Consider the following 69447-nt stretch of genomic DNA (forward strand, 5'->3'; position numbering starts at 1 on the left):
TATTCACTTTTTAGCTCTTGTTTTTGGTCTCTACCAACTCCTTAGGGAAATATCTGGCTGCTAAATGCTCTACTGTGTTCACTGCTAGTATCTAACATTGCCTGCTGTTTGGTGCTCAGCAGGTATTGTACAGTGGGTTTTTCAGAGCCTTTTCGCCAAAAACAGCTGTTTGCAGATGCATTATTGATGTTATAAACTGTATGAGAGAGAGAGAGAGAGAGAGAGAGAGATATACAGTCTATGATTAAAAAGATTAATACTTTGACATTAGGACAAATACACCACTAGGCAGGCAGGTCCTCTTACCTGCCATGTACAAACTCACTGCACATCCTGGCTCCTCTGCACTCTGAGAACAGAACCCTGCAGTACACAGTCGTTTCCAGCACAGGACCAAACAACAACTTGGATGTAAGATGGCTCCTGTTAATTCCCACCACTAAAGGTTCCTGCAGTGAAGAGGAACTTTAAGATGAGATTACTGATGGATGGGTCTGCTGCCTTGCCTGACACTCCTGTAGATTTATGGCCGCATGGCTTCATGTCCTGTATAGTAATCCATTTGTGGGACACTACATCATTTTTTTGACAGGTGAATTACAGTTCTGTATGACTGCTCATCTTAGTTTACAACACAAAGGCTTGCAATCAAATCCTGCGCAGAGGCTTGTGATATTTTTCCTAATACCAATGTTGTGTAATGGGGTTGCATTTCTGTAAATCCATACATGTGACACAGAAAGGTGAAATGTGACACAGCTTCTCCCAGATGTTTTGGTAAGGTCTCTTACAATGAATAAACTTGGCAGGGATAGAAAACTCATTTTGGCCAGTGACAAGTTACATTTTTAGTTCACCCAACTTACAAAAAAGATGAGTTTTATATACAAGTTCATAATCTATTATTTTGTACTGATCCATAAATTCCCCCAAAACCTACAAAAAAAGTCCTGTCTGTGTAGGCCAAGCTTGATGCATCTTATTCCTCTGTGCCTCTGAGCTCCATTGCTCCATTGTTCCATTGTCCAAAAACTATTTAAAAACACATCAAAGAGCCACAGTTGCACAAGCTGATATCTTCTGTCACTACCAATGGGACCACTGCAGTTGGGTCAACCTCACATACCCTGTCCTGCTGGCAGAGAGTACTCACTAGACCAAATGTGTATTAATTTGCAGCTGAAAACAGTCCCAAACAAATGTTCCTGTATTAACGCCTGTTTGAGGAATGTAAAAACTACACTGACGAGCCGTTTACAGAAATGATTGAGCATTTTTATAAAAATGACACTATTTATTTGTGACTTTTTTTTATTAAAGTTTGTTTTCACTATTGACCGGTGGACTTTGGGCTGTGAGCCACAGACAGAGAAGGGAAGTCAGAGCACACTAAGACGGACAAACACATTGTTGGTTTTGTTGGTTAACAAAAATATAGAATACCACAAGGTTTATACTTTTTGACTAATGGTATCTAGTTAAAGTAGCTGCTGTACAATCAATACAACTGAGAACACTGAGGCCATGTCCTTGGTGTTTTTCCTGGGAATCAGGTTTTAGCAACCTGGGGGAAGTTTACATCCTACTTCACATGGCAAGTACTTTACAGATGTATTCTCGTTATTTTTTGACAAAATAAACAGTGCTGCGCAAAAGTTTTAGGCACCTGAGATGTTTCGATTCTGATTCATGAGTCATAAAGAACCATCTTCAGTAACAAGAAGAACAAGAAGTCCTGTAACAGATGGTCGGTGCTCCCACAGAGTCCTGATCTCAGCATCATGTTGTCAGTCTGGACTTACATGAAGAGACAGAAGACACTGTGACAGACGAACTGTGGCAAGTTTTCCAAGATGCTTCTCCAAGATGCTTCCAACAACCTACCTGCCAAATACCTTGAAAAACTGTGCACAAGTCCTAATAGTCAAAGGATGGTCACAACAAATACCAATTTAATTTAGTTTTTTTGTCTTTACTGAACTTTGTATGAAGTTAACTTTACTTTTAAGGGCCCAAAACCTTTGCACAGTGCTGTATATCAAATTTTTTATTTTTATAAATTTTGATTTTCAACTCCAGGCCATGACAGGTATCAACCTTACATTGTTATCAACCTTAAAAAAAAAATGAAGACCATCCTCTCATTTTCAAGTGATGATGAAGGGCATGGGAGCAGGTTTGTGATGGATTTTTGGGAAGAGAAGTTAACTTGTTGTAGATATATTTATTTAATCAAGAGCCACACATTAGAAAAATAATGTGTCTTAATTCACTTCCCAAACATCTGACAATTTCAATATGGAATTATTTCATACTGAAACATACCAACATATTGCCAGAACTTGCAGCCAAGAAGTCGACTGCATGCACAGTAGAAAAATTAACAGACGAAAGCACAGCCTCTTCAAAAAGAAATTAACAAAAACTTCTTTGTGTCCATTAAAATAGCAGTGTCCGCTTTACATTTGACCTGCTCCATCTTTCTTCTGTTTGGGTTTCTTCTTCTTCTTCTTTGCTGGTTTGCTCTCAGACTGTGTCTTGCTTTTCTTGGCCGGGTTGGGCTGAGAAGCTGCTGCGCCGTCGGCTGGTCGTTTCTGCTTTGTTTTCTTGTCATGTTTCTTTTTGGCCTGTCCTTTGGCTGCCCCTGGTTTGTCTGTGGGAGTTGAGTTGTCTGCTGCTGGCTCTAAAACAGGCTTCTTGCGCATTTTACGCTTTTTTGTGTCAGGTAGAAAGCCTTTCTTCTTCTTCTTGGAAACTGGCTGTTGGTCGGCCTCCTTGTCAGACTTTGTCTTTTCTACCTTGGGTTTCCTGCGAATGTGAACATGAACACATTCAAGGTCAACATGACGGCTTTCATGCAAAACAAGAAAATAAAAAGTCAAAAAATAAAGAAGGAAAAGAAGAAACCTCGTATTTCATAAGCCCTGTGGTAAAGAGAGGCTCATGTAACAAATGATGGAAGAGCTGATTCAACTTATCAATCAGAGGCATCAACATACATACATCATCCTTTAAAAATGTATCAATTTAAGTTATAAAAAAAAATCTAGTTTCAGCAGATATTGATATTAAAAGCTTTTAATCAAACTATTTTGTTTGAGCAGACACTTGTGCTAAAGCCATCACACCACTTTAACATTTTGTATGGAGATAAGTCTATTTATTGGTTATATTACTTTCAAACAGTTACTGACCTGAGTGGTGATTTTACATTAGTCAAATGGACCAGGAAAGAAAAACATTGCTACCGACTCCAATCATCAAAAACTGAATCATGAATCAAAATGAATCTCAGTCAGCAACCCTGAACTTCAGTCTGTGGTGTTAAAAAAGAAGATAATATCTCTGAGTGTCTTTCACTCGGTGCTGTAGAGGGACTGGTTCTTTTTGTAAGTGGGGTGTCAGATCTTTTTCAGCTCTCGCACTTAAGGTTTAAAATCTCTGAACAGCTCTGCCACAGAATGAGGAAGCACTTGCCTTTTAGCATTGTCAAAATGCTGCTATAACTTCTAACCCTTCCAAACCCTCAGTTACATGGTCTCATTCATTATATTTCTGTAGAAATTACTTCCCCAACCCTAATCCTAATCACACAAACTGAAAAAAACAAAACATCCAAATGAAGAAACCACAACTAAGATTTGGCTATAAGTATCTAGGTCAGACAAACATGAGAACTGCATAAAAATAACACAGCCCCTTCCTTCACTTCAATGAGATGCTGCTTTGGCAAAAAAAAAAAAAAAATGCAGGGTTGTGCAGTAACAGAAAAGCTGAGCCAGGTTCAACTTTGTTGTCAGATGACCCTGCAATACAGCGGTTTGCGCTGGCCTATCAAACACATGCAAGCAAATGTGCCATGTAAATACATCTTGTCAGGGAAGGGTTGTGCTAATTCTATCGTTTACCTCCCGAGCATTACATTGGTGGCAATGACAACTGCTGCTGTGCAAGGAGGATACACTGGTGTTGTTGGTAGAGTTTTATCATCAACTGTACACTGCTGCTACAGAGCGAAGAAACATCGCGTGTGTTTACATGCTCTTGAATAACCAGTCTACTGTCAGCTGTTTGCAGTAATCCGATTTCTCCAGTGTCATGTAAACAAGAAACCCTGTTTCCTGGAAATCTGATTTACCCGGCGAGATATATCTCAGAGAGAATGTTGATTTCTTGTCCGTGTATACACGTAACCAGATTTCTTATCGGCTTTTTACATGCGAGCGTGTGCAGGACAAAAGACTGCAGGAAAAGCATCACAGCGGGTGGATGAAAGAAAGATCAATACATGTAGTCATGCATCCCTGTATTCAAGATGATTTAATTCACAGTCTGCCGTACAGCTGTACCCTGTCCCTGCACCGCCAGTCCAAATGCTCTGACACACAAACAAAAAATAAAATAAAATAAAGTAAAAAAAGGGCAAAAAGTTTCTTATGCACCCGTTTTTGAAGTTGCGGCGGCCATTATAGAAACCACATCAACTTACATGACTCCAAAGTGTTTCATCACAGCCCAGTAGGTGTCTTCCAGCTTGCCGGTCTTCTTGAACGTGATGACGCTGGTCAGGGACAGCAGGACCTTCTGTACTGGCTCCAGGTCCACAGTCAGCTTCTACACAGTGGAGAGATTGAAAGTCTGGACTCAAACCATATGAACAGCTCCCTCCCGTGATTTCATCCCCACAGGCACAGACCAACCTACCTGCTGGTGAATGTGCTTAACCAGGAACTGACAGAGCTCCAGGGTTTTCACCACCTTCTCTTTCACCACCTTGCTCTCAGTTTGACCCACCAGCTGAAGACTCTGAGAAAAGAAGACGACACGAGTTAGACTGCTATTCTTGTTCCTTGTATTCTTGTTGTGCTCCAAATTATCATTATTATTATTATTATTATTATTAGATTGCCTATATGTAAAACAAATAGAGGGAAGTTTGGTTTGGGTATTGTTGGTCAGCTATGGACTGGCCACTGCCATTAATCCTAGTGCATTTTAACATTGACGCATTTATATTTTTAGACTTTTTATAATGTGTGTAAATGAATTGCCTGTGTACTTTTAGAATATTTTTTTTGGGGCTTTTTGTGCCTTTAATGGACAGGACAGTAGAGAGACAGGAAATGGGGAGGCAGAGAGAGGGGGAATGACACGCAGGAAAGGGCTGTCCGATGCGGGAGTCGAGCCGGGGGCCAGCTGCAGTGAGGACTGTAGCCTCTATATATATGGGGCACCTGCGTAACCCACTGCGCTATGCGACGCCCCAGCCTGTGTACTTTTGTTTGTAAACTTGTTTGCGTTCTGTTGTGTGCCATTAATTTACTATGATGACTTAATGACATCAAACCACCGCTGATACTAAAACATCGCTTGCTGCACGTGCTTCTCAATAAATCCAATTTAAAGTATTTACGGGACACTTTTATGCCTTTATCACAGAGGAAGTGGCAGAGATTTGACTTGAAATGAGGGCAGTGAGAGAAAGAGGGGATGACACGCAACGAAAGGTGGAATAAAAGTGGGGATGTTGTGATTAAATGGTCAGCATCTTAGACCCAACTGTGTTTTACTATATTGTCATTCAGTATCTGTGTACACCAACCTCTAATTATGGGTGTCGACATAAGAAGTTATAGTCACTGAGAAATACATTAATAAACACTTACATCTTATTAAACATAAACAGGGGGACTGAAAGTAAAGTGTTACCCTGCAGTTTTTGTCAGAAAGTCATTTTGATTGTAGCTCAGAGATCAAGGACTGACATTACACCTTATGACAACAAACATTTAGCAACTGGAACAAAAAAAAAAAAAAGAAAAGAGGAAGAAAGAAATACTGCAGAGGAGTTATGTTGTCTTGTTATGCAGGTCTGTGTTTTGTCTGGGAGGAAGAAGACGGGGCGACACAGGAGTGAAGTGGTTTGGTGAAGAATTGCAGAAGCTTGTAATTATGCTTGTCTTTACCCTCAGCTGTCTCAAGGACACACAGAGGACAGTGAATGCAGTATTGGCTCTAATTATCATTTATCACAGCACGGTGCAATCTCATTAACTTTGAGAACAATATAATTAAAATCTGCACAACCCTAAAGGATGTTGGCGTATGGATGCTTCTACTCGTGGTGAGGAATTAGTTACAGCCTCGTGCTTCCAATCAATCTTATGCATGGAAATATGACTTCAAATCTGTTCTATGCAGATATTTACACATACATTTTGGAACGAAAGAGCATTGGTATTGTATCAGTGTTGTTTCCACTACAACTTGACTGAAAACCACCGTGTAAATGTGTGCTACAAGTTGTATAAACACACTGTTGAGTTCCTGTAACCTTCTGTAAAATTCAGATATTACCTAAACAAATAATCTTATTTCCTGACTCCCTGCGTGTAGCTGCTGCTCATGGTGGGTGTTAACCCTGCTATGTATCTCAGGACTGTGATGGAGAGCCGTGCTGACTTACCGCTGCTAGCTGACCTGTGATCTTCACACAGAGCTCTGTCCATGGAGCGCCGCTCAGCAGCTGCTGAACCTCCCTGCTCTGCAGCGCCCGCAACACCAACACACACGCTTGGCCCTAAACACACACACACACACACACACACAACGTCCATCAACAGGAAGTCTAACATATGAACTGAACAGTAGAAGGAGCTTGTAATACATGAATATCTAGCAGCTGAGACGGAGGGAGGAAGTCAGAACTCTTTAAACGATGATAAATACATGGCTGATTCCATATTTTGATCAAATGTTAGAAAGCTGGGTTCAAAGTGCAGCTGGACGTTGGTTGTAATTGTGGTACTTGTGGGCATAATGACGCTATCAGAGTGACTAATCCTGCAGCTACATTATCTATAATTGTCCACAAGTGGGCAGTGACGTCAGGTTTTGTCCATTACACAGTGCCCTAATGTAATAAGGCCAGCAGTAGAGAGAACACTGTTTAATGGAAGGCAGTTTCTTGTTCAAGAAAAAGTAGGAATTCTGCCTATTTAAACTGTTGAAAAGAGATTTTCTGAAAAGACTGGGAGACATTGGAATTGGGAGTTTATTTCAGGAAACATATTCATTTTGACCAAAGTTATTCTATCACCAGAAAAATGTAGATTGTCAAGGTAGCTTCTTAAAGGCATAAGTCTGGTGATATTCTATATTTTTGTCAACATTCTACATTATTTATTTATTGTCAACAAATCCCATCGTAATAGAATTGGGAATAGATCCTACTAACAATTGTTTATATATATATCTATCGATATATATATATTGTCTCTATATGACCCTGTTACAGCCTAGTCCTCAGTGCCATGGAGCTCCATTGTCCGAAAACTATAAAAAACACACATCAGTGAGCTACATGTTACACTGGGTGACACGTTCCTTCCTTCCTTCCTTCATTACCATGAACACACGGTAGTTTAATTTGACTCAATCACACATACGCTGTACAGTATTAATCTGCAGATGAAAGTAGTCCCCAACATATAAAACAATTTCCTTCTATCTATACATCATGTGCTAAAAACTAAAGACTAGAGAAGGACTAACACATTGTTGGTTTTATTTTTATTTTTTTTTGTTTTGGTGACTGAGGATCCAACACAGGATCCAAAACTCATAAACTGAATCAGAAACTAATCTAGTTCATCTACTGCACTACAACAGCTGAATTGAAAACTAATCATGAGCCTCGACATCTGTGTTGTAATCGTTTAGTTTACTCTTGTGTGACTTTATGTTGGAGTTGAGATGCCTTTGTCCAAAGCAGAGACCATAAGTCTTTATTCCTGGTTGTTTTTTGACCAAACCAACCTGCACATTCACAGACAATCAATCAGCAAATAACATTAGATTTTTGTTTTACTTCCTCCTTCATTGTCTCGCTGTTGTTTTTCAATCAGAAATTTAGCCACATAACTGTTCCTGCAGTAGAAAAGAGTGAACATCTTTACCTTCTGGTGTTCTCTGACAGCAGATGTGATGTGTTGCACTGCTGTATCCAACAGATTCACACACAAAACCTGGAAAACAACACATAAGCTGCATTAGTTACTACCACCAGAGACTTGCCCTCTGTCCCCGCGGTGTCCTGAACTAACTTCTGTTTTCCGAATGAGACGCGTCTCTGTACTCACGGGGAATCTGTTGAACAAGTCTGTGAACATCTGAGTGGTCAGAGGGCTCTTCCTCCTGCTCATGAAGGAGGTCAGAGCCTCTCTGAAGATGGTGGAGACCCGATCCACATCCACATTCCCCATGAACATCAACTGCACACACAAACACAAACACAAACACAGACACAGACGACCCACCATCAGACTTTCGGTCGACGGAGGCATGAATGTAAATGAATGAGTGTGATCAGGGCGTCCTAAAGAGGAACAGAAGGGAACAGCGTCTGACGGCAGCATCCTGCTACAACTGTATGGTGGTGTAGACCCACTGTAGAAATATTTGAAGACAGCTGCACACACTGGAGCTTTCTTTCACATAGAGAATTGAAATGAACAGACATATTATGGCTGCGACTAACAATCATTTTGATTAACAATTAATCTGATTATTTTCTCAAGTAAGAAAAATGTCTATCGCTATTTCCCAGAGCCCAATGTGTCATCCTCAAATTCCCTGTTTTGTCTGACCAACAACCCAAAACAAGTTCAGCTTGCTGTTTGCACAGACAATAAAGAAAACCATTTACAATCACATTTAAGGAGCTGACACCACACAAGTTTGGTGATTAAAAAAAAAAATGACTGAGTAGATTATCAACTAATTGATAAGTCAACTAATCATTTCAACTCCAATATGGATGAAGAAAAAAAATGAAACGAGAACAAGAAATCTGTGTGACAAAGAGACTCCGGTTAAAAGGGGCCAAGTTATCCAGCACTGACCCACTTCCTGGCCCATTAAAGTACAGGAACAGACCTGGAATCTATTTGGTGCAAAGCTGGACATCATATGACGGATGAAAATGCGACGGTAAGATTTACATTCCATGAAAATATTCAATTTCCATTTGTCTACTGATGAACTTTGCGATTTAAAATAAAATAGAAAAGAAAAGCTTGGCCTGACCTCTGTGTGATTTGTTTTGGGTAAAGCTTAAATGTAGTCTCAACCATGCTGACCTGCAGCAACACCTCACACACTGTCTCATCAGGCTACTAACTGGTTTGCTGGTCTTATTTTTCTTCCGATTCTGAGAGCGGTTGGAATCAAAGGAGACACATGAATCGGTTTGTGATAAACATACGTCGTTTGCTGCAGCTTTCTCGGCAGTCTGCTCCTCTTTGGTCTCAGCAGGAGGAGCTCCTCGCAGCACTTTCACCACGTACAGAGACGCACTGCAAGGACAGAACATCAGTAAAATACAAAATCACCCACGGCACGATTTCCAGGACTGTTCACAACAGACTCAAATTATGCGACATTTCATTCCAGACCTTGGAACAGACATTTGAGTCAAAGTGGACGTTTAAACACCTACAGGTCTTACAAATATGCAAATTCATCCTGCTCATGAAGACCGAGTTTAGCATAATTTTATTTTCAGATCAGTTATTACACAGTAAGCTGTACCTGAAGTAGTAGAGGCAGACTGAGGAGTCAGACAGTTTCTGGGTTTTAGTCATCAGTTTGTCCAGCAGGTCATGGAGCTCCCCCTGTCTGTCACCAACAGTCCTGCAGTAAACTTTGGATCTACACAGCTGGTTCCTGAAAAAAAATATTACACAAAAAGTAAGGATCAGTAAATGGCTACGACATCCGATCCAAAGACCTAGATGTTTGAATCTGTAGCTGAGTCTTTGTTGATTTGCTTCAGGTTCAGTAGACACCAGCTTGGCCCAGACACAGGATGTGTTCGGACATCCATTTTAGGCAAAAAAGCTTCAGAACAATTATAGTTGTTACAAACCACCACAGTGGAAGGTGGAGTGATAAGCCCTCCATCATTAAGTGGGCAGAGGTGTGATTTTGTTTAAATATGAGATGTCAGCTTTTAATTTGAAAATTTAAGGTTTAGAAAACACAGAAAAATTCTGGTGGACAAAAACTTGACATCAATCACGTAAACCAACAGGAAAAAAAAACCCCAAAAAAAAAACAAAACACCAGGGGTGGAGACAACACACACTGAATGAGTGACAGACACAGACGCTGTGAATCACCTCAGTGCACAGCTGAGGCTCGTTACCTGAAGATGTCTGCAGCTCGGCGGAGGAAATCCTGCTCCTGCTGGTGGCTGTCGCCGCTCATTCCTCTGTCGATGATGGTGAGCAGAGGCTCCACCAAACCCAACACGAGAGGACTGCCAGCCTGCCGGGCCACGAACACCTCGATGAGGTCTAACACCTACAACAGCCAAAAGAAAGGAGCCACACAGGCTTGGGGTTGGTGAAAGGTGTTATTTTTTCACTTTAAATCATCACCTGACTCCAGCAAAGCACATTTTCCAAACTGTTTAGGAGTCCGTTATAAAGTCGCAGAATGAGGAAACAGTACCTTGATCTTAAAGTCTCGGACCAGAGTCTTCTCTTTCTGTAGTTTGGACTTCTCATCCTTCTTGGCCTGGGTCTTTTTCTTCTGCTCTGAGAACAGCGCCGACAGGCTCTTATCCAGCTCCATCATGGCTTCATCATCCAGATCTTCATCACTGCTGCCATCCTCCTCTGTGGCCTGAACATACAGGTCAACAGAGGACATGTGGTTACAACACATACCTCTTTAACACAATATTACACTGCATTTATGCTGTAGAGTCAGTTGTGGCTTGATCACCTTTCTCCTCTCTACTTAAGAGACAAGGACATGATTAAATGGGCCTAGCTGTATTAAGATTTCTTTGAGATTACAAATTGTTGTACTGCCCTCAAGTGGCCAACAAAGTCAATTAATGTTAGTTCAAATAATCATTACCTAAAAAATAAAAAAAACACATAAACCCCTGACATCAGGCCAAGCTGAAAGCCTGAACACCCACCAGAGCATTCTGCTGCTGCAACACCTTCATCAACTCCAAACGGAAATTTTGGTCCACCTCTTGCTCCATCCCCTCCACCTCCTCCTCCTCATCCTCCTCCTCATCCTCCTCATCCTCTTCCCCCTCTTCCTCTTCTTCCTCCTCCTCCTCTTCCATTGCCTCATCATCCTCATCACTGTCAGAGTCTTCATCTGCTCTGTCTGACGTGTCATCCTGGAAGAGCCATAACCACATGTTCGAGGACATCAGTATCAAACGTTACTCCTAAAACACTACAAAAACTAACAGTAAAGACACATGCATTTATTTAGTCTAATCAGTAATAAAAGTCTAAGTGTCTTTATTAAAAATCTAATAAAAGAAAACTCTTGTGGGTGTGGGTAGCACACAGTACGATACAAAATGTAAGACGGTAAGCTGATGATATTGATCAGATGACAAAAGAAGATAAGTTGTGACTACGTAAGAGAAGTACTGACCTCCATTTCCTCATCATGTTCCTCACCATCTTCTTCCTTTGATTTCTTCTTCTGGGCTTTGTTGGTGTCGTTGTCGTCAGTGACGACCACAGCGCTGTCCTCCTCGTCATTATTCTCTGGGTCCAAAACCTACGCAGAGTCCCAAAAACACCATCGTTACAATCATTTACAAAGCTGCCAGTGCAACACACATGACTTTGAATACCATTAGAGATTTAGTAACACTGATTATCTGGGCAGTTAGCAAACAAGAAAGTTGTCCATCCGTCCATTTTGTGATGCTGATCTAGTTAGCGTCGTAGTGGCAGGCTTTTTTATACAGAAGACCTGTGTATGACACACGCCACACTCTCTACATACATGCAGCCATTGTGGAGACTGAAAGAGGCGCTCCATAAAGTTTGAGTTTCTATTCTCTCTTGCTCTACTGTTCCCTCTGTCTAGATGCCAACAATAAAACAAAAGGATCCACCTTAAATATCAGGATTTTAACAATGGAAATGCCAAAGACTGATACATCTTATTCCTCTGTGCCATCAGTGCTCCATTGTTGTCCAAACACTATTTAAAAACACACACAGCAGTGACTCCCACTGTTGCACTGAGTCACACGCTCCTGGAGCTTATTTTGAGTTAGTCCCACACACACACACACTGTCCTGCTTCTGTAAATGCACACTGCGGTATCAAATGTGTATTAATCCACGGCTGAAAATAGTCCAGAACAAATGCACTAGTTCCTCCTATCTGAGTACCATTTCCTAAAAACTACATTGACCAGCTGGATATTGGCCATTAATGCAGATTATTAAAATGGAATCTAGTTTCTGTTCTTACACAAAGTCAACAAATCATAGCAAATTAAAATATATATGTTATATATTCCTTTTATCAGGTGACTGAAATTCTATACTACGGTCACATGATAACAACTAAACCATCTCCTTGACAACCGAGCGAACCCCTTCTTCTGAGAAACACAAGATGTGGCAGAAAACTCAAGAAAACCAAAGTAATTGGCCCTTGTGGCTGGGCCAGTATCTTATGTCTCATTAAAATGACATCACTGGTCTACAGAGGAACTTTATCATGTCTACCTGTAAAAACATTTTGTCGAACATTGCTGACAGTTGGTGTCAAAATTGGATTTTGCTTGAGCATTTGACAATGTTGTACATGTTACTTACATCCAAGATGGCGGTGAGGGCTGCTGCGGTAACATGGGGGCAGATGGAGGAGAAGACAGTTTTGCAGACCTGTCTGATATGTCGGCTCGGCTGGGACAGCAGGGACAACAAGATGTCCACCATCACCTCCGCCCAATCAGGTTCCTCCTCCTGCTCTGTGGCTGCATCAGGGAAAATCCACACATCCATACACTTTAAAGCAGTACTAACTGATTTCTTTCAACACTTGGGTGCCTAGGAACAAGCTGTAAGCACAATGTCTGACATATTGACACTTTACAAAGTCGATAATGGAAAAATGTGTTAGCACAGAGTTGCTTCTAGCAGACACAGGATAATATTACCTTTCATCTGCAGTCACATTCTTGGCAACTTGACAAATGTACACTGTATATTCACTATATACTACTACTACTATACCGCTTTGGTTTCCAGCAACTTCTGATGGAAAAATCGGACTCTTTAGTAGTCTGAATGTATAAAATGTATAAGTATAAATGTATAAAACCAAAACAATGAGCTGAAAAACACTAAAACACTGAGGGAAACATTCGATCCATTGTTAAAATAAAAATATTGGTTTGTACAGCTTTACCTAATCATCATTCACAACAAAATGTGTGTACCTTAAAAACTAAAACTGAAATGTGAGCATGCGAGTTCACTCTTCTCTCCTCAGAAACAATCACAACTCAAGGTTAATTTAGTAGTTACCAGCTGCATGTCATGGTTTGCATATGTGAATGTAATGGGGTCATTTCTTGTATACAGCTGATAGATGTGGTCAAGAGCTTTTACAACCACCCAACAACTGCAAACTATTTGAATGACACCGTACCACATACACTAATTATACTGAAACATTTCTGAAGTGTCAAGAATGAACTATTTCTTTAACGTGTGAAAAGAAATGATGGTGGAACTGCCAACTGTGTATGAGGCCTCACCTTGTTTCTTTTTTTTCTTCTTGGTTTTCTTCTCCTGGGCTTTATCAACACAGCTCTGCAGGTCTTTCATGATGTCCAGCAGCTCCTCAGGGGCCTTTAGAAGAAATATATTTATGACAGTATTCGGAGTCGAGAGGATTACTTTGCTCATATTCCACTAATTAAACACTAGAGACAACAGTACTCCTGTATCACGGCTGTGTTGTATGTAGTACCTTGAAGAGGTGCATGCCGACCAACAGGAAGAGCTGCTGGAACGCGCTGCTCTCTGCTGTCTGGCCTTTCTTCGATTTCTTCTTCAGGTTTGCCACCGACTCCAGCATGCTGGAAGGAGACGTGTAGAAATAGAGATATCAAACACGTTCCTTCCTTGTTTAGTAGCACTCATTAAACAGTGTTAAAAAGTACGGCCATTAACATCTCTTAAGGTGTGAAACTAAAACAATGTACTGTAGTTGTTGAACCTGTAAGTGAACAGAAATATAAAGATTACCAAATTGAATTATCCTTTAAACCTGTACAATAACATTCATGTGAATAGCTCTATTAGATGAAAATGAAGAATTAAGCTGTATCATGCTATCTTGATCCTGTGGTGCTGTGGGATCACATAGGCCGTTCTTTTTCCTCTCCTACCTGTCCCAGGCCTGTCTCTGCTCGGGGCTGAAAGGCTGGCTGCTCTGGACGCATTTTGGCTGCTTAAGAAGGACTTGGGCGTACTGGACCAGGTGGTAGATCCACATGGTGCCATCGGCCGTCACACCCAGAGCCCGCTTTTGGTTCACAGCCGTGCCCTCGGCTGAGTCCTCCGTGAGGGGCAGGTGGTGCATGGACATAAGGAGTCTGGATGGTGGACAGATAGAAAACAGTGATGCACAGAGGGCACAAGACACTTTGGACAAAATGGGATTCTGCTCTGGTTGTGATGTTACATTTTTCTGACTTTCAGGGGGGATCCCTACGCATTATTTCCGATTTGTTTTGCTCTCTGGTTTGTTGGTGCTGTTTTCCTGAAGATTTGAACAGTCCGGTTTCCAGGCTTTCTTGACAGCAGCTGTGTTATTTTAGCATCAATTCACAAGCTAAAGTACGATTAAATCCTGATTGTGAACTGTTCAGGAATCTTATGATTGGTGTGCATACTTTTGCAAATCATCAGGTAACCACTGTAACATGTGCGCCAGCATGTGAGTGGCACGGATTTTTTCCCTAATAAATGAAACAGTCAAAAGCAGTTGAAACTGATTGTGAGGCATAACAATGATGACATAACGATGACATAACAATCCCTTAATAAGGCTGTACAAGATGCTTCTCAGTCCTCTTGGTTGATTTGCAAAAAGTCACTTCAAGAGGGAGCACACCACCACTAAAAGCAACAATGTATAATTAATTCTCTTGGCCCGGACTTTGACAGGTAGACACACTTTTTCTGCTGGCTAAGTGTTGGTGTATCTTCTTATAGCTGCTGCTTGATGTTATTAGGGCACATGTCCCATAGAATTCTGTTGTTGTCCAAAAACTGCAATCTCTCTTTGATGGTTTCTTTCACCATCCATTGTAATTTCAATAAAGTTACTACTTGTTTTTTGTACTGTATCAACTTGTTTCTCGCTTCCCTTTGATATCAACCAACGCTGCCTTCTCTCACCGGCTGTGATCAGTGGCCAATGTTTAAGAGACAGCTGTCTGACAACAGCAGAGAAGATTTCATGTCTCACCCAAAGAAAGAACTGACAAGCACTCCTCTGGTTTTATCATCCAATGGGACGGAAAGCTTCCCCTTCGTCTCTGCGATGTCGGCTGTGGCCTTCTTGGCACTGAAGAAAGCGTGGAAAAAGACGAACCTGGAAAAAAAAAAAACAACAACACAATGCCTAATGATGTCCTTGTATTCATCAAACACAAAAGACCTTCACATTGCTCATCTAAGCAAGTCTCACCTGGCCACATCCATGATGAGATCCTCCTGCTTCTTCACCTGGTGGTTGTCAACGATTGAGGTGAGCCGGGCAACAATCCACTTCCTCAGGCGGAATATGGAGTCCTCCCTCCTGAGAAGGGATAATCAGCAGTTACATCCTGTTATTATCCCTGCGTCTTCCTGTTCAGGGTCACCAGACCAGACGGGTACAGAGATGAGATTGTCAGACAGACAAACATTTTACAGCAGACATATACACTCACTGTTCCCGTCCTTCCTGATTGCCTTTCTGCTTGCGAGTGCTGAAGTCCAGCAGCTTGTCCAGCTGAGGTTGCATGAACATGTTCTTCAGCCACTCCACGTAGCTCTGCAGAGCTGCAGGCTGGAGATGCTGCACCACCCTCCACACCGACGGCACCACAGGGTAACCCTGGTTGGTCAGCGAGGAGAAGCCCACCATCACTGCCAGCTGTTTGTCTGAGTCCTGACAGCCCTGCAAGAAGTCTGACACGTAGACCTCCATCTCTGGAGCCAGCTTGAAGCGGTCTGGTTTCTGGGAGAGGAAAGTGATGGATGAGATTAGTCTGCTGTTAATGTGCATGACCACTGGTTTAAGCAGGCACACAGTCACTTCTCCTTATCTATTTGGAGTGGAGAAATTAACACTGGCCAATAAGGGATGTGACAATAATTAATGTAACTGTACATATCAATCAAATATACTACTGTTATAGCTACAGTAAGTGACAAACAAAAATAGAAGAGTGACAAATTTGACCAAGTCATTATATGGATTGAAACTCTTTGGTACCACTTTCTAATAAGTAACCCTTTATGAATAAGCTCTAAGCCATTGCTGTAATAATGGTTAATAATAATAATAATTTACAAATGCTTCACAGATCATTTATAAGTCATTAATAGGAGCAACTTTTGGGTTGCCAGGTTGTGAAAAATCTCTCCCTGTGATCTACATCCAACCCTAACCAAGACATCTGATTAGCCTTTTTAAGCTCTTTTAATTAATGAGACATCAAGACTTCTGATCACCTGGAAAAACATCTGCACAGCACACAATCAACTTTTTCAAGCGTAACCTGCTATTTACAGTCAACTAGAAAGGGCCACTGACCTGAGCAGACACCACATGTTCCCCATACTGCATCATCACCTCTCCAGACAACACCTCCTTCAGCTGGGCTACAGACAGATGAGGCAGGGCACTGCCCAGCAGACGGAAGCTCAGGTAACTGGACACAAACAGGAGGACACCACAGGAACATGTTAGCAGAATGTAATTAACTGGAACTGGGACTGGACACAAGCAAAAGTGACAAATCAAAGGAAAAAAATGATAGATTAGATAAGTAGAACTGATACAAACGTTTCAATGAAACTGAACGTGTATGGGAGATGTTGAAGCAATGTGTCAGACAGTGTTCTACACCACCACCACCATCGTCATCATCATCATCATCAAACTAAAATCAAGTGCTTTTTGGGATTTTTTTGGCAAGAACAATCCAGTTCTGAATGGAAAATATCTTAGCCCCTCTTTGCTTTCAGCCTTTGAAACGCCTTTGTTCCAGTGTGGACTCACTGAGTTGGCCCGGGCTGCTCCTTCAACATGCCGTGGATGATGGCTTTATTCCAGAAGAGCTGGAAGCTGTCTTCCTTCAGAGAGAGCTTCAGGAGGTCCAGGACCACTGGTGGGAGGACACACTCCTTCTTTACCGAGCGGGCCGCCGTCTTTAACACCTCTGTCAACCTGCCAGAGAGCATCACACATTGATTTTCCACACAGCAGCTGTTAATTACAGCTACTAATTAGCAGATGCAGAAAAGGAAATTGGTGCATATTTTTTTTTTTACAGCTAATATTAGCTAACTGACACAATATGGAGGGAGGTGGGGGGACATAAAACCTACAAAATCCAAATCAAGCCAATCACAGTGTTCTTACTTTGGGATGTTGTCAGTGTTGATGATGGTCGAGGAGCCCAGCAGCTTCTTCAGTTTCTTGGGTTTGAGGGTTTGTGGGAAGCGCTGCAGTGCAACCAGTAGCAGCTGCAGCTGCTCTGGAGTATTGAAGGCTGATGCCAGGTCAGTTTGCAGAGCGCCCAGCAGGACCTCCTCAAACACATCCTCTGAGATCTGACAAGCATGACATACAAATACACATTAGTTTTAGAAAATAAAATGTGTTTTCAGACATAAAAGAATCCATCAAATGACTAACAGTGAACTTCAGGATTTAAGTTACAGATAGAATTAAAACTCCTTGTGCATTACGTATGCGTGTGTCATGGTTATAGTGATATGGCTCTAGTAGTATGAAGCAGTCACCTCATTGAGGATGTCCATCATGGTCTTAGTGGGCAGATCCTTGAGGTGTTGTCTGTGCTGGCCGAGGCTCTGGAGGAGCTTCACACATCCCAACACCACCTGAGGCTCCTGCAGAGACACAACACAGAGCTCAGAGACCACAACACTGTGTTACACTGCAGCTCACACACACAAAAACCTCTACACACAGTGCAGGTCTGCAGCTGTTCAGACTAGACTACAGACTAGAGCTGTATTAACCTGATCTGGGGCAAAAATAATATGTTGGCCCCCACTTTACTCCATGTCAGAGAAAGAAACATAAACTTCTCACATTTGTTAAAATAGAAACATATCTGTTGTGTGTGAAATGACGAAGAATGAGAGAATGAGAATGAGAAATGTAGATTTTATCTACATTTACTCAAAAAAGTTCTCCACTGACTTGGCAATGCATTTCTATTATATTATCAGAATCACGATGGACAGCTGAATTATAAAAGCAGAACCAGCGATATCGTCTTTTTCATTCCATATATTCCTCTTTCTTGAGAAAACCTGGTGTCTACATTACCCACAATGAAACTCTTCCACCTTGGCCATCAGTATTATTACTATTTACACCTGTGTCTATCTTACTATGACAATGTCAAAGTTGAATTTACCAAGCGTAGCTGTCAAACCTCATCATCGGAAAACAAAGTTAAAACTGAACCTTTCCTTTAAAAATGATGAGTGGTGGTGAGACTACTTACTTTAGAGAGGCGGCTGGACTGATGAAGGGCGAGGACGCCAAACAAGTTTCCAAACAAAGCATTTCTGACAAGTTTCTGAAAAACACAAGAAGAAGTTCACAGCCACAGATCTCATTCGTGAAACAGTTTCTCTGCTGACAGAGAAAACACCAAACACTCACCTTTTTCACTGTCTGCAAATTGTGCTTTTCTTCGATTCTGTCGAATATACTCTGCAGAGAGATCTCCTCAAAGGCACTCAAGACCTGAAAAACAAAAAAAACGTATGTCATGCTAAAGCCAACACATGTCGATTATTTCCTGCTTGGCTCAGTTATCTTAAAGCGGCCACTGCCAAAATTGATCGCTTGTGGTTTGCAGCTCAGCATCCGCTGCACGGCCAAGACCGAAACATCTGTCTACTCATTCAAAAACACAATTTTCGCCAATTAAAACGAAATTACAGAATCATTCAGTGTGTTATGAGTCAAATGACAATATCAGCGACATGTAATAAAAAGAATTGCACTTCATTCCTGGCTAGAAAATTTTTTGTCTATGCTGCAACAGACAAATATATTTGACAGTTAAAAGAAATCTGATAATAAAATATCAGCTGATGGGAAAAGATTTCATAATAAGGGTTCAAAATATATACTTGAGTAATTCACCCCCTAGTTTGTAAATGTGACATAAAGACCACTGTGCTATACAGCAACATGTGGAGGTCACAATATCAGTTAATGTATAAAGTAACACGCATTAACTGATGATCTATTCAGTGTTTGCTAATCAAATAACACCATAGTGACTTGATCATCATCAATGATGAGCAACAGGAATATATTATACATCTCTATTATACAACTCTACATTTATTAAAAAATGAGACCAAAATATGAAATGAGTGACAAAATAATCTCAACTGAAGGTCCTTTATACGACCTTATTTCAGGGCTTTCAATGGCATCTCACAGTTTTTAGCAGTGAATGGAACTGGCTCGTGTGTTGTCACTTCACCATCCAGCTCAACTTACAGACAGTGAGATGTATTTGAAAGCTCTTAAAAAGCTAATAAGTGGACCTTTGAGTTGGGAGCCTAATGGTCTCACATACAGTTAAGATATCTCCAAATACAAGTCAACCTGGGATTGTAATAATGGACAGAAAAGTTCAATTAGTTTGGTCTCACCTGTCCCAGAGCCAGGCTGAATCCAGGTCTCGCAGTCTCTCGTGTGTGCGCCAGTCCATCCACCAGTCTTTTAAAGGTGTATTCCAACTCATCTGCCTGTAGGACACAGAGAGCACCATGTCATGATACACAGCCTCACACACCTATTATACACTTAAAGACTGCATACATTCTGTAACATAGAATTTCTATTGGTAACAGGGCTCATGGTTAACACCCAGGCCTTGAAAGCCCCGCATTTACTTTACTCTATTTCTGGCTAGATAATATAATTAATCACAAATTATCTAACAATTATTTTCTTTAATAATCGATTGATCACCATCACTGTTCCCTGGATCCCTACTTCTTTCTTATCTGACTATGAGTCAAAAACCAGTTTACTATCATAGAGAACTGGTAAAATAGCAAATATTCACAGTTGAGAAGCTGGTACCTAGTAATTGTTTGCTTGAGAAATAATTAATCGTTACCTAAATAACTGCTATTTAATTTCTGTTAATCCACTAATCATTTCAGCTCTATAGTTCTAGTTGGTTACCAGGTTCCTGAGGACACAGTCAAACTGTAATGTATAGTGGGGGCCAACAGGGGCACAACAAATTTTTGCCCCTTGGCAATGTCTGATGGAATTACTGTACCTTATATTGTAATACATTTATTTCCCTGCTGTAGTTACTAGATATGTTACATAAATTATATTATATAGAAAACTTATGAGCTTGCAAAAAATGACATTGTAATAGATTAAAGAATCCAAAAGTATGAGACAGTAAAAATGAGCTCAACACAGCCACAAAGTTCCCTACTAATAATGACTCAATAATATAGTAATACAACACTGACCGGGCCCATTATGGATAATGCTAATAGAGTATTTTTAATGAAATTTTACTTCAGTAAGAGAGCAGGACTTTTACTCCTAAGAGTATTTATATATGGTTGTGTTCTCATGTTCACATAATTATTTGAATAATTGTCCCATTGCTGCTGACATTACAACTGCATCTGCTAACAACACTGCTACTATGACTATCCCAGCGTCTTGAGGAGTACATGTCCAACAGGACCATGCTGGGTTTACACTGTCAGTGATCTGCCTCACCTTGTTATTAGTTTTCAGGTACTGGATGAGGTTTTCCACCGCCTTCAGCCGGACCTCCTGATCCGGTTTGGCCAAGTCCCAGAAGAAGTCGAGGAAGACGCGGTTCTGCTGCAGGATCCCGGCGGGTCGGACCGGCTCTGACGCTTTTACCGAGAGCTCCACCATCTCTACAGACATCTCCTCACACCACCACAACTAACTGTCCATGCTGCTGCAGGAGGAAAACGTGCCTCACAGCACAGATACTGCTTCCGGTTCAACATCCTAACCCCGCCCCCATTTTTTCACAACTTTATTGAAAATAAAAACAGAAAAATAACAGACAGACCTAGACGACAACAAAAAGCTGAGGCATTATAATAATCTAATATATAATTCATAATCTTCCAGTAGAGTGGCAGTTCTGACGTGTTTCTGTTACTGTGATTGTTAAAGGATGCATACAGATATTTTACATCAACTGAATAAAGTCTTACGTTGGAGTTTTTTGTAGTTACTGTTTGTATTTTTTCATTCATGGAAAAGTTATTTCCCAAACAAAGCCTTATACACCAATCATCTATTCTGTTGTCACTATGTGCACATAAAAAGAGGACTCTGTATTCAGATTTTTTTCAAATAATTCAGTTTAAAATTAATAGAGATGTTAATAAAGACATGAAATTAGAACTGCAACACCTAGTAAATTAATCGTTTGTGAGAAAAATAATCAGCAACTATTTTGATAATCGATTAATAGTTTTGAGTCATTTTTTAAGAAAGTTGCCCAAGTTCTCTGGTTTCAGCTTCTCGAATGTGAATATTTTCTGATTGCAATAGACTTTCATGATAGTAAACTGAAGATGTTTGGGTTTGGTAGATGTCACCTTGGCCTTGCATAGATTGTGCCATTCAAGAGTAAACTGTAGTTTAGACTTAAATATTCCCTCCAGACATGAATAAGACATAAGAAAAATAGTTTTTGAACAATAATTTGCATCCCATATGTTGTGAAAAGTCCATGTTCAGCATTTGTGCATTGAAGGTTCCAAGCTTCCACATTCAACTTATATATAAGTTGCATATTGGACTATATTTGGCTTTCAAACTAGATATGTTACAAAATCATGAAGTTTTGCTATTAATACATAGCCAGCATTAGCATTAACAGGCATTTACTTACCAGTCTTTGTAAGAACTACAGTGACTCTGTATTGAAAAGTGAAGAGACAGTCCAGACAGGCCAGGCCTAGCTGGTTGGCATGCTAACTTTAGTAATAGAAAAGAAGTGACAGAAATAGAAGTAAAACAAGAGGGTTACTTTCAACCACTGGATACAACTCTTAATGACTAAAGGAAAGAAGTTTGATGATGAATGTTTCTTCTAGACTGGTAAGTAAACAGCTGTTAATTCTAACATTGGCATGTAGCAATAGCAAAACTTACAAATAGCTCCTTTAAGGTGAGACTTTGAGTGGAGGGGGAATTTAAATTGAACCTTAGAGGCAGATATACTGTACGACAACCACAAGAGAGATCATACACAAGACATTACTGTGCATTAAATAGCATAGAAAAAGATCTGAACTTAAACCATTTTATTTTTCCATAAAAAGATATTCTTTATTAAAACTGCATGCAAATTTCATTTTCCCCGTCCAGATCATTTAGTGGCAGAGGGAGAGTTGAGGTTACAAAAAAGATCAGCAGTCAGAGTCCGACACTATCACAATCAGAGTGTGGTTCCTTAGGGATTCTTCAGTCGACAGGAGCAGCCAGCACAGTGTCCAGGGCACTCTGAGCCTCTTTTATCTGCTGCTGCAATCTCTGCTTCATGGCTTCATTCTGGGCTTTCTTCAGCATGTCCTGCATGTCTCTGATGGCTGCCCGGTAGCCCGGGGCATTGTGAAACACTCGGATGGCCTTGTCACCGCTACACACCAAGAAGCGCCCATTAATATCAAATCTAAGGTCATTGATCTCCTCACTGTGGACGCCATTCATTTCTTCTTCTAGCTCGCCAGTGGCAGCGTTGTACATAGCCAAGTTAGAGCCATCACTGATGGCCACCACCCGGCCATCTGGAGATAAGGCCACCCTGCTACCTTCAGATGACGCACAGGGGACAGTCTTCAGGAGGTAGGGATCCTGCTGCTTTTTGTACTCCACATCTGTATTCCACAGCTTCCATGTACCGTCTTTGGATACAGTCACCATTCTGAAAAGCAAAGAACAGAAAACATTTACATGGCAGTGTTATGCTGTCAGTGTGAGCCACTTCTTTGGCTGTGTATTGAAATCAGAAAAGCCTTAAGTTACCTGTGAGAATCATTGGAAAAGGCAAATGCATGAACTCCTGCAGAGTGGCCCTTCAGGTCAAAAGCTCGCGCCACCTCTTTGAACTCTCCTCCCTTCCCGAAGCAAACCTCCCACACCTTCACGTCAGGGGTGAAGCCACATGATGCTACAAACCTGAGCACAGAGACAAATGGCACACACAATTGGATCTCAGCCTAAGTCGCATAGGATTTAAATATGTTTTTTCTCTTGTAGTCATATTTTACCTTCAGATAGTAGGTGTTACAAAATACTTTCCCTTTGTGGCAATTAAAATGGCTATGGATACACAATGGTTTCAGAAGAGGCAGTATCCACATACTACACTTGTGTTCAGACCCATTAGTTCAGACCACTGTGTTGGCACAGATGAACCTGGCTAATCTTTTGCCATAACACAGATGTAAAGAGTTGTAAAATCTTGCCTCATAGGATTATAAACTGCTGTACAGTATTACAATATACAATATCTGAGAAGTCGTCAAACTCATGGATCAATTCCTAAAAACCAGCCTCAAATCCATCCAGGGATATAGTTCATTATCTCGCTGGTACTTGAAACAACATCCCACATCAATGTACACACACTAAGCTCTAATAATTCTATTTTGTCACAGATGTCTTGCCAACTGGTGTGCAATCAATCTCTCTACCCCCATTTGACACCAATTTTTGCTGAGTGTTTACCATACAACTCATTTAGAAAGTAAATGATCAGGTCAAGAATTACAGACAGTGCAGAAGAAATCATTAAAAAGAGACCACTTGTTTGCTAAATTATGAATAAGGGGTGCAAAACTAGGACTTTCAATTAGTAATTTGGTGGAGGGAGAGGTGAGAATTCAAACACAGAAATATGTTCACTTTTCAATCTAAATGACCCCAAGTGATGAACTCATGATGCCTTTACCAGATCTGGTCAAATTTCTAGATGATACTTGAAGAGGGGCAAATCTACAGTGCCTTAAAAAGCATCAATTTGTAGAGATCCATTTTCACTTTTAGAGTCTTCTTCTGTGGATCAGTGTTAAAAAATGCATATGAAATCTACTTTGATTCAATGAAAATAAAACATAAAAACTTTCAAGGGGGAGCACTGTAAATCTGAGATAGATCCCTATTTGATCTTTCAAGTGGAAGATTTGCAGTGATGGAGGGGGTGGGACTGACCTGCCACATGGGGAGATGGCAGCATAAGAATTGGTTATCTGGTTAGTGTTGATAGAGGCCAGTACCTCTCCTTTCAAGTCCCAGACGTGAATGCTGGTGTCAGTAGAGGCGCTCATGATGAACTTGCCTGCAGAGAAGAAACACAGAATCAGCACTACACGTATTGTAGATTGGTGAAAAACTAGAATACCAGTGAAATCTAATATAAGGAAACTGAACTCATCTTTCATCACACAAACTGATTTTAAAGACATTTTCTCTCTTAGCAGTAATTCTACTCATGTGAAACTATCAGTTTCTCAGAGGCATCTAGTTTCTCATCACTGAAATAAATAACCATCAAACACATGGCAGTAACTGACAGAACAAAATGATAAGTCCGTGCTGCTGTTTTGTTATTGCTTCTTTAACAAAGCTGTTCCATTTAACTAGTCTTCATGGACATTCTGATGCAGCAGAAATGCAAACAAGAATATGCAAAAGGAAATTTGTTTTTTTGTCATATTTCCAAAGAAGGAACTTTTCGACAGAAAAGGAGAAACCAAACTCAGGAACAATACCTGTGTTTCGACCAAAAGAACCACAATCAAAATTTAGTTCCCTTTGCCATTGTTCCTGGTACAAAAAAGCTCATGCCATGCTCTAGGAGTAGCACTTTCTGATGGCCCAGAAACTATCACAGCAGCTTTTGCCAAAAAAGAAAAAAAAAACTAACAGGTACAACAATTTCATTCACACAGTCAACAACTCTGGGTGCCACTTCTATCATTACTAGTACGAAGGTCACACAAAAACAAAACAGAAATGACCTTTGCATCCTTGTTCGTCACAAGCTGAAACATACACTAAGAACACACAAAAACACTACAAATTCATACAAGACTAAGATATTTCACATGCTCTGTACCTGTCTCTGCAATGCCAATGTTTAGGATGGGGGCCTTGTGTTTCTGTGGGAAGTCGTCAGCAGCAGCTTTGAAGCTTAAACTGCCGTCATCCTTCTTGGTCATTTTGAAGATTCGAATGGCATCTCCATTAGCCAACCAGGTGATAAACGCCCTGCAGTGAAAATGTGAGAGTCAGGGTAGAAGGTGGTCATCATCATCTGACTGTATCCAAAAATTACCTCCAGATGCCATGTGTGTTTGAGAGACAAAGGCAGAATTCTGCTCAGGTTATCTATATTACTGGTACATGGTGTGCATATTAAAACAAATCTGCATTTGAAAATTACAGGCAATCAAGTGGTTTGATTTTCAGAAAAATTTTAATAAATAAATGGATTTACTTTTGGTAAAATAAAAGCAAGCAAAAGTAACATCATTTACTTTCCTTCAAATGAAGGTGTAGTCGCTGCCTTAGCTGAGATGGTTGCTTAGGAAGTGTACACATTAATACAAATTAAGTCATATGAGGTAATTCTGTCATCACTTCATTTAACCTCTCATTGCTGTTTAAGCTGTGGGGCCTGGTTTATTTAAATTACATTTAGGTCTTGGTTATGCTTAGGCTTGGGAATAGATAGGGGATGCTTCATGTAAATGAGTACATGTAAAGAGATAGCAAAAGACCTGGAGTCCGGGCTGAAGCGGACCAGTGTAGCATGATCCAGCTCCACATTGGCTCTAAGACACTTGTGTTCCCGGTCCAAGAAGTCTTTGGTGCTCCAGATCCTGACGGTGCGATCATCAGAGCAAGATGCCAGGTACTTCCCATTACTGCTGAAATCAAGGCATGTCACATTCCCACTGTGGCCCTGTGACACAAATACACACATGCTCAAAGAATGGCTTTGGAGAGGGAGCCTAAAGTAAAGTATTTGTTCTTTTTGAAGATGCAAATATATAAGAATTGATCACAAATACACACTAGCACAGTAAACAATCCTATTTAAAGTTATAACTTTTAATGCAGTCTTTAACTGTTTTAGAGAGATGATTCTAATATTTAATTCACCCCACTGAGGTCAATGAGTTTAGACTAAATAGAAAAAGGACCCTTTTGGATCTCTGAGCTGTTGACAGACATGTCCCTCAACAACAGCCCTCATTGTAATCAGAGACTCTAACAGTGTGTGCGTTTCATTGTGTCAGCGTGTGTGTTCCAGGTTACCTTAAGCGAGGATGCCAGCAGTTGATGACTGAAACTGTGCTGTGAAGCTTTATCCTTACGGCTGCGCTGCTTCTCCTGCTTCTGTTTCTTGGATGCAGCGCCCTTGACAACACTGCCTTCAGCTGAGAGACAAACAAGAGTACTGAAGAAGATTTTCACTCATGTAATACATCATAGTCGCAGCATGAGCACTGAAACTAATGATCAATAAACCTCTTGTCTTATATGTATTACACTGAAATCTCTAGAGGTCTGCCATATTTTCTTGAATGATATGAAATGCAGCTTTATGTAATATTAATCAAGTAAGTAGTGTTAGTATTAAAAATGTCCGCATGTTTGAGATGAACCCTTGTATTTCATGTTTCTTTGCCACATAAACTATTGATCATTTGTTCCTTCAGTGTGAACACACAAGCGGATTTTGAAAAGTTATACAAATTTTGTTGTCCTTTAAAAAATAAAATATGCAAATGATCTAATAAACGACATTCCTTAAATGTATTTAAGTCTCAAACGTATACAATGAAGAGTAAAATTGCAAAATGTTTCACTTACAGATTAAAATATATTTTCTTTTTACTGACTCTTGTGAATAGATATAGTTCATAATATTCCTATTTTGGCTAATTTGTTGTTCCCTTTCTTAATCTCCAGTTTGCTTTTGTATTTCGTATTTAATTGCTTATCCATGTTTACATAATTAATAGGCAATGACTGGACATAAAGAAGTCACTGCCATTGGTCCGTCAGTGTGACATCTGACGATTGGCCAAAGACAGGTGACAGTTTACCATACAGTCGCACAAAAGTTGCTTAAGCTTCTCATGCGTCTATATGTGTTGCTGTGTGAAGGAGTAACAAATATCAAACACACTGCTACTACTACTACTTCTACTACTATCTGTCCACACTGGTTGTGAATGTCTGCAGCTGAAGAAACGTGCTAGAGAGGCGGACAGAGACGGTGTACGCGTCAGTGACTCACCGCTTCAGAGGCTAGCTACAGTTAGGTTAGCTAGTTAGATAGCTCTTACCGGCAAACTCCGCTGCTTGTTCTGTTTCCTCTCTTATTTCTTCCTTCCGTTGGCTCAACGCTAATGCGACCAGAATAACCAGTGCGCCTAGTATTAAAGTCAAGGCCACCAGAGCAGATACCTCCATATCGAGAGCTTTCTGCCACGTACCTCGTACCGCTAACGGCTACTACTTGGCGTTCACTCTACTGAAGCACTGCGCATGCGTCGTTGCGTCCTAATCTTCTTCGTGTTCTTTCATAGTGTCACTACGGCAAACTGAGATTACCACAACCTAACGGACTGGAGTGGAGCTGCTACACCTATGCATGTCTGGATTCTTCAGAGGTAGTTTATAATTACTCCAGATCAACAGATCTTTAAGCCAAAACCTCTAAAAGTGCTGCTCATTGACAATTAGCTGGATCATGACCAAGAGTATTAAGGTGAATCCCAAGCATGAACTCATTTTCAGATACAATCAAAGAAAGCTGATATAACTATGATTTTAGATGAGAACATTTAGGTTATTGAGGAAACATTGTGACCTGTTTTTCACAATTTAACTGTCTATATTTATACATGATTATGTATAAAAGTTTGTAAGATTTTGAAATACTGTGTGCAAAAAGAAATGAACTCAACAAAAAATTCAGACAGTTAAAGGACAAATGAAGCCAGATATGGCATTTAATTTGATATAGAAATTTATCATTTGAACACTAAAACTTAGTAAATGATAAACTCCAGAACTCACTTTACTGAAAAGACTTTATGAGACTAAAGCTGCTTTTTAAGATTTTTGAGAAAATTTTAATTTTCACAGCAGGCTTGCAATTATCATTTAGAAGTGTCTTGCATGTCCAACCTCACAATTCATGCACCCAGCCTCACTCTAACCACAATCACTGATGTCTATTTGAACAGTCATGAGAGTGTGGAAATATTGTGGAGTACAATGTAGAACAAAATCATATTCTCAGTTATATTGTAATAAATTAATGTCATGTTCAACAAATGCCTGTTTAAACTTGTGTCACCCTTTTATTGAGATGTACTGTAAAAAAAAAAAAAAAAGACTGTATATGGTGGTTACATCAACACAGCTAGAGAAGAAACATATATTGCATGTGTGCCTATTGGTTATTCAGTGACACTGGTAATAGTAGTTTATTTAGTAACCCTTTATTCAAAAGCAGATACAAACTAGAACTGAACTAATGGTCACAGCCAGTGGCCCGTCATTTGGTTGGAAAGCAAAAGAATGGGGCCTTGAAGGGTTGAATGTGTTCTTGTCCATGTCCAAAATTCAGTTTTTATTCATTCAAAAACAACAATCAAAAACTGCATCAGATACTGCTCACTTTTCACAAGAAGAGGTGATTATTAATCAGAACAGAAATGATTTTGATAAAAATAACTTTGACTGCTGACATCAGTGGGTTTACTGTCATGTTTGCTTGACAAAGTTCCTCACCCCATGGTGCAAGTAAGACATTAGAGACAACAAAAATCCCTGCATCATAGTGAGAGTTTCTGGAAGATAAGGGTTTCCAATTTGACAGATTGTGTTTTTGGTCAATCTGATGTTACATTAATGTGGTGTGATCTATTATGACAGTGACATTTCAGAAGTGGAGATAATGTGCAGATGTTTTAAAGAACTCAACTGTATTTATTAAGGTACATCTGTAATAACAGTAGTTGAAGGTAAAATCTTATTTGTCAATGATGTCAGATTTGTTATTTTTCAGTGAACTAACAAGGATTCAGTGCCTGGGAGTAAAGAGAGGTAGTCTGGCACAAACAAACACATCTCAGGATGATTTAAAGATGAGATAGAGATCACAGATTCTTTTCACAGGCATGAAGCTGAAGAATTGGCTTTGGTTTGACAACACAAGTCAATAGTAGTCATCCTAATCACGTACTGACCTACTAATTACATCAGAGTTGGCAATCACTATTAAAAAAGGCTGTCCACAGGAGGACTCTGGGAATGCTTGCAATGATAAAGAGTATGAAACAAGAACAAAAGGATCTTCACTCACTACATTAAGACATTTACTAAGTTGCCCTTAAGTGCAGAAACAAATCATTCATATACAGGGTCAGAGAGCCAATTAAAAAAAATAATTTAAAATGCAAACGACTCATAACTTTACATTTACACTGCAGCATTGTGTACCTTATCTGAATCAACTGTGCATTTCACCCTACTCAGACTCATTCAGAGAATGTACTCAAATATTCCGTAACATACAAACCAGTGAGCACTTCACGTAAAAAAATAAATGTTTGAGCCAAGGCTCCATGTCTTTGTCGGACTCAACTTTCTCCTTAAGACGAACCAATGGGAGTGTCCACATACTGTAAAAGGAAAAAGAACTTTGGATATGCTTTTGTTCAGAATCAAACTAATCAATTGTCTTTTCTCTCTTCAAGTATTGTACATTGTTCTGGATTCTGTCTCCTCACTGCTACGATCCCTCACTGAGTCATGTAGTCATCCAGGCAGCATGAACTCAGCAAGCTGGTGTGCTCTTTCTAACTCCTCTGCAAACACAATGTTTCCGGCCAGCACAACCCACTGGAGGAGGGGAAGGAAGCAGCGGGCATGGTGGTGGCCTGGTTGGGGGATGTTGGGCTTAGAACAGAGCAATGTTAGCCAGATTAGCCATAGCAGCAACAGCTGAAGTCCTTTGAAAGCAGTGTTGGACACATGTAGCAGGTTACTTCTTCCTGTTGTGTTGCCTCCGTGCCTGCAGTCTCTGACGTGCTCCAGATGGTTTTGATCCAGCTCCAATAGAGAAGGAGGGAGTAGCTGGAGACCCTGATGAGGAAAAACAAAAAAAACAAACACAGGTGACACTTTAGGACGTGTCAATACTAAGAAACAACATAAACATTTCTTTGTACTCTTTCTACTTCTAACAATTTAACATATACGTCTGTTTCTGGTTGCCTTATCTAGGGCTGCACCTGAATTTTCCAAGTGATTTGCCTCAAACAGTTCAACTTTGGACATACTCCAAATATAACTGATTCTGTTTGTACAGACATAAATTTTGGGCTGCACACAACATCCCTGCAGAGTGTCTCTACTGCATGGCTACTGAAACCAGTCAAACTATATGGCAAAACAGTAAGTGATACAACAGTCTTGTATGTTTAAGCAGCGGTTTAGCCAACTCCTTTATTGCTCAGCCAACACCAAGATATCAGCGTGAAGTAACAGGGATGAAGTAGCAGTAACTACAAATCCCTCTTCTCTGCATTTCCATTGGAGTTGAAGTTTTTCTTGTTCAGCTCTCAGTACTTTAGTAGCCCTGGGGTGGTTTGGAGTTTAGTTTTACTCATACATTCCTGTTCAATATCAACCTCATTTTAATGTTTACAGACTCTTCTCTGTGTTACTGCTGTTACACGGGCAAAACCAACAGGAAGTTTTGTTTGCAAAGAAGTTATAGAAAATTAGCAGAATTTTGTTAGCAGTCCTATTCCTCAATAAAATTTCTCCACACAGCAAGATACTGACACATTCTGAGCTATTTGGTCATATATTGCAGAGAGAAATATTAGAAGCAATGACTTGTTAGGAGTCTGTAGCACTTATTCTAACTGCTACTGATACTCATTAACACCTTTTACCTTCCTGCGCAATGGGGAGAAAAAGCCTTTAAGCATTGCTTGAACAGCTGTGGTTGCTCAGGGCTCATCTGGTCACAGGTATAACAAAATATATAAGACATACCAAAAGGAGCAGCATTGAAGCCTTGGACTGGATTTCCAGGACTTCCAAAGGCAATTGGACCTGCCGCAGCATTCTGGCCAAAGGATGGGGTAGATGTCCCTGCAGAGAAAGTAGCACATAACTTGAACCAACCAAACAACCACTGAATTCTACTGTGACAGAAACAAATGTAGACCAGTTTTTGAAGCATCATCAAAACAACAGTGTAATCAAGAGGATGTTTATGAGAAGAAAGAAATCTCACCGTAGAGACCCCTGCGGCTGGATTTAAAATATAAACAATCAAAACATAAGTTGTCTTTGTTCCTTACCAAAAGCTGGTTTGTCAGTAGCAGCAGCCCCAAAATTGAAGCTTCCCATATGCGGTGCAGGATTATTGGAGACTGGTGTTCCAAACTGGGGGCATGCCATACCAGCACCAAAGTTAAATCCACTGGGTGCTGGCTGAGCAGGGCCAGAGGGAGCCGGCTGAGGAGCACCACTACCAAATGTAAAGGTGGATGAGGAGGAGCTCTGAGTCTGGGTTGCAGCACCGAAGCTTGGTGCAGCTGAGGGTGCAGCTGAGGGGGCTGTGGAGCCACCAAAAGCAAAACCAGTGGAGCTGGCTCCAAATGCTGGTTTAGCAGGGGTCCCGAACGTGGTTGCTGTGGTGGCAGCAGGTGCCCCAAAAGTGAAAGGAGCTGGGGCGGGGTTAGAGGCAGGTGTGGATGATGCAACGCTGCCTCCAAAAGTGAATGGTTTTGACGGTGCTGCTGAGGAGCCAAATGTTGTCTGTGCTGCTGGCGCCTCAAATGACGGCTTTCCAAAGGTGAAAGTGGACTGGGTGGTGGCGGCAGAAGTGGTGGAGGCAGTGTTGGCCATGGCAAAGCCTCCAAATGAAGCAGTGGTTGTGTTCTGACTGGGGGCTGGTTGGCCAAAAGCAAATACCTTCTGGTTGGCAGCTTGTGGGTCCGGCTGTGTGACACCAAATGTGAAGGTGCCATTGCTGGAGGTTGTGGTAGCAGTAGCTGGGGCAGCTGCTGCTGCAGCTGCAGCTGCAGTAGTGGTGGGAACAGTTCCAAATTGAAATGTGCTCCCTGTATTAGGGGCCTGCGTTGTGGCTGAGCCTGTACTTGTTGTGGATGGTGTGGACCAGTTTCCAAAGAGGGATTTCACACCTGGCTGGGCTGCAGGCTGTGTGGTGGTGATGGAGCCAGTGGAGGCTGTTCCAGTGGGGGTGTTGGTCAAGCCTGGAAAAACAGATGAGGCAGCTGTGGTGCTGCTTGTTGATCCACCAAATATTGAGGGTGTACTACTTGAAGAAACTGTAGAGACTGGGTTGGTGGTTGTGAGGGATACAGGCTGCCCAAAGCCAGCATTTGTAGTAGCACCTCCAAAGATGGGTTTGAAATTTTGAACAGGAGGTTTGCTCTCTGGAGCTGATGTAGCTGAGGAGGGGGTGGTGCTGACAGCAAAGATGGGCTTGAACCCTGAAGCCAGCAGAGGGTTTGTGTTACTGAGTGACTCATAGCTGCTGGCTGGAGCAGTAGTAGCAACAGTGACTGTGTTGGAGGCTGTAGAAGCAGAGGGGGTGCTGATCTGGCTAGCCAATCCAAACAGGCCTGTTCCTGCTACAGGTGGGGTGCTGCTGGAAGCCTTGAAGACCTGACCAAGGACCTGAGTAAAGGCTGAGGGCTGCTCCACACCAGCAGTGGAGGACTGAGACTGGGAGGCAGGAGGGAGCTGTGGGACACCCACTGCAGTTGTTGCCTTCAGGTTTAAACTGCTGGGTTGCACTGGTGTGGTCGATGCAGACACTGCAGAGACAACAAGGTGGAGATAATCAATACATGTCATGAGATATATGAGAAGATATTTAAAATGTAAACCTTAAATTGAAAATAATAACAGAACAAATAAAAAGAATACAGAGAAATAACATCTGTTTATTTATTCTTCTGTTTAAGGATTTTTATATTTTTAATCTCCTTGAGTATAATAATAAAACAAGACTATATTGATTCAAGTTTCAAACTTAATCTTTAATTTAAAAAAAATTTCGTTGAATCAAAAACCAGGTGAATATCAGATCATGAGAGATGCTAAATACAAAAATCTGGAAACAGTATCACACATCAGAAACGCCTTCAGTTCAGTGATTGTACCTGTGGTTGTGCTGGCAGCAGATGTGGAGATAGCAGGAGTGCTGGTCTTCATTTTGAGAGCCTCCAGCAGTGGGTTGGAAGCTGCAGGTGCTGTGCTCACACTGCTGCCTGGGCTGGGATCAAGGTTGATGACTGGGATGGCAGAGCTGGAGGCTGTAGGCAGAGGAGCTGCAAGAAGGCTGCTCAGGGTGGTGGTCGTGGTAGAGCTGGTGGAGGAGGTGGGCTTGGTGGAATTGGTGGCTGGGGGAGAGACAGACTTCTCTTGCTCTGGAGCTAAACAAGGACAAATTAAGAGGAGGGTCAGAGGTCAGGCTGGGAGCTTATCCAATCAACAGCCAACTGGTCAGGCCTCATAGTTGCAGAGGGCGGCAGCAGGATAATTCAAGGTTCAGTTAATGAATAGCAGCCTGTCACTCCTCCAGCCTTGTAGTATGTATGTGTGAATGGAGGGTAACAGAGCAGCATGAAGTGCAGAGTGCAGAAGTTAAAGAGGAGGGATTAAATGTTTTATTCCTGTGGCTGCTTCTACTCACCAGGCGTTTCCAGGACTTTCTGGATCTTGCTGATAGCAGCCTTTTTCTCTTCATCTAGGTCTTTCACAGTGATGGTGTAACCAAGCTCTGGAGGTGGGGGCTGCCAATCAACAAGTATGGAGAGTGAAATATATCTAGGTCATCCTCACACAGGAACTATACAAACAAGGGTTTCTCTGAGTCTGAGAATGTAGCAGTCCTTACCAGTGAGATGTGATCGTCCCGGTGGCTGGACACCAGCTGGATCTTCCGTTTTCTCTTCCCACCACTACCAGTAGAGTCTGCTGAGGTAGTGACGGGGATCTTGGGAACTGGAGTCAGTTTGGCTGCAACAACATAATATAATGAAAAATCAAAAACCTTCAACTTTAATACAACTAAATAACAAATCACAGTGTGTATGTCTGCACATGGACTTCTATACATGACTTACAAGTAACAGGTGCCTTGTCGGTGGCTATCTGGTCTGACCTCACAGAGGATGCTGAGCTGGGAGACTGCCCATCGTCCTCTCTGGTAATGAAACCACAAGTTAAAAAACTTAATATTAGATTAAATGTGGATGACTGGACTCAGCAGGGACTAAGCAGATATAACCTGGGTCTTTTGGAGGCTCCTTCTGGAGTCTGGGAGCGAGATGATCCAGGGCTTGACAGAGGTGAGCTGGGAGCTGACGGTTTCTTCCACTGTGAAGGTAAACATGGAGATAAACCTTAGCTACTCCACTTTATCTCTGCAGGGCCACGTGCACTATAATGGAGCAAGGAAGTGTTACCTGGCTGAGGCCTAATGAAGAGCTGTAGGAGCTGTGGATAGGGTTTCTCTTGCTGCCTGGGGTTCCTCTAGGGGCATGTGCCCCACTGCCAGAGCTGATGGACGAGGTGCGAGACCTCTTCATGATCGACTCCTCTGCCAATGAGGTCATCCCTCTTTTCAGGCTTCCTGGCCTGGAAGAGGGAAGGAAAAGCATTTCAGCCTGCATTTAGACAGCCACACTATACTTCATATGGTGCTATGGGCTTCGGTAGCAGTCAAAAAACAACAAGATCTGAACACTGAACTCACTTAGGGACCAACTGTGATGGTGTTCCATTGGGCAAAAGAGGTTCAAAAGCAGAGTGTGCGCTTCCACCACTGTCATTACGCCTTGGGAAAATGAAAATGGATTACAAACATGCATAATACTTCAATTCAATGAATGTATGAGGAGACAATGTTCAAGGAAAACGTCATTTGACAGAAAGAGTCAACTGAAGACATCTGTAGACTACTTTTCGGTAGCCCACCTCTAGACGTGGTCTGGCTAAGCTGACATTGCTGTGTGCACATTTACAATGTTAGCAGTAACAGGTGTTTACTCTAATCTTGAAGAAACGTTTCGACTTCAGCATCAAACTTAATTCCTTTACTCGCAAAGAGCTGTGTCCAGAGTTGAAAGCCACACCAATGTTATCTCTTGTTGTGCTTCTATTTCCATCACTTCTTTTAGAGGTTAGCATGCTAACCAGCTAGCCCCAGTCCATCTCATCATTTTCCAGTACCAAGACACTGTAGCACCCAGTCTGTCCTAAAGATGTAGCCCTGCTCAGAGAGCATATTATATAACCTCTTGCCTTGCATGCAACAATGAAACAATGGCTGAAGCTCTAAGTAAAACTGGTAAATAAACAGCTGTTAATGATAACATTGGCTTTTTGTAATAGCAAAACTTACAAAGCTCTTTTAAGCAAATATAGTGTTCATGTGTTGCCTTTCAGACACTGTTTCAGCCTGGTACCTTCGCTTGCTTTTCTGCTCAGTTGTGAAGCTCCTGTCCTCATCTTCCACTTCTCTCTTGCGGCTTTCCTTCAACACCCTGAGGACACTTTCTCTGGAGCAGGGGTCTGCAGGGGCCCTGGGGAGCCCTGCACAACTCAGATGGTCCAAACTAAACGAAAAAAAACAGCAGACAGTGCAGCTCTGGTCAATGTTAACATTCAAACGGGAAAGGCACAAATCAGGGTTTTACTTATGACAAAATGTAAGAAACATATCAATATAATGTGATTTAAGTAAGACACAGCCACTCTCTGTGGCATCAACAATCACAAAAGTTGTTGTATCAAAGTTGTATCAAAACTTTGCTGACACAGTGTCAAGAAATACTTTTACGGACAAGAATTTAATTCCGTAGATAGAAGAACATTTCCCTTTTTTATGTCTACAACATTTGTTATACTCGCTACAAGTTCTCTGTAAACTCTTTTTTTTTTAAAACTCACATCCCGACTGTTTAGGTAAACTGTTCAGGTAGGAAGTAATCCATGTCAGTGAACATCATGACTTCCTTAAATGTTATTTAAGGAAGTTATTTATGTCAAAGTTATTTTACTGTTACAAACAAGGCTGCAGAAAATTGTGAAAAATGACCCCCACAATTTCAACCACAGGACCAACAGTCCAAAACCCAAAGATATTCAGTTTACAAATCCTCACATTTGAGAATGTGGAACCAGAAAATATTTGGTACTTTTGCTTAACAAATAACTCCAAAGATTATGTTTCAGCTCTAGTTGTATACTTAAAACAGTTACATGTGCAGGTTGATTTTAAAAAGTCTCCACTGCATTACCTCATAACAATAATACAACACTGACAAAAATTCAGTGGGCAAGATAGATTATCTGACTCAAGCGGATTACCTCAGTTTTAAAATGGCACACAGTAATGAAATATATACGGTATACAGCAGTTTATTCCGAGATAATGGACAAAATAATAAGAACACTGGCATGATGACAGACTACAAGTTTGCATTAATATAGAAACCTGGGGGTGTTGTGGTTGGGCCTGGCAATCTTCACTGTGACAGGACTGAGGGCTGCCGGGGAGTTACGGGGGCTGAGGACATTTTTCTTCCTGAAGCCATCCCACTTGACAGGAGGTAGGACTCCCACTGACGAGACACCTGGCTGCTGCAACGGGTAATGACGCTGCGGGGTGATGGTGAACCTGCCTACTGTGCCCAGTGGCTCCCTGCAAGGCGGAAAAACAAGAGTAGACATATGTTACCTGCATATACTAATGAATATTCAACTGAGATGTATACATTTTTTAAAAAAAAACACATTTTCTTCACACAGAGCCCCATTTGTGACTTCAGCCCTCTCTGTATCACTTGATTCAGTCACAGAGCCTTCCCTACACATAAATACAACTTTGAGACAAAGAAAAGTTCATTTGAAGCTACAATCTGCTGCTGGATAAGTTAAAGTTAAAACAAACATTTAGATTTTTAACCTGAGGTTTGAGTAGGGAAGGCTATATGACCATATCACAGTGACGCACAGAGGGCTGAGGTCAACAACGTATCTATATGACGCAGTACATTTTATGAAATATTCTTGCAATATGTTGAAATTGTGAGTCGTGCAACTGTGTGACTCCATGCCACCTTTGTCCACTAACAGTAGCCTCTCTGGGTAACAGAAAATATATATCACTGACCACTTACTTGTAAATATTAGTGATGATGGATTTCTTTTTTGGGACTCTATGATACTTTATTACAATGTCTGCCTCCTGAAAAAGCTGATTGTGTGATTAAATTTCCTAGATTTTAGTTTGTAATTTCTAAGGTTTGTTAATATCACTGAATAACTGCCTATCATGGTAAAGGTTGGAACTATATGAACACCAGGACCAACAAGGAAATAAGTCCATGGTTTTATCATTCTACCTCTGTTACAGTCTGATAAGTTGTATTTTGTGAATATTGTTTGTCTAGAGAGTGGACTCATCTGACAGAATGATGCTACCTTGTAACAGAATAGACTGCCCATTTGTATATCACATCTTTTAAGATTTGTGCAGCTCTATATACATATATATCCACTCTACTTGAACTGATGCAGTGTATTAAAGTATATAATATATCCACCAGTGTTTACTGTATATTCAGCACACAGTAAAGCTACAGGTCTATCTTTGGTCTCTATTTTTTTTTTTCAATAATTTGTATTTTACTTGATTTAATCTACTTAGTCATTATACACAATTTAGCCTTTAATTGCATTGTTTGTATTTACCTACCTCATTGATTTTTTGACTTACGTTAAGTGGCTGTTGCAACACTGCAATTTCCTATTGGAATTAATAAAGCATTATATTAAAATGATCAATAAACTGGAAGCGAAGTTTCTATTCATTATGATAGGTCACAATTTAAATACTATTTTTACAAATGCATCTCCCCATACGTTACAGTAAATCAAAGAGCAAGTAAAGAGGGGGGTATTACAGAGAATTTCACCAATGTGCAGCTAATAAGTACGATTTGCATTTTTAAATGTGCTGATAAAATACTGCATAAGATTTACGAGTAAATAATTAAAACCCGCCAAGAAGCTGGACCTTTGACTTCTGGATGGCACGGACTCTAACGGTACTGCCTCCTAACGGTGGCTCATGTTGTTATAGCGTTATTTGATTATAAACATACCCAGCAAATGACAACCTCCTGTTTGGGGTATAGACAGCATGGTTGGGTCTAGACAGCTTTTCCCGCAGCTGCTCTCGGGGATTTCTCCCTGCCCTCGGCCTCCCGGAGTCAGCGGTTGGACTTTCGGGTTTCCCGATGTAACTCCCCATGAGGAAATCCCGGGGGCTGAAAAGAAACGAGTCACTTGCCAAAGCTTCCCTCCGATAAATCCCAGTTTCCGTGAGCGTTGGTCTGAAGTGTCCCTCTGGTCCCCGGAGCTCGGTTCTGTTGCTGCTACTCTTCGTTTTCCCTCGGGCAGCCACCGACACGCCGGTCACCCCCCAACCCAACAACCAACGCCTGAGCAAGGCTGGGACGTTTAGTCCAGCTCGCGGATTCAGGCCTAACCTGGCGGGAAGCGGTTCTCCGCTGTGATAGTAACACACAATGCAACAAACTCCAATAATTAAAGTCGCGTAAAGAAAAGTAGGAATATAATAAAGGGCAAGACTAACTACGCATAAAACAGAGAGAAGCGCTAAATGTTTCTCTCTAGGTGACATGGCGGCAACGCGCCGCCGGAGGACTCTCATATCCCATCATGCTGCTCTTCTGAAACTACTTCTTCTTCTTTGGATTTAAGAGCGTTGCTGAATCAGCGCGCCACCTTCCGGGTTGGAGTTTGTGTTACAACGAAGAATTGTTAATCAAAAGTTGTTTCCACTAAGTTTCATAAACAAATCCAGGTTTACAGTGTAACCAGTGGAGGAGTACTCAGATCCTTAGCTTAAGTAAAAGTACCTGTACACCAACTTGATTACGGGTAAAAGTCCATTCAAAATGCCATCAAAGACAAAGAACAAAAGTGTTCTCAGCAAAACATAAGCAAAATGTAAAAAGTAAAAGTTCTCAATATGAACAAATAAGTACCCTGTCAGTGATACATTATTTTATATGGCATATTAGATTGTTAACACTTATATGCATCAAATAAGCATTTTACTGTGGTAGCTGCTTGAGCAGCTCGACTTTATTACAGTTAGATAGTTCAGTCCAATGGCTTCCAACTTGGATGTCTGGCCCGTGCAGAGGGTCACAAGATAAATCTGATCTGAGGGGTTGTGAAATGATTGTTGAGGGTTGGAAAGAAGAACACAAACTTGTAATGCTCAAATTTTTGTAGTCATTTTCTTGGACTTTTTTTTGCCAGTTTGGACCTGAAAGAGTTTCACAAACACATTTATCTGAAAGCTTTAGTTAGTTACTTTGCAGATTACGGTTTTCTATACAATATATATGATGAAATCATCTGATAAAATGTGATAAATAAACTTAAGACATTCCAACAGACCATAAAGTTATGTAATGATAAGACACTGACAGGGGTCATTCTGCTGTATAATGAGCACTTCAAATGTTGATACTTTATGCACATTTTTTTGATGGTACCTGACAGGACCATGTTACATGGTGACAACCTAGCCAGTAACCACTCACTGAACAAACTGTCTAGAGTTGAAAGGTTCTCAATAAGTTAATAAGTGGACCTTGGAGTAAATTTTATTTTACCACAGTACTTTTTCAACTGCTCAGAAAAGACCACAGACAATTGGGTTTAGCAGGATGTTTATTTTTATTTTTAAAAAATGATTTAAACACAACATAAAACATCTCATAATGTAACATACATTTAATGGAATATATAAAAACATCGAGCAAACTTTATACACAGACAAATGAAAAACAGAAAGTATGCCTACCCTGAAATTTATATTAATGAAGGATGAATGTTATGGTTTATCAGGGAATATCACTGAATGCAATATTATATGCAATATTAATGTGCAGACACAACAACTGTTTGTTTAGCCAACATTTTCTAAAACAAAGCGTCTTGTTCATTTGCTGAGCTCCTGTCTTTTGCGCTCAGTAAGGACATTTGTATCTCAAAGGTTTTGTCAAATGCACTGTAGTCCACACGAAATGCCCCTTTCTCCAAGGAAATGCATGACTCAAATCGGTGACCCCACAGGATCTCATCCTCTGTGTAGGAAGTCCTTGCCTGGCATGTCATACCTGCAACACAAGTCATCGGGGAATCTGGTAAATGTCACTTTCTTGGATGAAGAGCTGACAAATAAATTCAGAACAGAATACAGAATACTGTATATACTGCTATGTAGCATTTTATGTCAACTGTTTTGAAAATACATTTGATTTCTCAATAAAACAGTGGTTTTGTTTAGCAGAGTTAATTAAAACACTGATTTAAGATACTTTCTTTCCAAGTCTGTTGCTCAGAGCTATTGGTGTGCTGTATCTTAACAGTAACAGCAGGGTGCAACTCTGCTGCCACCACGGCTACTGGCTATAACAGATCCTGCACACAACTTGTACCATATGCTAGAGGCTGCTGCTATCCACAAAATACAATCTCATCACATACCCAAGTTGTTATCTAAAATAAACAAAATAGTGATGGTATAATTAAGTTTAGATGCTCTAAGACCAATTTTGTTTTGTTTATGATGTTACATACCAATATAATTATGTCCTGCTTACATTGGTCTACACTATTAAAATGTTTACACTGAAAACACTGGAGGCCACAACCACCCACTGTGTAAAAGCCCCTCAGTTGTTTTCAGCTTAGCAGCAGTGTTAAGACTCCTTCGGCTGCCATTAAATTTCCAAGTGATTGCTCAGAATACAGAGTACAAATCAGGCATTGCAGAAGACAGAGGCTCAAATCTCACTACACCGAAGGCATTCTCCTTTTTTGCATGAGATCCAAGTAAGCATGAAGACCCACAATCAAATCACAATTTTAAAATTATACAGAAACAAAGACAGCAGATTTGTTGTGTCTTCAGGGAAGCTAAAAAACAAAATAAGTGATCAGAGAGAGTCAGAGTAGATAAAACAGATGGTCTTTCCATCCAACCACACCTCTTTGACAAATCTTCTTTCAAGGTAGAAAATCATAATGTTTTTAAATGCAACTGCTTCACTATGGACATGATCTTAGTTGATCTAGTAGTTCTACAAACCTGACGCTTCCACGATGCCCTCCAGGATGACAATGATCTCAAAGGTTTCCCTCTTCAGGCGCTCAGCCCCAACCTCCCAGAAGGGGCTGCTTTCATTGATGACATGGGTAATGGTCTGGGGTTCCACCAGGAGCAGCCTGTCTCCCCCGGTGTCATAGCCCAGATTGATCTCTGACTGCTCCAGTGGGATGAACTCCCCCTCCTTGGTCTGCCTGGACTTGATCAGTTTAGCTCGGATCTTGGCGTCCACCATGTGGCTCTCTCTCAGATCCCCGATGCGGAAGAGCATGCACAACTTCTCATCACGCTCACATATGACACAGTGCTTGCTGAAGATCAACGTCTGGGCCCTCTGCTGTGGCCGGGAGATTTTAACAAACATGCAGCCCACCATGAGTGCGTCGATAATGGAGCCAAGGATGGACTGGACCATCAGGACCACCGTACCCTCAGGGCAGTTAGCTGTCACCATCCTAGAGCCATACCCAATCGTCCTCTGGCTCTCCAATGACAGCAGCAGAGCTGATAGGAAACTGTCTACATTTTGGTAGCACGCCTGCCATTGTATATCATTAAGATGTGCAATGTCGCCACGCAACCAGGCACCTAAAAAGTAGATTCCACCAAAGGTCACCCATGTGAGAATGTAGCACATAGTGAAGACAAGAAGGAACCAGCGATACTTGAGGTCCACTAATGTGGTGAAAATATCTGAGATAAAGCGACTCTTGTCTTCAATAGGTCCCAGATTGACCCTGCACTTGCCGTCCTTGGTGACGTAACGCTGCCGCTGATTGCTGGCAATGACGTGCAATGAGTGCTCATCACCCAGCAGCTTACAACGCTTCTTGTGGCTCTTTGCACCATGTTGCCTCTCTATTGCAGACACTGGAACATTGACGCTGCCAGTGGAACCCCTCGATTGCCATCTGGAGCTAAAGCGCTTGAGGTGTCTTCTGCAATGCAAACGCTGAGCCTTTGGGGTCTCTTCTACTGGTTCCAGAGGAGCTGCTTGGATAGTGTGCTGTTGGGGGGAATCTTGCCTAGCCAAAGTCAGAGCCTGAGAGGACTGACTCCAGAGACTCTGGGTCTGGGAGGGAGAGGCCTCCTGGGATGGTAGGAGTGATGAGCAGTTAGCATAGTTCAAGTTGTGGATAAGAGAGGCTCTTTTTGGAATCATCATGGAAGCAACAGTGGATTTAGCTGCAGCCTGAAATGAAAGACAACAATGCATACTCTTCACAAAATATATGAAACCATAAATAACCATACACTTTACAGAACACAACACCATTGCACTGGATGAGAGGTTCTGTCATTACCATCAACATGACCATTTTGACTCAGTCATTACTGGTCCAACTGTGTATTAATCCGCAGGTGAAAATAGTCCTCAGAAAATACACAATTTCCTCCCATTTGAGTAACATTTGCTAAAAACTACAGTGCCTATCTGTTTTGTTCTGTTTTGTACTTGGGGCTGAAACCCACAGACAGAGTAGAGAACTTGGACTAACACATTGTTGGTGTTGGTCTTTTTCATAGGATTTGCAGGCAATATACCTTTTAATACAGGCAACAAATAAGTAGGAAATTTACAGTGGTGTACTTTCACTTATGGCAACTATATGATACATTTTTTAAGAGTTGATTTACAAATTATAAAGCTAGCCGTTAGAAAAAACAACAAATCTTTTTTCCTCTCTGTTGTGAAATTAAGCATGACTCAGTACCAGGGGAGTTGCATTTGAAATGGGATGCAAATTTTGGCACAATACAGGCTGGACAACTGTACAGTATTAGTGGTGGTTTACAGAGATTAATATAGAAAGTGGTACCTTAAAAGTGTAAGGAGTGTAACGTATTGACTCTGGCTGTGGTCTGGGCAGGTATGCCAGCAGATGTTTAGCAGTGAGAGTCTGCGTTGGGGGAATGGAGTTCCTGCGAGGCTCGATCTTGACGGGGCTCCTGATGTGGCTGTTGTACTGAACGTTTTGTAGCGTCTCTCTGCTGCATATCACAGTGGTGCTCATTGCTGAGGTCTTCAAGGCGCTGATTACTCTTCCAGCTTTGTTTCTGTTTGGGCAACAACATTAAATTGAGATCGAAAGCAGCTACAGTTACATGACCTAAACAACTAATTGCAGTACTTCAATACTTCAATAAGTGTTTGCAGAAATGAAAAAATCTGTGTGCCATTGATAAAAGCACTTTAGAGGCTTTGAAAATGTAATTCAATGCAATATTAAAAATTTCTTTCTTTAAATTTTCCATTTTCATTTTGCTGACAACCCCTGTTTATATTCTGCTGCTCTTCCAAGAAGAGAATCATTAAGATCCCTCATATACGTCTGTAGATCAGCCCAAGATGTGATGGTGTCTGATGGTGTGCCAAAAGCAAATGTTGCTTTACTTCCTCATCAGCATGAGGTTTCATTTGTCTGAAGTGGGCTCATCAGTGTCTCAGCACTGCTGCAATTTATTACACATGAAGGGATTATCACTAATCCTCAAAATTAATCTGAGAAACACCAAGGAACATGATGGATTTCAAAAGATTACTGACTGTATTTGCCAGAGGGCTTAGAAGTAGTATTGTCCAGATGGGGCCAAATGAACTGTTGTAAATTCACTTCTCTCTTGCAAAAAAGCTGTGTTTACTGTATCACAACAAACACAAAATATGAACACGTCTCTGAATCCTGACCATAACCCATCTGTGAGGAGCCAATCACGCTTATCAAATTTTACTTTGAGGGAATCTGTCTTCAAAAAACAAAACAAAAAACAATTGGTCCTATCACAAGTCATTAAAAGGTAGAGAGGGAATTTGAGTCAGTTACATCATTTTCTTTTCTGAATCTGAGTGATGCTGTACTATTTTTAGTTTAAGTGTCCCAATTGACAAAAACACTGTTTAATTAGTACCAAATTAGTTCTTTACAGGAAACATCATGCAAATTAAAGTGTGAGCTGAAGCAAGTGGTCAATTCATCGATTAGTTGATCAAGGGAAAGTTAATCACAAACAATTTTTATAATCATATAATCGTTCTGTTCTCTGGTTTCTGCTTCTCCATTGTGACAATTTGTTGCTTTCCCTGTTATATATTATAGTAAACTTAATATTTTTTACTTAGTCAGACATAATAAAGACATTTGATTGTGTCACCCTAGGAAATTGTGATTTTATACACGAAAAAATGTATCAATTAATTGAAAAAATAATTGGCATTGACTGATAATGAAGATAATGGTTAATTACAAACCTAAAATTGTTATTCAAAAATCCTTCTGTTAATTTTACAAATACAAAATGTCGAGTAAGTTTTTTCTGATTGCTACCAGATTACAATAGATCCACTGAAAAGGTCATCACAAAAAGGGGAAAATAATCACATACCTCTGCAAAGCATACCTTAAGATAAATACAGCTGCTGCCAGAATGTTGAAGTCAGGTTAGATCAAATGAAGAAAGAGACACAGAGTGAGCGAAGAGCTACTGTGCGCCTGTCCAGCTGTTTGTCTCCTCCCTCCGCGTCATTCACAGTGCACATACTGACAATGTTCAACCCATCACACCACGTGGCTGCGGCAGCTCTGTCAGTGGACCACTATTATATCAGGTCAGATTATTAGTTAAATTTAAACATCAAGTGTTAGGTGAGAAGAATCACTTTCATGTATGCTACATAAAGCATGACACTAGAACAAGGACACCCCCAGCCCCAGGCAATTTCCTGGCTGACAACATAAGCAGTTGCAATTTTTTTTTATGTAGTGGCACCAAGATCATCATGATATTCATTAAAAAACAAACAGTTAAGAAAAGTGTTTTGGTTTATTTGCGCAAATAAATACAGTATGTTAAGAGTTCAGTTTAATGGCTTGTACAAGAAAAATTTTAACCAGAGATGCAAGGTCCAGGGTGTCTTTGTTAGAACTAAATGTTCATTTAGAGGCATTAAGGTTTGAACAAACATCACTCGACAAACTCTCTTCTGAAATGACAGCAGTACAGACAAGTGGAGACGTCTGAAACAAGCCACGGATGAAGTTCAACCAAGTTACAGCAAAGTTAACCGTGGATACAACATCACGTGTCAACAGATGGCGAGCCACTGGTTACACAACCTCAGTTGGCTTTGTCATAGTAAACCCCCAAAGCTATATGACTGAGTCTGCAGGATGCTGATGTTAAGAAGCCTTCGTGTAATCTCTGTAGGACTAATTGCAGTCTGAATGCTGAGAAGGAACACATCCCACAGATTGATTACAACCAGCTTATACCCCCAGAAAGGACAAACATTCCTCTGCGACAAACTGTTCAATCTACATACATGTAAGTGTATATATTTAATAGACATGACAGAAAATGGAAACGAATAAAGACATGAATCATATTTTCCAGAGAGGAAAAAGTGCTGTGTATCTTCTCGGTGGTCCAAGTATCTATTTGATTTTGGTCAGAGCCACAGCTCTCCTCTCTGTGTTCTGGAACAAGGCTCGGATCAGATTCTTCACCTCCGAACTGGAGAACTCCAACGCCAGCGGACCTTTACCATCAGCCCACCTGTGGAGAGGAATCATGGGCAAATCAGCCGGTCCGACACATCCATGAAAAAAACAGTATGACTTTAACCAGAGGCCCTTCTGTCAATGATAAAGGAGCACTCCATCAATTTTACACAAAAGGGTCAGTTTACTTGTCATGAGGAGAACTACTGAGCATGTGAAAACGCTAATGTAAAGTCTTCTGTGGCTCTGGTCGAGCTTTGTAAAGTCTGAGAAAATGACCTAGTAACTTAGCTTTGGCTTGGAGACAACAAATTTATAAAAGCCTGTGTTACAAATCGTGAAAATCTTTTAAGACTGTAACACCTTAAAATACCCGAAACTATGTTTTATTTAGTTTATAGTTTTATCTATCGTCAAGTTTTCTCTTACCTATCGACAATCTCCTGCAGGTTGGCCCGCAGCACGATGACCAGCTCCTTGAAGGTACTCCACTTCTTCACATAGAGAGGCACTTCCTCCTGATATTTCTTGTTCTTGTTTTCCTCAGCCAGAGGGATGAAGACCAGCGGCCCTTCCTCGATGATGGTTTGACACAGAGTGTGTAAGTGCTCCCCATCCTCAGAGGAAATATCCTGTGGACAGTCAAGTCCAGTTTTTTTTGTTAGAATTTACAGAGACATCTCTTCAGCCAGTTGGGCCTCACAATTGTTTCAGAGTTTTTGCCCATGATCACATTGTTCATTTGAGGGCTTGGATGACATTTAACTATTGGAATATTGGATGACTCCTCATTTATATCTAAAATGGTATACATTTGCAACATTTGTAAAATACTTTTTAAGGATTCCCAGTTTTTATATTTTTTGTTATGTTCGTTTTATCGCAGTAAAACCTCTGCATTGGTATAAGACAAGTCCAACATTTACATAGAGATAATGTAATGGAAAAAAGACAAACCTCCAGCATCATGATTTTAGCAATGACTTCTGAGATGGCAGTGTTGAGGAGGTTGCCCATGGCTTTACAATAGATGCTGACTGGTAGGACGTCCTGCCATACTGTACCCAACTGTTTCAACTGATGAATGACCTGCAGTGCATGAATGAATAATAAAGTCTTGGTGAGATATGTAATGGAGTGTAATCCATTACAACACAAACATCTTTAATTGAATCACAGTTTTTCTGACACACACTCATAATTACAATATTATTATAACTCATTTCCTCTCACCTGTCTTACTGCTTTGCTAGCTGCAATGTAATTATCTTCATCATCCAGGTTGCAGAAGTTGTGAGCGGTGGAAAGTCTCTCCAACAGTTCAGCTCTCTGAACATTCATCTGTGCTAAGAAGCACTGGGCACCTAAAGGAAAATGTGCAGAACATGAATGTCTACAAAAATTTTTAATGAAACCAAGCAAGCAGTTTTGGAGAAACCCTGTCCTAGACAAAAGTGTTGCTCACCAAAATAATTAGGAATCAGATTCTGGCGACCACAAAATTCAGTACCAAATTTCATAGCAATGTGGCTGACAGTAGTAGAAATGTTTGTTTACCCAGTTTCCTGAATCCGGGCACCATGTCAACAAATGTTGCAACGCCCTCACTGAGGGGCTGTGGCAAGTGGGCTCTGAAATGGTGTCCTAGGGTGAGCAGGTGGTGGGCCAGGTACATGCAGTTGTTGTGCTGAATGGCAGCTAGGTGGGGGAACTTGAGCAGGTTCTCCCTGAATGGAGTAGCAGAGAAACAAGAGAAAACCTTTTACACCTTCAGGTGAAATGTGCTTGTTTGGTCTGTTATGTCATGTGATGGAAACATTCTTACTTGTGATATGTTGGTACAACATCATAGAACAGCTGGAAAATGTTTCTCACAGTGAAGAAGAGCTGCAATGCACTGAAAAGAACAGACAAAATGTGTTACTTTGAACAACTCTTATTTGGCAATGAAGCCTTGTGGGCATGAGTATGACAGATTTTTTTTTATCTATCTATTGTGTATGATGATGGCATTTCTCTGACAATAGGCTGTTTAATTGACTGTAATTGTTTTTTATCTATTGCTGTTAATATGTAGGTCATTACCCTACTCCTGACAGCAGACTGCAACTATATTGACTTAACTAGCTTCACAGTGTTTTTAATGATAGCTCAACAGTGCTGTGAACCAAATACTCTTTGTATTAAATTAAATAATCATAAATCCTGCTAAATCATTACGGTCAGGGAAGTCTTGGTTTTTCTGTTGAACTATTACATTGCGCTGCCAGGCACATTAAACTTATACGTAGGTCAGGACAATAGACAGTGAGGTCTTTGATCAATCTAACATACCATTGTGTGGAGCTTCCAACGGCCTCACACAGGGTGTTGAGTGTTAGCTCCATCAGCTGCTGCACGGACTCACTGATGCGACAGGCGGGTAGACAAAGACTCCATGCAGACAGCTGCTTTGTGTTCTCCATTATTATCTCGTTTTGGGTCTCTTGCTTCACCTTCACCTCTGAACTTGGAGCAGGCAGCTTGGGGAGATGCAGCTTGGAGTCCGGTGTGATCTAACGGAGGGAGATTGAAAAATAAATAAATAAATAAGGGATTTAGATATGAAGACAAATAAAAATCCACATCTGGAGATTTCAGGAGAAACATCATGTAAAACTGGACATAGTGTAGTCTAATACAATATTGTCAGATTTATAAAGTACCATTCTTTATGTGACAGTCAGGGAAATATTTATTTCAATTTCATTGTACTTTTTTGCAGCCATGATCTAATGGTGCTGTTGTACTGGATATATCTATTCAGGTCTCAGGTCAGGTATTCTAGGGATGAAGCAAAATGATTAAAACAATTATACATTTACATTCTGCTTACACTCTGCCCATTTCATGGTTCACTTTTACAAGTGAAACAAATGTCTTCTCCTTCAACTAGCAAATTTTTGTTATTAAAACTTTTTTTTACTGAAAAACAGCCAAACTTATGCATGCTTAATATTTCCTTTATCCATTTTAGTTCATGGCAAATTGAATCAATCACTGGTCTCCAGTATATTCATCCAGACACTTAGCCCAAGCTCACACGTACTTTGACAGTGTTGTGCATCTTGGAAGTCATGAGTTTGCGGGCTGCCACGATAACATCCTTGCACTTCTTGCTGGCAAAGTGACAGTTGACATCCCTGGCATATTTGAGTAGGTCTGTGGAATCACCCTGCAGATACTCCATCTCCTTCAGAGACTTCTCAAACTCCTCAGTTTCCTTGATCACCTTAAATATAGGTACAAGTATATAGACACTTCTGTTACACAGACTAAAATAACATCATAGAACAGCAAGACAAAGATACAATTGTTGTCTATCTGTGAGCCTTAAGAATTGCTCACAAAAGTGAACCGGTAACATATATTTTCTGTATGTGCTGCAATATCCTTATACAATACAAACTGATGTTAGGTCCATACAGTGTTGTATTTCTCCAGCTGACTGCTGTTCGTGGGGATGGAATACAGCAGACACTCATGGATGATGCACTGGGAAATTTCCTCCCAAATCAGCTCCCCCAAGACAGCTGCAAGCTTTTTATCACCAATGGACACATCTGGAAAATAACACATGTGATTTGCCTTTCACAAGCTCATCATGTAATACTTCACAAATAGAGAGTCTGAGTTAAGCATGGGGATTACATGTGATGGATGCTGTTTACATCTCATATTCAGACTGTCACTACTTTGTAGTTCAAACTTGTCCACCTGCTGACTTTTTGGTTTCTACTTTTTCTACTCATGTGACTGGTTTACATTACACATAGACTCATGAATCATGAAGTCCTGATCAGCATGTAAAACACAGTAACACTTAAAAACCTTAAAGCATGATATATCATTTCTATATGGGCCAGCAATACTGTACCTAGCAGGTGTGAGTGCAGTGTCTTGAGCACCAGGAGCAGTTTGCTGTAGACCTGTGAAGGAGTTGATCGCTCCTCGTGGCTCTCCTCCAAACACTGTAAGGCCAGGATAGTTCCCTCATCCTGCTGCTCTGTTACCCTCACTGACAGTGACGGGTACATCACCAACGGCTTCAACATGTTCTTCAACAGTACTTGACCTGAGCGACAGAAAACAACGGAACATAAACTTGAACTGAGCAGGTTTTGAACTTGGATACACTGTGCTTTAGGGCTAAATTGATAGATTATCCAGGCCCATATATCAGCTGATATTAGCTTATTCCAGATACATCAGTATCAATGTAGATATGAGCTGATATGTTACAAGAAGTTGCAGTGCAGAAATGCCAAAACTGTGCTTAAAAAACAGTGTCTCTATTACATACTCCACCGGAAAGCACTGACTTGTTTATTTTTCGACTGCAAAATGTCCCAGACAGTACATACTGAATGTTGTAGTCTCTAATGTGCTGAGAATATCAAATAAACAAAAAAAAAAAAAAAAAGTATCTGGAAGCTGCTTTTTTAGTTGATCATTAAGGTACTGCATATTTAACAGCGATCAGTGTTGCTTGTTCTTACTGAAGAGTTTGATCTTGTGCTGAAGGTCTCCCTGGATGGCCAACGCTTGCAGGACACAGCACAACAAAGCAGGTGGATTCGGTTCACCATCCTTACTGCAAGGATGGCTCAGGTTCAGCTCCACCTTCAGGAAGGACTTCACACCTGCAGGCTCTGGTGGTACAAATCCAACAGCTACTGCTAATGCAATTCATTCAGATATGCAGTTGTGTTTTCGAGAGTATGTTTTTGAAAGTCAAAGACCATCTTATAAAATGGAATTATACCTGACACACATATTGAAAAATTTCAACAACTTTTCTGAGGAAGTCTTACCCTTTGAGGATGGCAATCTCCAGATGACGAGGCGCTTCCATTCATCTCCTAGGTGGTAAATCAGGTTTTCTCTCTGCACTGTCAGCTCAGAGCTGAGAGTACTGAGCAGCGGCAGCTGGGAAGTCTTCCAGCCCTTCAATGAATCCACACTGGCTTTAGCCTGTAAAAATATATTACCCATCAATCAGCATGTTGAAATGCAATTAAGAAACAAGGTTACTTTAAATAGGCATGCATGTAGCATGGCAGTCATCAGGGTGCTTATTTCAACTGTATAAATGTTTATCCACACGGGAGGTGATTCGGCCATATTTTACGGTTGTCACATTTGACTGAGACAGTCTTTTCACAGGATTGAATGGAAAGGTGTTGCTGGTGTCACTTCACAGGACACTAGGGATGTCACGCGAACCAATACTTTGGTACCAAGTAGATGCGAAAATTCTAAAAATGTGATGGTACTTGTTCAATAGTACTGTTGGTAGCGAAGGTACAGCAGATGCCCTACTTTCTGACAAAATTTAGATTTAACTTTGTTTCCGACTGTCCAAATCATGCCTATGGCACACCAGCATGGCATCTTTTTCTTGTTATTGCTATTTTTCTGATATTCTCATTACTTTCTCTAACAAGTTAAAGCCCCTTTCCAGGCTCCCCTGGGCTTTTGATAAGTAATTATATCACAAAAAAATGCTAAGTAAAGTTGATGTATTTTCAGGTGTAAGACAGCCTGTATGAAGAAATTTACCATACACAGAGAAAGATAAGAGAAAGATTTTAGCTCAGTTTTCAATTTTCGATTAAGTGCCCAGTCTTAGTTCAGAGTAGAGGTAAGTTGTGTGGACAAGATGTAAGCAGCTCTTACCCTTTTCAGCTGGTTGGCTGCATCAACATACTTCTTCTCCTGTAAAGCTTTGCTGAACTCCTCCATTGCATTGTGAAACTAAGCCCCACAAAAGAAATGACACCAAAAGAAACATTCAAACGTGTAAATTATGGATGCTCAAAATACCACTTTTTCTCTGCTAATAAATCCTGAAAGCTAGACTTTTATTTAATGTATGGTAACAAAAACCCCCTATCTATTTGTTTTTTTCAGGACAATGCAGATGGAAACTTGTAATATGAGTTACTTAAAGAAAGAGATTAAAATAATAATAAAAAATTAAATTAGAATCATTTTTTGTGTGAATAATGTCACATTTATCATTCTCATGATTTTAAAGATGTGTCAGTTTTTCCATCTTATCTTGTATAAAGTTTGTTCATAAGACATATCCACACTATTTACAGATTACTATTTATAACATTATATTTGACTTGACTTTGAACTGTTCGTATCGTGTACCTCTTTTAGGTGTCCTAGCATTGTTATGATGATGGTATTTTTCTCCAGCTGCTGCTTCAGCTTTGCATACTCAGCCACAGCCACATGGATATTCTGCTGCACCTGTGTTCACATATACAAACAACAAACAGTTTAAAACTATGACACTGCTGTAGTAAATCCACCCCAAGAAAAAACAACAGTTTTATACATACCTCATTCTCAATGCAGTTTTTAAGGACATCCATTTCTTTGGAGACATCATCAACCTGTACCATTAGGTCCTCAGATCCTTGAAGACTTGGTAAGAAGTCACCATACCTCTTATTTATCATGTCACATACTTCTTCCTATAAAAAAAAGTTTATTGGGAATTTGTCAGTTTGTTTGTTTGAAACTTTCTGCAGTTTGTGTACAATTAACTGTGTGCATCATAATTCTCATCCACTTGTACCAGTCATTCTAGGTAGGCCTTTCTTTTCAACTATTGTCCATTATCCTGAGTTGAAGCATGGCAAATTATAGCTGGTTCAGTTTATGGAGCAACTGTGTAAACATAACACACACAACTGTTGAATAATAGCTTTAAAGAAAAGTGCATTCAATCAAACATATTGCACTTGCTGTAAATCTTTACATTTAGGAGAATGTTGGTCATTTATGTTGTATTGTAATGACTGATAATTGATAGATTTTTAAAATTGGCAGTTTTCGGGTCGATCAGTCGTTTGAGCAATTCTACTACTGTACACACATAAGCCTGTGTCCTCCAACTAATGCCTGACAGCATAAATAATTTTAGTAATCACGTTTCCCTTTTGGTTAATACAGCTAAGGAGAGGGTAATTTTTAACTAGTGGATGCACGCTGATACTTCTAATGTAAAGCTATTTTCTTAATGTTTCAAATGTGCCCTCATGTGTAATGTTTGTATATAATGGAGCCACGTAGCTAGTTAGATGGCACAACAAACAGCTAACAGTCTTGCTAACGAAAATGCACTAAACTCGCTTTAAACTAGCTGGAGAGGTCGCTTTGTATTAGCTAATCACGTCGCTCACGTTCACTTGCAGATGAATGTTATTTCAGAGAAAACCGTAAAAATCTAGCCAATGTCAGTCAGACATCTGTCAATGTTAGCGCTAACAGCTAACGCTAGTTCAAACTTTACTCTGTGCAGCTACTGCTATGCTAGCTAACGGATTACCTTTGTGTCTTCCACCTTGCGCGACATTTTGCTTATTTTACTGGATAGATCCTCTTTCTCCAGTTTGCCAGAGCTGGCGAGTACTTCAGTCACAAACGACGCCATACTTTAGCAATGTTTTAATATTTTTTCAAAAGTGTGACAGGTCAGCACAACAACTCAAGACCCGCCAGGTGGTGTGATTGGTTACGAGATGTTGGCCACTGGATCCTCCGCCTCCCTGACTTCTTCGTCGTTTTTATTGGATGACAAATTGCTATCATTACCGCCCCAGATGTTAGGAGCGTGTATAACCTGCCAGTCACATGGTGATTTCAGCTTAACTCATGCAAAAAAGTATAACAAGAAAACTGAGAAAACTGGAACAGAAATGAAACATGAAGGGAAATATATAAGGTAAAAAGCATGTTGTGCTGGTGCTGAAAGAATACAGGACAGAAAGGGAAAAAGAAAACATTATTACCTGTATGGACATAAATGACCAGTGGTGGAAGAAGCATGTTTCACCAGTGTTGTGGAAACCCATTCCAGGGAAAAGAAACATAACTTAAATTAAGTAAAGTAAGTAAAGAAATTAAAAAGAAAAAAATACATTATTATCTTTTCCAATTATGACTTTGGCCAAATAAGTATCTTGTAACTATGACTCAAGGAGACTTCAGATTGCGTTTTTAATGTTCAAAACATAAAGATTTTTTATTTACTACAATATAGACAGGTAAAGATATCAAATTCACACATTTGAGAAGCTGGAGCCATTAAATGTTTGCCATTTTTGATTGGGAAATTGACTGAGCAGTGTAATCAGAAATATGTTATTAGACAGAATTACTGGGTGTGTGTGGATAACATAGCATTACAATAGACTGTCTTACTGGGAAGTATTTGATTAGTTAACTATATAGAAACAGCATTAGCAGAGAAGTTGATCTTTGTGCTCTGTGGTTTCCCGTCAAACTACTGCTCCATTTACCACTCCAGCTCAGTAGGTGGCAGGTCTGCTCCTGAAAAACAAAAGAAGAAGAACTACCATTATCTCTATGGCAACGACAACTATCCATTTGCCGTGCCTTTTGCTTGACTGTTAGCCTGTTAGCTTCTCATTGTTGCTTTAACCAACAACATTTACATTAACTTTACATTTGTAAACACTGTGGGCTAACACACTGCATGTTGTTTTGAGTACGTAAAAGACAAAGCTAATAAAACTAGCTGTGTGCCAGCTCTAGCTAACCTCAAACCAACAGCGTTTTATGTTTACGTGCTAAATGTTAATGGCAGAATGTTGGAACACAGATACCGGAGAAGCTGTGTATCGATCCCGGGATGCTGTCAAAAACTTGAGAATAAAGTAAGTAGCTAAAGGTAACATTAGCATTTAGCCTAGCTACAAAACTCCAGTATGCTAACATTACTCAGAAGGATGGGCTCAGAACGCGTTATTTCAACACGGTATCTAATTGTTTCTTCACTTCAGGGTGCATATACAGAGGGTGACCTCCACAGCAGCCCTCTCCCAGCACCTCCAGCAGGAAGTTCTGTCCCAGCAAGACAGAGGAGCCATTGAACTGGAAACCCTCACCTCACAAGGCCAGACAGGTAATATTACTTCTACTGCTGGGAGATGGATGGACCGTAATGATTATTTCCACTGGAAAAATACTATTGGACAGTTTCACGTTTGCCCATAATCCACAAATTGTTTTTGTAAATGTACTGTACTCCTGTGTTGCACGTGTTAGCATTTGATCTTAAGTAAATATTGTAATTTTCCTGCTTGACTTTCAAACTGGTCAGGACTTGATGGTTTTAAATGTCAGGTGAGAGACCCATGACCAAATCAGTAGGCACTCCACTGGTAACTAACAGCAAGTAGTGATCAGTTTCAAAGAAGTTGTAGCTTTTACTCAAAGCACAGTATGTCTTGCCTGTGGACTCCTTGGGCTGTTTTTGGTGGAGAATCTGAGATCAGATACGAGTTGTGGTCACAAGAAAGAGGTAAAATTGACCTTGAAATATTTCTCCTGTTAAATATGAATATCTAACATGGAGTTATGTTACATTGTCTTTATTTTGTCAGGTGGTCACAGAAAGTAAAATATACCATGACACTAGAATGGGTACAAGAATCTAACAGACATGTATAACTTGTATTTATAAATACATACATATTTTAGGGTGGATGTTTCCTTCCAAGCATATTTTAGTAACTTGATATTTCTGTTACTGTCTCACCAGGTAATAATGAGGAGGAACTGGTGGTGGGCTGGCAGGAGAAACTCTTCAGTCAGGTAGAACTTTGTGCCTTTAGTTTCCTCATCCCACAGCAAATTGTAATGGTCACCTTCATGTAGCTCAAAGTGGTTTAGATTAAAAAGAAAACAACTATTACGGCCAAGAGTTAAAGCATTTTTTTTGCCAATTGTAGTTTACTTTACCTTGCTAAAATCTAGATTTATTTCCGTGTGTTCTGTTTGTGTACACCACCTCCTCCACCTCCTTGCCATCATGTCTCTCTGTCTGTGGTTCTAGTATGAGATGGAGTTGTTCCAGAATGAGTCAGCATGTCAGACCCCACTGGACCGGCAGTACCACACAGAAGTCAAGGCCCTGAACAGGGCAAAGGGCAAACGAAATCACAGGATTTTTACATATACTGATCATGACCGCTACACCAACTGTCTTCCACTCCACCAACTGGTAGGTTGTGCTGCATCCTACATCACACTGTCTACCAATAATTCACACAGCATTATAGTTTCATATATAAAAAGATAGAAGTCAAGCTCAAAAGGGATCCACTACAGACACAGTGATTAAGCAAATTTCTTGGGGTGTCAACCTAATCTGTCTTTGGTTTCTTAATCCAAAACCACTTTGTCCAGCTACCACTTTGTAGAGATGAGAGACATTTCCTGAAGGCATTGACAAACAGATTCAATTTTATTCTGTTGGGTGTTCTGTCATTTAAGTCTGCATCTTTGAATTTGTGACAGCTATAGCTTTTATGGTAAGTTTACCTTCTCTGACTACTTGGTGTGAACCAGACTTCTCTCCATACTTCAGTGTAAGTGCTGTAACTACAAGAGGAAACAGTTTTTCTCATATTGTATTGCACAACATAGTCTTTCTATGTGAAAATTATTGTGAAACCACAAATTCTACAGTTATTGTCTGCTACTGTGTTTGTGAGTAGATTTTGTTTTTGATCCTGAAAGCAGCACTCCACTGACTTATTGACCACAACCAAATCCAGCCCCACCTTCCTGGCTGTAAGGATGGCCAGCATAAGACACAGGCGGCAGGACAGACGCACCATGTAGGTGAAACACCAGCTCACTCATTTAAAAGGACTGATAACTTCTTCTGTCTTCCTTTGTATTCTGTTTACCAGTTTATGAAACTTTAAGAAACTTTCATCTAAATGATGCTTTCTCAAAGATGGGACTTGTCATTTTTAATGCTATGAACAGTCATGTAATATGATGGTCTGGTGTATTTTGCAGGGACTGTAATATCCCAAAGTCAAAAATCATCAACTGGGAGCCCACAGAGGAGTTTGTGAAAAGCAGTCATGTGGTGAATAATGCTATGCAGACCATGCACATCATGGCAGACCTGGGCTCCCCTGGAAGGTCAGACCATAACCACGAAGACCCAGTTTCTGTTCAGTTCGGTCTTTATTTCTGCCCATGCGAATTGATGTTGTGGATGTTGTGTGGTTCAGTGGTAATTTTCTCACCATGTATTTGCTCTCAGGCTGGGCCAGAAGGAAAATGAATGTTTGCTGGTAACCATAACATCAGATGGCAGTGGAACAGTTGTTGTAAAACCTGACTTCAACAAAGGCAAAGAGCCTTACAGGCAAGTTCAAAACATGCAACAGCATTGACTGATATTGTGTCATATTGACATGTTTAAGAACAAGTGTATGACCGATATTTTTAATGTCAAAGCTGTACTATGTCAGATTAGCAGCTAAAAGTCCACCACTTTGGTCCAGACTGAAATATACCAACAAATACTGGATGGATTGTGTGGAAACAAAGAAAGCAAAGCTATCTTTATCATTTAATATAAAATATATGATATTTGATTAATCAAAAGAAAACCAATATGGTGTGTGTGATGCTGAGCAGGATTTTAACAGAGGGGGAAAAGAGAGAAGTTTGGCGTCTTACCCTGGAGAATGTATCCACGTCCATGAAAACAGAGGAAAAGGACAGGGAGCAGAACATGTACAAAGATGTGAGTTCATCTTCATCACCTTTTCATCAGAACCAGAGAAGAATTGTAGAGTATAGCTTTAAATGATCATGTTCATATTATTGATTACGGAGTCAAATGATACATATATTATGACATGGACACATCAACTTTTCTATGTTTCTAGCTGTATGTAAGGCACAAGGAATACCTTAATAGCCTCGTTGGACAAGACTTTGAAATGGTAAGTTATTTAAAAGGAAAATGCCCAATATTATTATTATTATTATTAAATCCTATATCTAAAAATGAAATTGCATTGAGAACTGAAACTGAAATCCTCACATTTGAGATGCTCCAGCCAACAAATGTTTGGTGTTTTTGCTTGAAAAAGACTGATCAAGTATTAACACTAGATTAACAACTGGCCTTGAGAAGGCTTTAATACTAATCAGATATCTCTCCTCTAGCCTCCTGTGGGTATTCTGCGTTACCTGATGAATGGAGAGATAGGTGAGTAGGAAGGCTGTGCTCATAGTTCACCTTTCTAAATTAGCAATCTTTGGCAATTAAATCTCATTCTTCTTTCTACCCAGTCTCAGCTAAAGGTTTTGAATATGATAACTTATACATCCACTTCTTCATGGAGCTGCCCAACAGTGAGTCATATACAGTATATGGCACTATTTACATTGTGATACTTAGGTGTTGTTGACACTTTTTAAGTCAGCTAAACTAAATTCAGTTTACCACTTCAACTTGTATTATTCTTGTTTTAAGATTGGTCCAGCTTGCCATTCCAGTCTCTCTCAGGGGTTACCCAGACCTGCCGAACCAAAACATTAGGGAAGGTGTGTATACTGTAAACAAAAATGGTGAACAACCTCAGAGCATGTCTACTGAGATTTGTCAAACCATCAACATTCTCTCTGCCGACAGGAAAACGTAGCTTTCTTCAGTTACCCCTTCAACTTTGAGGCTTTCTACATGTGCGAAAAAGAGAGTGAGGGTTAGTATCAGCTATTGTATGTTGTGTTTAAATTATTTATACATGTGTTTTATGCATGTAAAATGCTAGTGAATTTGTTTATTTGAATGATATGTAGCAACATTTGAAAGATTAGACTGATACATGAGTTTTCTCCTTATTTCAGAATCAGTTCCCCAGTGGCCAGTGCTCTACTTCAAGGTTCTTTCCCTGGACACCTGGCAACGCTATCGAACTGAAGGCTATGGCTATCTGCTTTTTCCTGCCATACCTGGTATGATGTGTATATTGAAGCTGTGGGATTAAAATTAGGGCTGCAGTGAACAATTATTTTCATGATCAATTAATCTTTTTTTTTTTAGAAAATATTGAAAAAGTCCCATTATTATATTATTATTATATTATATATAATATTTGGCATTTTTGCTCAAAAACATTTAATGATTGCTCAATTATCAAAGTAGCTGCAATTAATTGTCCATCAATTGACTACTCAATTAATCACTCAGTTGTTTCAGTTTACAAGATATTCTTTTCCATTCTAAATTTGGATTTTTATTTTTTATTTTTTTTATTTTTTTTATTTTTTTAAGAAGACACTTGTGTCACTGAAAGAAACTGTATATCTTTACAGTTTCTTTCAGTGACACAAGTGTCTCCTGTTGAGATTAGAAATGTAGATGCCGAACTAATGACTAATTCACTTACAAAGCAAAGTATTTACATGTTTCATAAATTGTGTGTGTGTGTGTGTTTATATACCAGGTAAACATATAATAACATGTAATACGTGGAGACCTCTTCAGACGGGGACAGTGTCTGCACTAAGACGCTTCTTTATTGGAGGTTCTCCAGAGCTTGAAGACCAAAGCTACGTTCGAATTCCAGGGACGTTCAAGGTAGGCTCAAAACTGCATGCAAGCTTTCAAGGGATGGTGTGTGAATATGTACAATTAACCTCATCATTTTCATTTTTTGCCAATTTTTATTCAAAGATGCACAGAACTGGATTTAACCCGGATTTTATGTTTAAATACATTGAATAGTCGCACCGCTTTCTTTTTCTGAGTTTGAGTAAATAGGGTCACCCGGTGGTGAGGACACTTCAGAATAAACTTCCAGCAGTAGAAAGTGAAGACAAAAATAGTAGAAAACATAAAGAAAGCTGGAGATTCTGCTGCAGTTGATTATTCTGAACCTGGAACCTGTACTGTTTGTTTACATGTTAAGTCAATAATGACATTGAAGAAAGTTTATTTATTTTAATTTTTTTGTACCTCTATATGTGTCTAGGGAGACAGACTGAGCCGCTTTGGCTTTTGCACTGAAACCACAGGAAGTGTCACCTTTAATCTGCACTGCATCCAGCAAGCCAGGTAAGTCATGATCAAATTAACTCAGCATTGAAAGGAAAAAACACTAAATTTCTGAGGTTGGTGTGCTCTGGATATGCATGGTGAAGATTTATTATTGAGTCCTATAGCCAATTGTATATATTATTTTCACTGCAAAGGTTAATCTACAATATCCCACAACTCTCCAGCACCACAGTGAATTAGTAGGGAAGTAGCTATGTATATCATCAACATCATTCAGTGCATCATTCAGTCAACTTACCTGACCAGAACAACATACTGTACGCTGTTATAATTTTTCCCATGGTGCAAGATGTAATCATCAGAAGCCAAATTCAGGTCATTAAGAGTTTCACTAGATCAGGTGAAACTCTTCTCTTGAATCGAAACTCTTGAATTATTCAGCTTTTGAGGAAATGCATATCTTAATTTTGAACCTAGCAGTCAAACCACTTTCTTACTACATTTCTTACAAACTTTGTCCACATTGGGCTCATATGGCCATCTGTTAATACAGAAGATAATGCATTTAATATCAAAAGTCAGCTAAATATGTCATCATTTATCATAATATTAAATGAGTTCATTTCCTGTACTGTAGCTTAATGTGTGGTTTATTGTATCCATGTTGTGTATGTGTCAGGTCGTTTGTTGATGCCACCATGTTGAAGAAAAGGAGGCAGAAAGTTTTTGACCAGTTGGGAGGATTTAGTCAACAAGGAGCTGTCTGCACCATCCTTGGTAAAAACATTAACTCAGAACTACTTCATGTACCTCAAGTTCAGGAGATGTACAGAAATATTTGAGTATGTATTGTTTACTAAGTATTTTTTTTCTCTGTCAGAGGCCTTCCAGAGGGCCAGGAGGAAGATGCAAGAAGCCAGAGAAAGTCTTCCCAGAGATCTAATCAACACCACATCCCAACTCAAAATTGAATCCTCTGCATAGGTGTGAAAAACATTGTTGGACTGCTTATCAAATGTTTTAAGTGCCTGAATGGCATAGACATACTAATGTGATCTTTAGAATCGAGGTGAGATTAGCTGCAAGTAAGAATTGCCATTTCAAATATTGCACCAATTTTTAAGTTTCCTGATAATGTAGGGCGGTGATGTGTTGTAACAAGTCTGAGAAAAGAAAATATTGTACGATTGCTATTTATTCTTTGTAAAAACTAACATGTCAGGAGGGGTAAAAATTGGGGTACAATATGGATTTACATGGTTATGATATGGTGAAGGAGCAAAGTATGGTGTGATCACAAACTTTATTTCAAACATGTAACAAGTATTACAATTGTGTAATATAGATTTTTTTATATCAACTGTTATTGTGTATTTTTGCCCTTATGATTATAGCTGCTGTCATTCAGGTTTTGCACAAACTTATGCTTGGACTATATGTTTTTATATAAGGTAGTTAAATTCCATATAAGTTTTGTGCACGTATACTACTGTGGCATGAATGGCATTGGAAGTAAGTAAGGGCTATTGTGGGTCAAAAGGTTTCTGCTCTGTTCTCAATAATTGTGAGTATTTGATGTTGTATGGAGCATCATTCAAGTTTTCTGCTGTTTAGAGTCAAATACTACCAGAACAGTCAACATCTTCTTTGCTCAGTCTACTGTTCAATACAAAAGCTACAACTCAAACGGAAAAGAACAGCAGATTGACATTTAGAACACATACTTTTCAAAGGATTAACTAGCTGCAAGTGTCACATGTTGCAGTTCTGACATGTTCGTGTAACACAAAAGACATTGTATGCACAAAATGTACTTTGTGGCTCTAAATGTTACATTATTTGCCATGAAATACAGAAAATAAAATTTACGTGGGCTATTATGTATTGTATGACTGTACTGATTTACAGCAAAAAGATTTTATAGACTTGATGTGACAATTTGTCACAAACAAGCCATACCACAAAATATGTTTTGACCCAGTGACTGCACAGTTGTGCTATTTAATCTAGCTGAAAATCACATGAATGTGAAGTTCTCCATCACTGTAAATCACCTTGATCTATGCCACTCAAACGAATGACTTTTACTGAAGCATCCACTTAAGTTAAATCTGGGGAACCCAAGAAAGCTATGCTAAGGACATTTCTGAGGGAAAATGTGTTACTGTTAATCCAACCACGACATTTGGATTTTATATACCAAACATACTGTATGATCAGTTTATATATGATGCATTAAATTACCCAACACTACATAAGTAGTCAATATTATCTCCATCTCGACCTACTACAACATTTACAAGTTGTGTACATGGTAATAAATCAATAATAATAGTCTAATAATATAATACAGTCACTTCAGGGTATAATATTATCACACTCCAAAGCAGCGATTCTGTACAATGAATACTTTTAGTTTTGAGACTTGACATGCTTACTGCTGATAATACTCGCGTGCCTGGGTTCCACGCTGACAGTCAGGACATCATTGAGATCCCAACCGAACCTTTCCTCACGTGCTACATTCATTACTATGGGAAATTGCAGAACAATAACCAGTCACGCCCGAGATCCATTGAATAGCCTTTACATTTAAATCTCAATTAAGATACAATACTTCCACTAAATAATATAACGTGTGGATCTAAACGACAGTGGAACAGAATGATCTGTCCACACCAACTGTCTGCCGTCGGTTATGGGTGGTGTCAATGCCCCTGTTTACCTTGCTGTGTGTGGTGTGTCCGGTTCTTTGCGTACACATACATTTAGTTCCTGTCCACTATTCGCAGATCCAAACCATATAAAATCTAACAATAGCCATCCATAAAGCATTGGATCAATCGAATTTGTCTGTGGCACAACCTGGCCAAATATGCACTACTTCCTTGGAGGCTCAATCTCAAGAGAGAAGCTTTCCAGTTTCCGGCGACAGTGAACGTACCATCACAATCCAGATTCTCCATCTTTCTCCAACCAAGCAAAGGGACCAACCTGCGTCTTACATCCACTGTAACTTAATATTTTCCCGCTGACATACACTCAACCAGGTATATGAAATGTTTTACAATTCACATTTATTGTAACGTCATTGGCATTTGTGTGTGATTTCGTGTCGATCAGTTTGCTGGGCAGGTCATCACCTACATTAACGTTAACAGAGTTCCTGTCAGCAGCAATGGAAACTGGGCCGCTGGTTACTTCTGTTTTAATGTCCGATTTAATACTGTAACGTTACAAGTCACACCTGATTAGAAAAGCCTGCTGATGCTCGTTATCCCACAGTCGATATTGTCTGCAGTTTGTCGTTATTAGCCAGCTAGCATCGCTAGTCTTGGGCTAGCGTTAGCGGCAATCATTTAACTGATGCATTTAGCATGCAGTAAGCTAACGTTAGCAAAGTTAAATTGCTGTGGTAATAGTTAATTGTAGCTAACTTGATGCTGGAGAAGTCAAACGTTGTCATGGTCAGAAACACTTTGTCGTAAATGGCACGTCTAATCAGGCTTATCGATTGTTTAACGAGGAAATTGATGATATATATAACTAACATATAACAGCCACGGTTAATTGTTAACGTTAAAGCCATAACCAGGTTATTAGCTACGTAACGCAAGCTTGCTAACATTTGTAATGAAGTAAACCCTATAACATAAAGCCAAATATTGAAGCAGACAAAGTCTTACCGTAAGATGCCGTTTGTATATTTAACATTGAATATATTTGTGTAGCATCCTACAAACAGTACAAAAAATCAGTACCCTGTTGGATTTATAAAAATAAAAATATCACCAAATTGTTCATAAAGTTTGTCCACAGTCCGCCGTTGACATTTATTTTCATTTTTATGTTGATATAATAGCCTCCACCTTTAAGGGAAGGCATTTAACCATATTGTGGAACCTAGCTGGCTGTTAGGGATTAATTGCTCCCATTCAGCCACAAAAGCATTAGTGAGGTTGGGAACTGATTTTGGGTGATAAGGTCTGGTTCTCTGTCAGTGTTCCAGTTCATTCCAAAGATATTAGATGGGGTTGAGGCCAGAGCGCTGTCTCTGTTAAGTTCTTCCACACCAAAGTGGGAAAACTATTTCTTTATTGACCTTGGTCACAAGGGACATTGTCATATTTGTGTGCTTCCAATTTTGAGGTTGGAACATTGTGTGTATGTATGATAGTAGGCCAAGGGACTGTTGTAAAGCCTGACAGTCCTGCCAGGTTTCAAACCTGGTACTTGTATCAGGCATAATTATTAGTCTCTGCTGGTTATCCTAACATTGCAATGATAGAGACTTGTAGAGGAGTTACTTCCAGTAAGCATGATATATTTATGTCTAAGTTAACTTTGGACCATTATCTAATCACAACAATATGACTTAGTTGCTGTTAATACCAATTTCCGAGCATATATCATCCACAACCTAACATAACAAACGTTATGGTAATAACACAGCTATAATACTGCGTATCTAATTACAGGGCTTTACTTCGAGCTAAGATAAAATGCATTTATCTTTAAGTTGACATGACTGGTTAAGTGTCACAAAATTTACCTGTTATCCATGCCCTACTGTGAATGAAGTTCTTTTCCAGCACCTAAGCTGCGCCCACCCCTTCAGCCACATACAGCCAGTCACAGTACTGGGGCACACCCACTCACCCTGTGATCAGAGCCAGTGGCTACGGCAACAGTCAAGAGCTTTTCCCTGCTGCACTCTTTTCTACAATATTATTAAGAGTTGCCATTATTGGAACTACTCACCAAACTTTACAGTTGGCACTGCATTTCATTGGGTAGGGTTCTCTTGGCGGCTGCCAAATCTAGAATGGTCCAAGGTGATTCATCAAATCATGAATGGTGATGTGCATTTGGCATTGTGCATGGAGATCTTAGGCTTGTGTGCTTTTGCTCCACCATGGAAACCCACATCGTGAAGCTGTCGTTGAACAGCGCTGACATTGCTCCCTGATGCAGTTTGGGACTTGCTAGTGAGTGTTGCAACCAAAGATTAGAAATGATTTGTAGTGCACCACAGGACTTGGCGGTCAAATTTTGTGAGCTAGTATGGCCTACCGGTTCACGAGAAGAACTGTTGTGGCTCCGACATGTTTCCACTTGACAATAATGGCACTTACAGCTGACTGGAACAAACCTAAGGGCAGAAATTTGATAAACTGACATATGGGAAAGATGGTGTCCTCTGACTGCGCCACATTAAAAAGTGGCTCAAAAGTGGTACAACCTATTCCAGATAAATTTGGAGGCAACACAGATAAACTAAATGGCTGAGCTTCATGGAGCTAATGTGGGATGTGATCATCACTACGCCTCATAGTCACACACCATCTCAGGGAGGAAGGAACAGTAAAAACATCTGGATATTGAATTAAGAAATAAACTATCATTCTTTGCAAAAAGGGAAATTGGGAAGGGCTAAAGGGAATCATTAATACACATTTTGCTGATAGGATAAATTTGTGTATTTCTTCTGTACAGATTTAAAGGACCACAATCATGACGGACTCAAAATATTTCACAACAAACAAAAAAGGTGAGTAAGGATGGCAGTGGTGCTGAAAAATCTGACTAGCTCTTTATACCATTATTATTTGTAAATTTCAGTCTGTCCAGTGAAAAATTAATTTAACCCATAAAAATTCAGTTTTCTTTAATTTCCACTTCCGGTAGCTTTAAGGTTAGAGGAACCATCTTATTTGTCACTATCTGACCGTGTGCTCAAACTGTGCTGCAGCCAAAACTCTTTGTGATTCCTCTGTCAGGGGAGATCTTTGAACTGAAGGCAGAGCTGAACAATGAGAAGAAGGAGAAGCGAAAAGAGGCAGTGAAGAAGGTCATTGCAGCCATGACTGTTGGCAAGGATGTCAGGTACAGTATAAAATTTGATCTTTGACATAAACCAGAAACTTCTATGAATAAGTTCTATAAATTACTATTTTCTAAGTTTACAAAAATGAGGACCCCCATCAGAAGGATGAGCTTTCTACTATCAAACAGTACTTTTGAGTATATATATATTGGCCTTTTGGGTGAATTGTTTATCACATTGCTCTTGATGTTAACATAAGAACAGCCTTGAAACCGTGTACTGTAAGCTTTGAGTAATTCATTTTGCTTTTTCTGTCAGTTCTTTGTTCCCAGATGTGGTGAACTGCATGCAGACTGACAACCTGGAGCTGAAGAAGTTGGTTTACCTTTACTTAATGAACTACGCCAAGAGCCAGCCTGATATGGCCATCATGGCCGTCAACAGTTTTGTCAAGGCAAGGACCTAAAAGAACTTAATTTGTTTTTTCAACTGTTAATACTGACAGGATTTTCTAACGTTTGACTAGATCTACACTAAGGCAGATAAATCCAGCAAATAAATGCTGTTTTTTTCCCATCCATGCTCAAATGAGAAAAAAATGCATTTTCAAATGTAGCTGCTGGCATTGTGTACACTGTCAGTCCCCCAGGCCAAGGAAAGTTAAGATTGTCATAAATTTTGAGATGTATTTTCCAGATAAGTAAAGTAATGAATTTCACAATGCCTTGGAATTGCTCTGACTTAGTTATGGAAAGATATTGAATTGCCCAATGAAATCTAATCAGTTTCAAGCCAAAACTGCCTTGCTTGCAATGCTCTCCAGGACTGTGAGGACCCCAACCCTCTCATCCGAGCTCTGGCTGTCCGCACCATGGGCTGCATCAGGGTGGACAAGATCACTGAGTACCTGTGTGAGCCACTGAGGAAGTGCCTGAAGGATGAGGACCCGTATGTGAGGAAGACGGCAGCTGTTTGTGTGGCTAAACTCCATGACATCAATGCCCAGATGGTGGAGGACCAGGGCTTCCTGGATTCTCTGAGAGATCTCATTGCTGACTCAAATCCAATGGTAGGTGTCAGGCTGATGATGGGAAGTGTTTTTTTCAACCTAGGTTTCATTTTCTTAGGTTTTCATAAAATTTTGGCATGTATATGTGTTCTCATAGCTACAGAACTCTCATCACATACCATCTCTGTCTTTTAGGTTGTAGCCAATGCAGTTGCCGCCCTGTCAGAGATCAGCGAGTCTCATCCCAACAGCAACCTGCTGGACCTCAATCCTCAGAACATCAATAAGCTGCTGACGGCCCTCAACGAGTGCACAGAGTGGGGACAGATCTTCATTCTGGACTGCCTCTCCAACTATAACCCCAAGGATGAGCGTGAGGCCCAAAGGTAGTCAACAAAATAAAATGCTTTTAAATATAACTAGTTAAATTTCCTTTACTGACTATCATCTTTTCCTGTTTCCTTTTCAAAGCATCTGTGAGCGTGTCACTCCCAGGCTGTCTCATGCCAACTCAGCAGTGGTGCTGTCAGCTGTCAAGGTGCTGATGAAGTTCTTAGAGCTGCTGCCCAAGGACTCTGACTACTACAACACCTTGCTGAAGAAGTTATCCCCACCACTGGTCACCTTGCTCTCCGGAGAGCCTGAGGTCCAGTATGTGGCTCTGAGGAACATCAACCTGATTGTCCAAAAAAGGTGCGTGATCACAAACACCAAAAACTATTTTTTACCTTTAGTGGACTTCATTTGCTGTTACACATTTGGCAGAAACTTTTTTTGAATTAAGATTTAAAATAAATTTGAACTAAATAATGTAGTCAATATATTGTTTTAACATTTTTTGGACTCACCACCTTTCAACATGATATTCTTTAAGTATAAATCAACTTAGTAGACACTCATCACATGTACAGGTAGAAATTTGCTAGACTAGCAGCATGAGGGCAACAAACAATCCAAAATGCAACAGTCTTACAGTAAGATGTAATTTTGACAATGGAAAGCCATAGTCACATATTCAGGTCAATAAGATAATTATGTCTTCTGGAGTACAAACATACAAATTCCTCAGTGCTTTTGGATCACAGTCTTGAGTGTAATGTGTTAATGTTTGCAGGCCTGAGATCCTGAAGCAGGAGATCAAGGTGTTCTTTGTCAAGTACAATGACCCTATCTATGTGAAACTGGAGAAACTGGACATCATGATCCGCTTGGCCTCTCAGGCCAACATCGCCCAGGTAACACAACTATGTGGTAACTTTGTATAGACAATAATTTTTTCTATAAAGGGTTTTGTTCTCTTTACCAATTATGGTTTACAGTAATATATATTCTATTGAGGTATCTGGGTAGAGGGTATATTTTGCATGTGTACATGATTGCAGGGAGAGACATTTATTGAATTTCAGAATGGTATTGGGCCGGTCAGGTCTAAAAAGAACCAATATGGGATTTCAGCATAGTACCTTGTGTGTATATACCACTAGGTACAGTATACTGCTGCATAGAATTGAACCATATTAAAAGATTAACTTTTTATTGTTTGAATCATGTTGTCTAATGTTAAGAGAAGGTAAGCCGCCACAAAATTGAAATCGATATATACTGTATATATACTGTATGTTTGTGGTGTTGTTAATACGCACAGTATATTTCCCTGCCGTTATCTGTCACTTTCAGGTGCTGGCTGAACTGAAGGAATACGCCACAGAAGTGGATGTTGACTTTGTGCGCAAGGCTGTGCGAGCCATTGGACGTTGTGCCATCAAAGTGGAAGTAAGGAATGCCACCATCACTGATCTCTTTGCTAAAGATGTCTCGTGTGCCCCCCCCGAGCACAAGAATCTTAATTCATGTCAGTCTTGTCACCAAAGTATTATGTTAGTAGAAATATCATAATATCAAATATCATTCAAATACATCTGCCCTGTGTGTACCTTTTTGCTGCAGTGCAACAGGAATTCTAAATCTGTTTTTCACTGAAAGCTTCAAGTTTTAAATCCACATTAAATCTGCTCTAGTATCAACAATATATATTAATCAATTTCTTATTGTATCCATTGTTGTTGTTTATGTCTTTGGTTCCTCATTGAAATTTAAATCTCCAATCTTACACCATTTATGTGTTAAATAAATTCCTCTCATGAAGCATCACCCTTCGCCAGTGTAAACAAATTGAAATGATAAGTTATATTGTATTATTACTGTCATATTATAATGACCTTTAACCCCAAGTAATGGTGACATGGTGCCTCTGTCCTCCTCATCTCCAGCAATCAGCTGAGCGCTGTGTTAGCACCCTGCTGGACCTGATCCAGACCAAGGTCAACTACGTGGTTCAGGAGGCTATTGTGGTTATCAGGGACATCTTCCGCAAGTACCCCAACAAGTATGTTTCCCACTGAACGCCTGAGAACTGATCAACTAATACCAACTAACTAACCAGTCGATTACATATACTTGTTAGCTGACATAGTCCATCCAGGATTGCAGCTTGCACATGTCCAGCCATTATATGCTGGATAATTAGTCAATCTTTCAATCTAATTCACATTTTTTAGCTTTAGCTTTTATTATACATCATACATTGAAGTTAAGGTGCTTGTAAAGTTTCTTTCTGACCACTGAGATACTGGTGCTCTCCAGGTATGAAAGCATCATTGCCACGTTGTGTGAGAATCTTGACTCTCTGGATGAGCCCGATGCTCGTGCCGCCATGATCTGGATTGTCGGCGAGTACGCAGAGAGGATCGACAA

The 69447-nt window shown here is 40.1% G+C and overlaps 7 protein-coding genes across 10 annotated transcripts in view; 2 read left to right on the forward strand and 5 right to left on the reverse strand.

Moving 5' to 3' along the window:
• Window positions 1-1300: 1300 nt before the first annotated feature.
• On the reverse strand, window positions 1301-21105 carry mybbp1a (MYB binding protein 1a). Its single transcript, XM_022762633.1, has 27 exons — window positions 20887-21105; window positions 19782-19877; window positions 18772-18855; window positions 18611-18685; window positions 17877-17984; window positions 17494-17684; window positions 17131-17298; window positions 16663-16780; window positions 15794-16083; window positions 15550-15660; window positions 15328-15453; window positions 14243-14449; window positions 13822-13930; window positions 13607-13700; window positions 12660-12820; window positions 11473-11601; window positions 10994-11206; window positions 10516-10689; window positions 10208-10365; window positions 9592-9726; window positions 9266-9356; window positions 8142-8273; window positions 7959-8027; window positions 6467-6580; window positions 4705-4806; window positions 4490-4614; window positions 1301-2808 (listed from the first exon to the last, which is right to left on the reverse strand). The coding sequence occupies exons 1-27, from the start codon at window positions 21061-21063 to the stop codon at window positions 2460-2462; spliced, it is 3906 nt and encodes a 1301-aa protein (XP_022618354.1). The 5' UTR covers window positions 21064-21105; the 3' UTR covers window positions 1301-2459.
• A 1343-nt stretch (window positions 21106-22448) lies between these two features.
• On the reverse strand, window positions 22449-27721 carry tbl2 (transducin beta like 2). The gene is made up of 7 exons (XM_022762292.1): window positions 27522-27721; window positions 26485-26606; window positions 25944-26128; window positions 25280-25431; window positions 24373-24499; window positions 23185-23337; window positions 22449-23083 (listed from the first exon to the last, which is right to left on the reverse strand). The coding sequence occupies exons 1-7, from the start codon at window positions 27646-27648 to the stop codon at window positions 22624-22626; spliced, it is 1326 nt and encodes a 441-aa protein (XP_022618013.1). The 5' UTR covers window positions 27649-27721; the 3' UTR covers window positions 22449-22623.
• A 948-nt stretch (window positions 27722-28669) lies between these two features.
• On the reverse strand, window positions 28670-38983 carry LOC111234293 (nuclear envelope pore membrane protein POM 121-like). The gene is made up of 13 exons (XM_022762291.1): window positions 38412-38983; window positions 36740-36946; window positions 35709-35858; window positions 34997-35077; window positions 34707-34878; window positions 34529-34617; window positions 34365-34444; window positions 34136-34257; window positions 33932-34031; window positions 33399-33671; window positions 31566-33050; window positions 31255-31353; window positions 28670-30333 (listed from the first exon to the last, which is right to left on the reverse strand). The coding sequence occupies exons 1-13, from the start codon at window positions 38981-38983 to the stop codon at window positions 30233-30235; spliced, it is 3531 nt and encodes a 1176-aa protein (XP_022618012.1). The 3' UTR covers window positions 28670-30232.
• Window positions 38984-40269: 1286 nt separating this feature from the next.
• On the reverse strand, window positions 40270-43473 carry LOC111234529 (G protein-activated inward rectifier potassium channel 3-like). Its single transcript, XM_022762675.1, has 3 exons — window positions 43279-43473; window positions 41441-42650; window positions 40270-40466 (listed from the first exon to the last, which is right to left on the reverse strand). The coding sequence occupies exons 1-3, from the start codon at window positions 43471-43473 to the stop codon at window positions 40270-40272; spliced, it is 1602 nt and encodes a 533-aa protein (XP_022618396.1).
• A 1798-nt stretch (window positions 43474-45271) lies between these two features.
• zw10 (zw10 kinetochore protein) lies at window positions 45272-53516 on the reverse strand. Its single transcript, XM_022762460.1, has 16 exons — window positions 53345-53516; window positions 52353-52487; window positions 52159-52260; window positions 51676-51753; window positions 50811-50970; window positions 50496-50648; window positions 49874-50071; window positions 49423-49559; window positions 49046-49228; window positions 48292-48512; window positions 47783-47854; window positions 47515-47684; window positions 47191-47321; window positions 46915-47046; window positions 46387-46589; window positions 45272-46012 (listed from the first exon to the last, which is right to left on the reverse strand). The coding sequence occupies exons 1-16, from the start codon at window positions 53447-53449 to the stop codon at window positions 45892-45894; spliced, it is 2301 nt and encodes a 766-aa protein (XP_022618181.1). The 5' UTR covers window positions 53450-53516; the 3' UTR covers window positions 45272-45891.
• A 1100-nt stretch (window positions 53517-54616) lies between these two features.
• mks1 (Meckel syndrome, type 1) lies at window positions 54617-61672 on the forward strand. 3 transcript variants are annotated; one of them, XM_022762248.1, is made up of 18 exons: window positions 54617-54695; window positions 54822-54943; window positions 55583-55635; window positions 55877-56044; window positions 56563-56663; window positions 56851-56979; window positions 57104-57208; window positions 57484-57592; window positions 57738-57794; window positions 58021-58063; window positions 58147-58209; window positions 58331-58401; window positions 58490-58559; window positions 58705-58812; window positions 59304-59437; window positions 59832-59914; window positions 60537-60634; window positions 60738-61672. In XM_022762248.1, the coding sequence occupies exons 1-18, from the start codon at window positions 54619-54621 to the stop codon at window positions 60839-60841; spliced, it is 1695 nt and encodes a 564-aa protein (XP_022617969.1). In that variant the 5' UTR covers window positions 54617-54618; the 3' UTR covers window positions 60842-61672. The 3 variants fall into 3 exon arrangements, with proteins under 3 accessions (XP_022617969.1, XP_022617970.1, XP_022617971.1); XM_022762249.1 differs by having other exon boundaries at window positions 56566-56663; XM_022762250.1 differs by lacking the exons at window positions 54617-54695; window positions 55583-55635 and having other exon boundaries at window positions 54876-54943.
• A 1128-nt stretch (window positions 61673-62800) lies between these two features.
• The window catches only part of LOC111234269 (AP-2 complex subunit beta), a 19247-nt gene continuing 12600 nt past the window's right edge, over window positions 62801-69447 (forward strand). For both annotated transcript variants that reach the window (XM_022762246.1, XM_022762247.1), the window contains exons 1-11: window positions 62801-62907; window positions 65354-65408; window positions 65638-65743; window positions 66003-66138; window positions 66508-66753; window positions 66889-67079; window positions 67165-67386; window positions 67808-67928; window positions 68371-68466; window positions 68964-69079; window positions 69337-69447. The exon at window positions 69337-69447 is cut by the window's right edge and continues 55 nt beyond it. In XM_022762246.1, coding sequence (XP_022617967.1) covers window positions 65372-65408; window positions 65638-65743; window positions 66003-66138; window positions 66508-66753; window positions 66889-67079; window positions 67165-67386; window positions 67808-67928; window positions 68371-68466; window positions 68964-69079; window positions 69337-69447 — 1382 coding nt within the window. In that variant the 5' untranslated portion in view covers window positions 62801-62907; window positions 65354-65371. The remainder of the gene's footprint in view (window positions 62908-65353; window positions 65409-65637; window positions 65744-66002; window positions 66139-66507; window positions 66754-66888; window positions 67080-67164; window positions 67387-67807; window positions 67929-68370; window positions 68467-68963; window positions 69080-69336) is intronic.

Source organism: Seriola dumerili, unplaced genomic scaffold (assembly GCF_002260705.1).
Source record: "Seriola dumerili isolate Sdu_G_001 unplaced genomic scaffold, Sdu_1.0 BDQW01000449.1, whole genome shotgun sequence".
Taxonomy (NCBI): Eukaryota; Metazoa; Chordata; class Actinopteri; order Carangiformes; family Carangidae; genus Seriola; species Seriola dumerili.

Coding starts and splice junctions, on each gene's coding strand:
- zw10 (XM_022762460.1), bottom strand. CDS start 53,449: ATGGCGTCGTTTGTGACTGAAGTACTCGCCAGCTCTGGCAAACTGGAG. Junction 49,229..49,422: donor AGCTGGAGAAATACAACACT/GTATGGACCTAA, acceptor CCTATATTTAAG/GTGATCAAGGAAACTGAGGA. Junction 47,047..47,190: donor CTAGCAAAGCAGTAAGACAG/GTGAGAGGAAAT, acceptor CATGCACTGCAG/GTCATTCATCAGTTGAAACA.
- mybbp1a (XM_022762633.1), bottom strand. CDS start 21,063: ATGTCTGTAGAGATGGTGGAGCTCTCGGTAAAAGCGTCAGAGCCGGTC. Junction 8,274..9,265: donor AGAAAGCTGCAGCAAACGAC/GTATGTTTATCA, acceptor TTGTGTGTGCAG/TTGATGTTCATGGGGAATGT. Junction 6,581..7,958: donor CTGTCAGAGAACACCAGAAG/GTAAAGATGTTC, acceptor GTGTGTGTTTAG/GGCCAAGCGTGTGTGTTGGT.
- LOC111234529 (XM_022762675.1), bottom strand. CDS start 43,473: ATGAGCACCACTGTGATATGCAGCAGAGAGACGCTACAAAACGTTCAG. Junction 42,651..43,278: donor ACACTCCTTACACTTTTAAG/GTACCACTTTCT, acceptor CTTTCATTTCAG/GCTGCAGCTAAATCCACTGT. Junction 40,467..41,440: donor GGGCATCGTGGAAGCGTCAG/GTTTGTAGAACT, acceptor CTTGTGTTGCAG/GTATGACATGCCAGGCAAGG.
- mks1 (XM_022762248.1), top strand. CDS start 54,619: ATGGCAGAATGTTGGAACACAGATACCGGAGAAGCTGTGTATCGATCC. Junction 58,813..59,303: donor GCTTTTTCCTGCCATACCTG/GTATGATGTGTA, acceptor TTTATATACCAG/GTAAACATATAATAACATGT. Junction 60,635..60,737: donor AGCTGTCTGCACCATCCTTG/GTAAAAACATTA, acceptor TTTCTCTGTCAG/AGGCCTTCCAGAGGGCCAGG.
- LOC111234293 (XM_022762291.1), bottom strand. CDS start 38,983: ATGAGAGTCCTCCGGCGGCGCGTTGCCGCCATGTCACCTAGAGAGAAA. Junction 34,879..34,996: donor CCATCACAGTTGGTCCCTAA/GTGAGTTCAGTG, acceptor TCCCTCTTCCAG/GCCAGGAAGCCTGAAAAGAG. Junction 34,618..34,706: donor CTTCATTAGGCCTCAGCCAG/GTAACACTTCCT, acceptor TTACCTTCACAG/TGGAAGAAACCGTCAGCTCC.
- tbl2 (XM_022762292.1), bottom strand. CDS start 27,648: ATGGAGGTATCTGCTCTGGTGGCCTTGACTTTAATACTAGGCGCACTG. Junction 26,129..26,484: donor TGCTGGCATCCTCGCTTAAG/GTAACCTGGAAC, acceptor TTTGTGTCACAG/GGCCACAGTGGGAATGTGAC. Junction 23,338..24,372: donor GCCATCTCCCCATGTGGCAG/GTCAGTCCCACC, acceptor CTCTGTGCTCAG/GTTTGTAGCATCATGTGGCT.